This window comes from Scomber japonicus, chromosome 4 (genome assembly GCF_027409825.1).
Source record: "Scomber japonicus isolate fScoJap1 chromosome 4, fScoJap1.pri, whole genome shotgun sequence".
Classification (NCBI taxonomy): Eukaryota; Metazoa; Chordata; class Actinopteri; order Scombriformes; family Scombridae; genus Scomber; species Scomber japonicus.
Genome location: NC_070581.1, coordinates 16635698 through 16690344, shown reverse-complemented (window position 1 = coordinate 16690344; position 54647 = coordinate 16635698). Strand labels below are relative to the sequence as shown.

The 54647-nt window shown below is 42.1% G+C and overlaps 2 protein-coding genes across 2 annotated transcripts; one reads left to right on the top strand and one right to left on the bottom strand.

Annotated features, from left to right (window-relative positions):
• The first annotated feature begins 6364 nt into the window (after nt 1-6364).
• LOC128357589 (transmembrane protease serine 11D) lies at nt 6365-9148 on the top strand. The gene is made up of 5 exons (XM_053317951.1): nt 6365-6413; nt 6732-6915; nt 7322-7599; nt 8683-8825; nt 8909-9148. The coding sequence occupies exons 1-5, from the start codon at nt 6365-6367 to the stop codon at nt 9146-9148; spliced, it is 894 nt and encodes a 297-aa protein (XP_053173926.1).
• Nucleotides 9149-13261: 4113 nt separating this feature from the next.
• Nucleotides 13262-54318, bottom strand: dip2ba (disco-interacting protein 2 homolog Ba). Its single transcript, XM_053317542.1, has 38 exons — nt 54095-54318; nt 31188-31259; nt 29662-29817; nt 29433-29558; nt 28960-29196; nt 28734-28862; nt 27838-27957; nt 27167-27364; nt 26947-27038; nt 26757-26867; nt 26332-26455; nt 25895-26004; nt 25542-25644; nt 25389-25453; nt 25169-25262; nt 24784-24903; nt 24516-24630; nt 23877-24016; nt 23565-23701; nt 23046-23126; nt 22804-22931; nt 22333-22447; nt 21562-21763; nt 21301-21413; nt 19456-19536; nt 19166-19289; nt 18920-19041; nt 18374-18485; nt 17739-17848; nt 17482-17612; nt 17179-17347; nt 16511-16681; nt 16189-16250; nt 15996-16053; nt 15809-15883; nt 15452-15626; nt 15223-15346; nt 13262-15091 (listed from the first exon to the last, which is right to left on the bottom strand). The coding sequence occupies exons 1-38, from the start codon at nt 54177-54179 to the stop codon at nt 14839-14841; spliced, it is 4740 nt and encodes a 1579-aa protein (XP_053173517.1). The 5' UTR covers nt 54180-54318; the 3' UTR covers nt 13262-14838.
• Nucleotides 54319-54647: the final 329 nt, after the last annotated feature.

Here is a 54647-nt window from a genome sequence, read left to right as displayed (position 1 = left end):
CTGATTTATAAATATGTGTTTTCCTCTCCTGCTCTGGTCCAGCCGATAGATGCTCAGCAAATGCAGACACCCCCATCCACCCCCCCTCCCCAAAAAAAGGAAAAAAAAACACAAGATGCGGGGCAGTGTGCGGCTCTGCGACATTTACGCAAGGATACCGACAGAGAGAAAATCTACCTTCACCTCCAAACATATGCTGTCTTTTCTCTAGCGATTAACAACGAAGGATACTCACTTTGTAAGCCTTACAATGAATCCCGAAAGCCGGCACAGGACTGCAGATGTGGGAAAGATTGGGGAGAAACTGCGGTTGTCGCCATATTGTTGCTGCTATCTTCCCCCTCAGTGCGAGCAGTTTCCCTGCATAATTGATGACTCTCAGCAGAATGTAAGGGAGTGTCGGCAAGTGCGTTTCGTGAAATCCTAAAGGTCATTTAGGCCTGCAGCCTCTGAACCCCCCTCCCATGTGTGTGTGGTCAGAGATGAGATTGTGAACAGAAAAAAAAACATGCACAAGGTTTATCCGACAAAACGCACAGACTCACTGTGTGTTGAGTGGATAGTGCAGGAATGTACTGGCAGCTTCCAGAAGGCCACTGCACGACTGAGAGACAGAAACATTTATAGATTCAAGCCTTAAATACTATAAATATATGTAAAATATGCAACATTATTAACTCCACGTGTAGTTTGCAACAACATCTCTCTCACTTTTTTTTTTTTTTTTTTTTTTTTTTTTTACATCCACCTAAAAATATATGTTTCATTGTTTATTTTGATTCCAATCAGTTGGTATCCCATTAGTTGTTACCAAGGCAACAGCTACTCTTCCAGGTGTCCCCCTGCCTACGAAACAGTACCGTAATACTTTACGATCTTCTCTTTAGGTAGGCTAGTTTCATTTATAGTCTACTGCCCTCCTCCCGCACTCTGCTCTTTAATGTGACCAGTAAATGGACTTTAATGCTCTGCTGCTGTTTGTGAGCTCTCTGTGTTGGACGGCAGTGACTTCAGCACAGGACAGTGGGTCAAATCAGCACCAGGGTGAGAAGAACTGAGGGCATGTAACCTTTTGTGTTTTTGAGTAAATTGATGACTCTTTTTACTTTTTGATTAAATATTCTGCTACTTTTAAAGGGTATCAGTTACAGTAATGTGCTTTAGTTGTGAGCTCACGGAGTTTGGTTCATCCTGTATGCAAATGTATATACTGTTAGTGTAGTTGTCACATTGGCCATATCCATATAAATGACAAATGTTTGCTTGCAGAAGTCTTTAAAATAGCCAACCTTTTGTCAAATTATTTTTTCAGACAAATATCTAATACTTAAGTGTCACTATGTAGACTGACTTTTGAAAGAAGAAATAACTCAAACAGGGTGAATTAGTGTAATGTGGGACACTGCCATGTGGGACACCAAGGGTCAACTGCATCTATCTTCTTTTCAATTAATTGCTAATGATTAGTATTACGTTGGTGAGTGTCACATGACTACACACATGCACACACATGCACACACACACAGATTGGGGTGATGTAATCTTCCAACAGGAAGTACTTGCTGTGAAGTCCAAAGTTAAAAGTTGAATATGTAGAATATTTATTAAAAGCTATATATTTTTTTAAATAATACAGCCACGGGGCGTTTTGAGGGGTACAGAATGAAAGTATTGCTTTTCCATAAAAAAAAAATAATTAGTCTGAATTAATATTTTAAAAATTTTTTGACGGGTTCGACAATGACGTTCTGACACGTTCTGTGTACATTGTACCAGCCAATTAACGGCCGGAATTGCGGGTTGCCAGGGTTGTCTGTTGTTCCGGTGCTAGTACAATAGGCAGGCACTGGGTGAAATGGAGTTGTAAACAAACACGGCCGTGTTGGACTCACTAAAACCAGCGTTTTTTGCTCTTAAGTACAACTTTTCATCACAAAACTTCGAAGGTAAGACAGAATATCTGTTAGTCACTGTAAATAAGTGGTTGTTTACCTTTGTATGCTGCTGGTTCACTGAGTTTTTAGCGCAATAATAGTGGTACTGTTGAACTCGCCAGGGTCTTAGCTTTCATATGAGATGCTATTTGTTTGTGTACCATGAAGTATCAAAACGGTAGCAATGGAAATGTGGAGAGTGGGTTGACTTTCTGACGCTATTCGGATTTTGATATTTGATCATTAACCTCTTAACGCACGCTGTTCCGTTCACGGGACAGGACGGATGTTAGGAGGTAGCCACACGGTCTTCTGAATGTTTTAAACACCAACCCTTAAACATATACTCATGCCGTACATTGTTGGAAAGCTTAGATTGTTCTGATTCATTCAAGACCACTCACGACTTATATGGTTGCTCACAGCCGTAATAGTATTACTGATTAGCTCGGCTAGCCACTCAGCTAAGTGAGAAAAGCTATAATGCCTACATACCTTCAAAGTCTTCCCTTTATCCACAACGATCATCTTATGACTCAGGACTTTCTGTACAGCTCGCCAAGTATCCATTCTTGTGAAATATGAAATCCGTTTTCATAAAACCGGAATTTTTCCTCAATATGTCCATGTATTTAGTCCAACACGTAATGTAATAACACAAATAACAAACCATATACGGTCCGTTTACGTCATTTCCTGACCTGCGCGTCCATCTCAGACTACACGTGACTAGATGTTTACGACCGTGAGCATCTGCTTCTGACGACACCACACACAAGCCAATCGGTGTTTAGGATTAGGCAGTACATGCAGAGACATTGCTGCTACTCCCACTGGCGTTATAATGTAATGTACCTCGGTGGTTTCAAGTCAGTTACAGCGAGGGTATGTTCGCTTCCTGTTTTCAAAATAAAAGCACCAACTCTATCGTTATGGTTTTCTTAATAATAAAAGGCAACGGGTGTTTTATTTCGTGAAAATGACCGGAAGTGCGTTACTCGCTACGGCTAACTTGAGTGGCTCCGAATTCGCAGGAACAAAACTTTAAGCAGATGTTATTTGGACAAATTAGCGTCACATTGTGGATCTAAAGGGCTACTTTCTCGCCTAAAAAGGTTAGACATGTGGATAAAGTGGAATATTTACAGAGTTAGAGCTAAAATAAAATCTGGCACCGGACCTGGCAACCCGACTGCTGGAATTACTTTTTGGTTGTTGCGACTACGATCTCGAGACATTAGATGGCGTTGTTCTGCTCATTCTACATATTCTACCTTTAATGTTGCTTCCTATCAAAATATTTTGCTGATGTGCCAGTTGCAAAAATTGTCCCACATTACTGTAATATCTCTTTCTACCACTAATAAAAACATGAATTAACGAGTAATAAAACATGCTCTCTCAGTTCAATTCACTGAAGAGTTTTGCATCTGTAGCCACACTTGATCTGGTCTGACCAGGAGCTTTTGGTGTTTAATTAATTTGAACAAACCCTAGATATTGTTTAACTGACATTAGAGTCAGTCGAGTGTTGGTTTTACGCTTTGTTTTGGCATAACCAATGGCCATTCGAAGGGTTTTAGTAAACACACTGTACTGAAATGAGAGACTTCTTTGTACTTTTAATTATTGCGGTTACCAAGAGCCAAAGACCTGATGTCATCTCCTGACTTGCCACTGTGACTGTAACACAATGTAATCTCTCATTCAGCATTTCATTTTTTAATATGCCTTTCTGAAACAGTGAAACATGTCCCTGGGGTTAACTAAAAGATTAATCTGTTATCATTCAAAAAACTACACCTCCCATGAAAATTTACCAGTGTGGCTGTGTCAGTATTTTCACCATCATTATTGGGTTTCCCCTCCCTGAGCTACTACCTTATCGTGGTGGAGGGGTTTTGCGTGTCCCAATGACCCCAGGACCTCAGTTGTCGGGGGCTTTTATGCCCCTGGTAGGGTCTCCCATGGCAAACAGGTCCGGGGGGAGAGGCCATACAAAGGGTAGCTCAGAAGACCCTAATGATGAACAAAACAAATGGTTTTCCGTGTCCCTCACCCGGACGTGCGTCACCGGGGCCCCCCCCCTGGAGCCAGGCCTGGGGGTGGGGCTCGGTGGCGAGCGCCTGGTGGTCGGGCACAGCCCTGCTCCCACAGAATTACCATCCGTGGGAGGGGCCACAGGGGTCGGGTGCCCTGTGAGCTGGGCGGCAGCCGAAGGCGGGGACCTTGGCGGTCCGACCCTCAGCTGCAGAAGCTAGCTCTAGGGACGTGGAACGTCACTTCTCTGGTGGGGAAGGAGCCTGAGCTGGTGCACGAGGTTGAGAAGTTCCGGCTAGATATAGTCGGCTTCACCTCGACGCACAGCAAGGGCTCTGGAACCAGTCTTCTCGAGAGGGGTTGGACTCTCCTCCACTCTGGAGTTGCCACTGGTGAGAGGCGCCGGGCAGGGGTGGCAATACTTATTGCCCCCCGGTTTGGTGCCTGATTGTTGGAGTTTACCCTGGTAGACAAGAGGGTAGCCTCCCTCCGCCTTCGGGTGGGGGGACGGATCCTGACTGTTGTTTTTGCCTATGGTCCAAACAGCAGCTCAGAGTATCCACCCTTCTTGGACTCCTTGGGGGTGCTGGAGTGTTCTGTTATTGGACTTCTTTACTCGTCACAGATTTTCCATAACAAACACCATGTTCAAGTATAAGGGTGTCCATATGTGCACTTTGCACCAGGATACCCTAGGCCGCAGTTCGATGATTGACTTTGTAGTCATCTCGTCGGACTTGCGGCCACATGTCTTGGACACTCGGGTGAAGAGAGGGGCGGAGCTGTCAACTGATCACCACCTGGTGGTGAGTTGGCTATGATGGTGGGGGAGGATGCTGGTCAGACCTTGCAGACCTAAATGTATTGTGAGGGTCTGCTGGGAACGTCTGGCAGAGTCTCCTGTCAGAGAGAGTTTCAACTCCCACCTCCAGGAGAGCTTCGACCATGTACCGGGGGAGGCGGGGGGCATTGAGTCTGAGTGGGCCATGTTCCGTGCCTCCATTGTTAAGGTGGCCATAAGGTGGTCGGTGCCTGCCGTGGCGGCAATCCCCGAACCCACTGGTGGACACCGGCAGTGAGGGATGCCGTCAAGCTGAAGAAGGAGTCCTATAGGGCCTTTTTGGCCTGTGGGACCGGAGGCAGTCCGGTTTGGTGACCTCAGGATTGGGTCACTGCTTTTTGCGGATGATGTGGTCCTGTTGGCTTCATCAGACCGTGACCTCCAACTCTCACTGGATCGGTTTGCAGCCAAGTGTGAAGCGGCCGGGATGAGAATCAGCACCTCCAAATCCGAGTCCATGGTCCTCAACCGGAAAAGGGTGGAGTGCACTCTCTGGGTCGGGGATGAGATCCTGCCCCAAGTGGAGGAGTTCAAATACCTCGGGGTCTTGTTCACGAGTGAGGGAAGGATGGAGCGTGAGATCAGCAGGCGGGTGAAGATCCGTCGTGGTGAAGAGAGAGCTGAGCCGAAAGGCGAAGCTCTCGATTTACCAGTCGATCTTCGTTCCTACCCTCACCTATGGTCATGAGCTTTGGGTAGTGACCGAAAGAACAAGATCGCTGGTACAAACGGCCGAAATGCGTTTCCTCCATAGTGTGGCTGGGCTCTCCCTTAGAGATAGGGTGAGAAGCTCTGTCATCCGGGAGGAGCTCGGAGTAGACCCGCTGCTCCTCCGCGTTGAGAGGAGCCAGATGAGGTGGCTCGGGCATCTAATTATGATGCCACCCAGACACCTCCCTGGTGAGGTGTTCAGCTCACGTCCCACCGGCAGGAGACCCCGGGGAAGACCCAGGACACGCTGGAGAGATTATGTCTCTCGGCTGGCCTGGGAATGCCTCAGGATCCCCTGGGAAGAGCTGGACAAAGTGCCTGGAGAGAGGGAAGTCTGGGCTTCCCTGCTTAGGCTGCTGCCCCCGCGACCCGACCCACGGATAAGCAGAAGAGGGCGGTAATGGTAACGGTATTATTGGGTTTCTGCTGTATTCCCCCAATTTTTCTAATTTGCCTTCTTACAAAAGTTCTAAATGAGTGTTTTTTTACTTCATCCTTTTGCTCTGTGTGTCAATTGTGGCTACTAATCAGCAAACATCACATAGTGTTGCTTTAACAAACAGAAAATTCATCTTGTTTTCTAAATATTTAGAGCAGTGCTTCAACCCTACTATTGTTTTCAGTTCTTTGTTAAATGTCATCTTCAGATTATTTATTTTGTCAGCAGTTTAAGATCCAGAGATATTCAATTTACAAAGACCTAAAACAGAGAAATATAGGGAAAAATCTGAGAAGCACAATTGATTGATTGATTGATTGATTGATTGATTACCTTTTTTGTTTTTTTTAAGATTTTGTCTGGCATAGACACCATTTTAGCAGTACACAGACAGGAGACATGGGAGAAATAGAGGCGGGTGTGACATGTGGCCGGGATTCAAACCGGGGTTGGCTGTGCTCTAACCACTCGACCAACTGCGTACCTCGATTGATTACCCTTTATGATCTCAGAAATAAATTTGTTTGCAGTGTTGGCACACATCTGTACATACACAATAAAAACATGCACAATTTTAAATTATCAGCACAACATCAACACTGAAAAATGATTTCCTGTTGATTGGCAACTTTAGCCTTATCATCTCAGAGTATTCTTACCAAAACATGAATGACATTAAATATCTAACATAGATAGATTATACCCCTCAGCAGTGGAGATGTCATTTTAAAATTACATTAAAACTTCTTTTGATTGTGTCTCTGAGGTTGTGGGCAGCGGCCCCTGGTCGGCCCTCCAGGTACATCTCGGATAGTGGGGGGCCGGGAGGCTCCTGAGGGCGCGTGGCCCTGGCAGGTCAGCATCCGGCACATGTTCAGGCATCACTGTGGGGGGACAATCCTCAACAGTCTCTGGGTGCTCACGGCCGCACACTGCTTCCACAAATACAGGTGAGTATAATTTACACACCAAAGTCATGTGACTGACCTGCACCTGCTAGTCCAATGATGTATAACTCCATGAATCCAGCTGTGACTATGACACAGAAATGCAGTGATTTATTTACTTTTACTTTCTCCACAAGTCTTCATGATTGTTGTTATCGCCTTCTCTCAGTGTGAGTCTTACAGAGTGTGTACGTGTGTATATTTGTATAGATATATCATAAAAATGTTAAAGACAGTCAATCATCAGTTGATTTAGCTCAACCTTTGTGCACTATTTAGGAAGGAGTAGAGTAAGTTAGTGGCCTGTGATTATAAAGAAATAAAGGGTTGGTGACTGATAGTGGGTAAGTAACAAAATATTGGTGAGTCAGAGTCATTAAACATCATATTATGTCTGTTTTGTGTCCAGAAGAATCAGCAGAGCTTATTTGTACGTGGTGGCAGGACATGGTGTGTTATCTGCTCCGGGAAAAAATGCACAGATCCGCTCCATCAGGAAGGTCAAAATGCATGAGAACTACAACCACGTCACGTCTGACAACGACATGACACTTCTGCTCCTCAGCTCTCCTCTTAAATTCACTGACCAGGTTCAGCCCATCTGCACTCCTCTTAACATGACGCACGAGTTCATCCTCAACTTCAGCCACTGTTTCATCACAGGATGGGGAAGCACCTTCTACAAAGGTTGGTGTAAAGAATTCACTGATTCTGAAGGATTATAATGAAAGGCAGGATGATGACCTTTCATTTTGAGAGTACTTGACATTGAATCCCTGCCGGCTTCTCTGACTGACTCCGACTCCCTGTTGAGGGGGAAGGTACCACTTTACTATATGACACATTAACCTTCACTTAACCTGAAAATGAAATTAAAAATATCTTTTTCAAGGACGAGCTGGTCAAGAGTCCGGTCTTGTCTGGTCAGAAACGTTTGCTCCTCTACAGTCGACTAGAAAAGCACAAAAAATACAAATAAAGAACAATATTGTGGCAGTTACCATAATTATAAGGTCAAGTTAAAGCAAAGGCATATATTTAATGAACACACTTCACCCAGGAACCTTTTATCAAGTGTGTATTAATGGTTGATTAATAATTTATTGACATTTTGCAGAGCTGCAATGCCAACTTCTGCTGAACACAAACAAACAAACAAACAAACATGTGAGTGGGTAATTTGTGCAAAGACAAAACCAATACATTTTTATTCATGCACTTATCTTTTATGAATTAGTTGTGGGGAAACTTATCAACTTATTATTTCTGCACAGTAACTGCATTTCTTGTATGTCTCAGTTTTTTGTGACCATTCATATTTTATTTTATTTCAAGGTTCAAGGTTCAGTTTTATTTTATACAACACAGGATTGCACAGTGAAATGCAGCCTAGGCCTCTCCTCATTACACACACAAAAAATGTATTAATAAATATCAATAGATTTCAAATTAGAATAGAATAAAACAGGCAGTAAAATAGAACAAAGTATACAAACATAGAGATAAAAGGGAGAACTATATTATATTTACAATGTACAGTTACATATTTAGTACACATATAAATAGAATCTATACATATACACATTTTTTATATGTGCAAACTTAATGTAATATTTAACTGTATTCTGTTTTATTTTCCTCTTGTGTTTTTAAATACTTAAAGTTAAAAAGCTTGTAGCTAATCTGCATTAATAATTAAGTATTAATGCATGTCCCATTCATAAATAATTAGTTATGATAAGTGATATTATTATGGACTGTTTATTGTAGGCAGGATGATGAACAGATTGCAGGAAGCCGAGGTGGAGCTCATCGACAGGAGAACATGTAACCTGATGAGCTGGTATAACGGCCTCATCACTGAAAACATGATCTGTGCAGGACTGGAGAGCGGAGCGGCTGATGCTTGTCAGGTGATCATATTTGTACGTTTTGTGCGTGCAGGCCACAGGTTTCATTTCAATAAGAAGGCTATTTGTTTATGTGTGTGTCTCAGGGTGACAGTGGGGGTCCTCTGCAGTGCTACAGCGAGGATGAGGAGAGCTTCTATGTGGTCGGAGTGACAAGTTTTGGGGATGACTGTGGACTTCCTCACAGGCCGGGGGTGTACGCTCGAACAAGCAGGTTTTCAGGCTGGCTGGAGACGAGCCAGGCAGAGTCCGCTGCACACAGACTGAACATCAGACTCAGCTCAGCTCTGCTCAGTGCTGCTCTGATGCTGCTGAATCATCAATAAACATCACCGCTCACCGCTGTACATCGGACTGTTTGAATGTTGCATGTCTTGATTTTACGTGTCGTCACCTGGATTAGTGATATGTTCCCCTAACTCATCACCACTTTGTCAATGTTTATGTTTTGTTTTTTTAGCTTTAACATCACTGGGTCAGTGAGTCTATCAAAGCTTCCAGGTCATGCTGAAAGGTCATGCTGATTCATTTTTCTCAACCAGTATGAAGAACATGACATGAATACAGGACATTACAGGAATACAGAACAATTAGAGCAGCAAGTATCAATACTGCAGTGTAAAAATACAACAAAAGCTGCTCCTCTAGTGATGTCAATCAGATTGATGTTACCAAGGAGATGCCACTGTCAATCACACTCAATGAACCACTCACAGTCCAGATGAAGCATATTTTTGAGTGTTCTACTCTTAATCAATCATACTGAGACTAATAACTTAAGTCTTGAAGGAATGTTAGTAATCTTTGAGCTGTACATTGTACAAATGCTGAGATTTGTAGCCTCTAGATAGTGGAATAGCCTGCTGTGTAGTAGAGATATAGGTCACGTTTTAGTTTAAATCTCAACTCCACAGGAAAGAATGTCTTAAATTTTATCGTCAGCCAATAAATTCAAGTGCTGTAATAATTATTTAAGGACCTTTACCCTGAGCATTAAAAGCTGTGTGTAATTCCTGCAGTGTTCAGGAAACAATATGTTCAAAATTAAGGTTTATACTTTCACCAATTTCCAAAAACTATATTTACTCATAGGGCAGTTAACATTTACATTTATATTGCATAATATTACACTCTCTTATAAAGCATGCAATATAAAGGGTTTGTAAGTTTGAACTAATTGCTTTGGTGGGTAATAAATTATTTACTCAAACATTGTTTCTGCTTGGTTAATAAGTACAACTTTCAGGTTGCAAGTTTTGAACATTCAGCTGATGTTTGTTGTACTCCAGCATGACATCAGGAAGAGCGCTCCAATAGATCATTAGACCCTTTACCTTCTGGGAAAGGTTGACCAAAAACAACTTATTAACATTAGAATTGCAAACTGAATGGATAATAAATGAGAAACCTATGAGCATTTATTTCACAACCTTGAAACCCAAAATGTGATTTTATTGATGGATTATTTGGTAACCAGTGATAAAGCCATTTATTACAACTTAGAACCACTTCATAAAAGAAGCCTCATAAAAAAAGTGGTGTCATATTACCAGTGTTGCTGCCAGTTTCAGTTCCTTAACTACAAATTATGTACACTTTCTGGAAATTGTCACATGCATGCTGTAGTTTTTAGATTTTATGATGTATGTGGCGCCATCATTTGGGGAAACCATAATGGCATGAAAATTCAATGTCAGAAACTTGACGCTCCATCACAATGAACATTAAGTCTGCATTATTAGTGTCAGTCACACCACAGTTGCAGAGGAAAACTGCACAGACCTTTCAAATTAATTGTCAACAAAACGCACAATTCAAGCTTGTTTAAATGGGAGTAATAAGTGTAACACAAGCAAAATAAGTGGTATGGCCCTTAAAGGCTTTTAAAAATCTGTTGACCAGTTAACAAAACATTTATTGGCATCATTGTTTCAATTATGAAGTGACAAGTGGAAATACATATGTATGTATTTGTAGGAACTTGTAAACAGCAGGTAGATGTGCTCAAATCAGAGCCTGACAAACTGATGACATCATTACAGGAGCATGTTTCATTTAGACATAGTGACACCTGGTGGAGGGAAGATGCTATTTCTCTTTAATGCAGGAGCTGATACCTGAAGCTTCCAGAGAAGTGTTTTGGTTGACAGGAGGAGAAAAAAAAGACAAGATACTTTGACAAAGCTTTTTTTTTTTTTTATTTGACATGAAACACATCCAATGACACCGTGACAGTGTTATGTCAAGTAAGACATGTTGTTAGAAGTTATCGCACCATTAAACTAGTTCAGAATGTCTTTGCTGCAGCTCGACGATGCATAGTGAACAGTCGTTGAGGTATACATTGTGGGCCCTTGAGTTGGTTTTTTTTTTTGTGTGTGTGTGAAAGATCCTAATTTCATTACCTCATGTATATTTTGTGCTTAGAATAACTTTGGAGGTTTGAAAATGCGTTATTCCTCACAACACGACAACTTGTAAAACTGAAATAAATAATCAAATGGAAATGATGGGTGTGTCGACTTGCATTGTCCATGTCGAGTTGCCTGTTGAGAGATTTTTTTTCATCAGATCTCAGAGCTGATGAAAACCGGTGATGACAAAACAATTTCAGAAAAGAGCAGTGAGTGTGAAGTTTGAAAATGTTGGCATGGAAAAAGAACAACTTGTTTTCACACAAAAAAAAAGGCGTCCAGAAAGAAACCTTTGTAATGACATTGGAGGACAAAGGTATGTCAACTTTCCCTTATTGAATAGCACCAATGTCTATTGAAAAGGCTTGAAGGCCAACATGAAATTATAAAACTTTATTAAAACTTGTCCGAGTGAAACAGTAGCAACAAAGCAATTATCACATAATAGCTCAGAAGGTTCACTTATTCATGAGATTTGCCCCAGATACTGGCTCGCATACATGTCAGTGTCTGTCACTGAATGGAGAGTGGTTTATTGATGTGTCGAATGTCAAGCTTTTTGCAGAAAATGTGCAGTTTCAAAGAAAGATTACATCAGGAAAATATTGATGAAACCCCTACAAAATATATTAAATTCCAATTTTGGATGGAAAGAATGAAAATACAGTGGAGGCGACATTTTTTTAAAAAGAAGAAATTTTTTAAAATGGTTTCAATATTCTGGGATCATTTTCATTAAAAAAAAAGAAAAAGAAAAAAAAAGAAACAAACCTTGAGACAAACCTTGTTGCACCAGAAAAGCCAAATATCACTGTAAAACTGGACACACTCTCACTCTCTCTCTCTCACACACACACACACACACACGCACGCACAAAATGATATTGGGAAAGTGCACATTATTCCTACCAAAATAATCGGAAACCTTTTTCTCTTTTGCGATGTGATACCTTTAAATTAACAATGCAGAAAAATGCTGTCAAGTATGAAAGATCAGTCAAGTTTTATCAACAAAGTACATTTCCATGTACACATTAACACCAGTAATACAGTATTTGACCTCTAAAATACAGTATACAGACGACATCCTTACCCTCATTAATCACCTCCTTTCTTCTTTTAAAGGAGGATTCTGACATTTTTTTAAACACAGGTTGCTTATAACTCTTCTGAATCTGATTATTGTTCATTCCTAATTATCGTTACCGTTTTTAATTTCAGTGTTTTATAGACATTCATAAAGAATTGGTTTAAATGGAATTGATGAAATGAGAAAGGCATGACTGCAAACTTAAAAAGAACAAGACCACCCCCCCCCCCCCTCCCCACCTCTATAAATGTGATATGTGTTTCGAATTATAAACTGGTGTGTTGAACTCATGTGTGAAAGTCAGTGGAAAAGTTCTTCAGTAATACTAAAAGCACAGCTAGGAATTAGGAGTTACAAATAAAAAGTTCCACAGGTTTCAGTAAGGCAAAGTTCAGTCCTCATTCTGGATATCGTTTAGAGATTCAACAGTCCATAATCAGAAATGTGACATTGGTGCTTTCCTGTTTAAAGGCACTGACTTGCCTTCTAATAATCTACATTTCCCTAATCAACTGTGATCGTAAGATTCAATGAAAATCAATTCGATGATATGAGCTAGCGGCTCGCATCATTTCAAACCAGGTAACTCTGTTAAACCTCGACAAAAGACTCCAGGGACACTTGCTGGCTTATTCTGGACCTTTCGACTGTGTTACACGACCTCATTTGCTCTCTAGATGTTCAAACTTTCCTCAGTTCTGAGCACTCTTTGACAAATCCGCAAAAACTGAGAAAACTGTCTGCTAATGAAGACTATGATATATGGTTAAAAGCTCTGGAACATACGTTTTTCAAACTGAATGAACCATAAAGCTTAAATCTGCACTGCCTTGCCCCAGTTTGTGCTTTCATGCATTACCATTAAAAGTCTAAAACTAAAAGTCACATTAGTTAACATGAGACTTTCTGAGAACTGAATAAACTGTGTTCTGTTTGGTATTCTGTTGCATAGTAAAAAAAGATTTTTTTAACACCTTTCTTTATCCTAATCTGGACAAAGATTTACAAGTTTTACCATCAGTTATCTTGGTATGCATTCAATTAAGCTTTCCAATGTGTTAATTTATGTTTGTGTTCTACAAAGAAATTCAGGACCTATGTTATTTTCAGCTAACTAGAGCGGAAACTTAGTCGCAACTTGAGAAATGGATGAAAAATCTTTTTTTATTTGGCAACAGATGGAATATTTTTTCATCTAGAAGTTTAGAAAGGCTTTAATGATTCTAGAAATATCTTCACAGCAACAATAAAAGTTGTTAGATGACCTTCAGGGTTTTTCAAAGTGCACCAGGTGGCTATTTTTCAGAGCTGTGACTGTAATATAACAGTGACACATGTGAGGCACAAGCTGGGGCGACGCTCTCCCAAAATATTCAGCATAGTCACCGAGCCAACCGATCCTCTGCCGTGTGACTCCTCTGCATGTTACGGTTTTCTTTTCTCCTTCTAGACATTGATTGCACTCCCAATTTAGCATGCACACCCAAACACCACGTACAGCTTCAACTCCTCTTCTGAAAAATGGTGCTTTTAAAAAACTGTATTAGTACTATCACAGTCATAAGAGCTATCTAACGGACCAAATCCTACTGAAAATGAAGAATCTGTGTTTTCTGCCCATCAGAGCTCATCCAGGTTTGTATGTTCATGAAGCTAGTCTTTCTTTTCCCACACCAACAAATAATTCAAGTGCATCATTTTTTTTAGGACATTTCGTGACAGCGTGTCTGCTCGCGTATACAGTGTGTGATGGGAGGTGAAAGCCACGGTGCATCCCGGTAGCAAGTTAATATGTCAGGACTGCCCCTGTAGGCTGCACTTGCTGGTGGCACTTTTTTTTTTCTTGTAATACTGATGTGGATTTGCTCATGTGAAAGCAGCAAACATGAGAGGGGGGGGGGGGCTGTCCCCTTGAGGCAGGCGAGACAGGAAGTAGACTCAGAGGTGCAAGGACTTAAAGTGCAAGGGGGAAAGTTCCAGCTCCTCTCAGCAGTTCCAGTGCACCATCCTGAAGTGAAGGTGTTAAAAAAAAAAAAAAAAAGCACTCAGAGGGATGAATGGTTCAGCATAAAAACCGATGAATGGAGAGTGGGGAGGATTTTGTTTTTTTTTGATGAGAGTATGTACTTAAAAATGTCTTTAAAAAACAAAACAAAACATGAATTGGAGCGATGAGGGAGAAGTAGGATGCGCAGAGAGGATTGCAGATCACATTTCCTTCAGTTGACAGATGTGTCATGTCTCGTATTTCCCCCCCAAAGCAAAACTGTCAGTGAACCCGAACCGCAGTGATAGAGCAGGTGGAAGCAAGGAACAGTTCTGAGAGGGAAGCACGTTCTCGCAACAGTACTGGTACTGTACTTGCATTCCTAAAATTGTTTGGTGTTCTGAATGTGTGTCTGATGTTTAATATTGGGGTAAGCTACTGTACGCACTCCTTCTCCCTCACATCTCTTCTCCGAGCCGGGCTCAGTTTTCTGCATTTTCATCAGTAGGAGAAGGTGAAGGGCGATCACATGTTGTAGGCCACGTAGATGGGGTCCAGTTGGTCTGCCAGGAAGGAGTCTCGCAGGTGCATCCTCTGCTTCTCTCCTCTGGAGTTGATGGGAATCACCCCGGGGTCCACGATGACCACCACCCCGACGATGAGGTGATGCTCCTCCAGGACCACATTGGTGACAAGGGGCACCAGGTCCAAGGCCTCCTGCTCCGAGCCGCTCAGCTCCGCCACTACCACCAGCAGGTTGGTCCATGTAAACACAGCGCTGAGGGGCAAGACGAGAGTAGATCATGTTACTGTGTGAACTGCAGGCCGTGGTTGATATCAGTGAGTTTAACGTCTGTAAAGAAAATAATCAATTATTCACAGAAAGAGTCATATTTGGAGAAAGCTCACCTCTCTGCGATGCTGCGGTGAGATCGAGACACAGACGTCTCGATGTCAATAGGGTGATAACGTAATCCCCTCAGCTCCAGCGTTTCATCGAGAGAGCCCACCACAAACAAGGCATCATGACGATCTGAAGCAGAAAAAGACCAAAAACAAGTCACACACAAACACAAAGAAATCACCTCTCAAAGTCGTATTACTGAATGTGATTAACGTGTTTGAAATGTCTTCTCACCTCCGCTTGCATCCAGCAGCTCGGTCCTCTTGATGAAGCCCAGGTAGCCAGTCCTGGCCCACAGAGTGTGGGGCTCCCCAAAGCTGAGTCTGGTGTTGAAGTGGTCTGCCTGCAGGCTCTCCTCCCCATAGATGGTGTAGTAGCCACTGGCGCTGTGAGGGCTATTCACCCAGATCTGCATAAAGACAGAAAGGTGAATGAGTAAGGACTGGCATATGTTTAGTATTTGTGGGATCTCTACAATCTGAGCAGTTGTCTAAAAAAAAAAGTGATTTTTGTGCTTCACTCTGTGCCAGTGAGAGTACTTAATACATCCCAGAATCATAAAGAGGAACATGATCCTTTTTGCCCACTCACCTCCCCAAGATGGGAATCCCCCAGCGGGCCTCTGGTCTCTGGGTTCACGATGATGACCCTCACCCCCGGCAGGATCTTAGAGGAGAACATAAGAGCTTGAGTTTAGCTTGACAACCACTTCTATTAACCTCTCTGGCTCTGTGACCAGTACGACTATCACACAAATGAGCCGATAATCAATACGTACAGTGCCTGACTCCATGAGTGGAAGACTCTGTGGCGCTCCTCGTTCCACCAGCCTCACCCTGAGGGACACAGACGAAACATGGCTTGTCAATCATTCTTATGGATTTGAGTGACTCACCTTGTTTGTTTTCACCAACCGCATCATGTGATCACTTTAGTTGTTTTCATACTGTTTAAAAAGTCTCTTGTCTTACCTGTCATGGCGCAGAGATTTCATGTCAACATACACGGTGGAAGGGTCTGGTCCAGCAGTGCCCTGGTGACACAGAGAGGAAAATAAAAAATATAAAATGTGAGAAAGACTGTTAGATTATCAATAGGTTATTCTTATTCAGAAATACGTATGGTTGTTATGGAAAAACACTTCTGTATAGAAGAATAAAGAACGATATGTGCAGTGAGTACCAGTACAATTTTACAAAAAAACCTGGCAGGTAAATGATGCATACAACACCAACAAATGAGTAAAATTAGCGTCAGTTCTAGTGTGAACTCATAACATAATATGAAACCGACCTGCAGGCAGATGGCCAGGTTGACTCTGGAGCCGAAGGCAGTGCTGACGGCTCGTGGTGACAAGCCGAGATCTTTGAAAAGTTTGGAGAAGGATTGTGTGAGGGCGAGCCGAGGCCGCTCCTCTGCTATCACCACACAGCTCCGCACACATGACAGATTCAGACCCCGCGCCTATAGACACGCACGGCTTAAAGGTTATTCACACTTATAACAGTGAAGACTGATATTAACACAAATGGGAACTCCGCATCAGTACATTTTTAACCAAAGTCCTTTGACATAGCAACAGAATATAAAGCAGAAATATTGAGCTCTATGTAACCACTATAATCAGTCAGATGAAGTTCTTCTGTAACATATTTTTTAAATGCTATGGAAGTGATGATGTGCTGGAGCTTACTTTTCATTCTCACATAAAGGTGTGCAAGAATTTTGAAAATCTATATCAATTGCTCACTTATCGGACTGATTATAGGCTCATTACTTTGTTCCCATTACATCATTAAAAACACGATATTTTTTTAATGATTAAATGAAACAGGTGTTTATTATTTTCCTTTGCAGCAGACAGGATACCAGTCTAAAACAAATGTATCGCTGTGTTATTATTAGAGTAATAACAGATACAACAGAGCAGTAATCTTCATTGTTTTGGCTGTGATTCTGACCTTCAGCATCTCCGTCTGGGTGCCCAGGCCCTTGGTGCAGAGCTCCATGACAGAGTAGGAGCAGAAGGTGTCTCTGATCTTGTACTGACTGAGCGTGCTCAGCCACAGAGGCAGCGAGCTCTCCAGCTCCAGCGGAGGGATAAGGATGGACTGGTGACCTGAGTAAACACTGGACGAAAAAAACACTTGCTCTAGCAACAACTGAAACAGCATGTGATGTGAAATATGATATGTGTGTGTGTGTGTGTGTGTGTGTGTGTGTGTGTGTGTGTGTGTGTGTGTGTGTGTGTGTGTTTGAGATACCTGGAGAGGCACCACAGGACAAAGCCCAGGCCGCAGTAGGGGTCCAGGCAGATGGCTATTTGGCGTGAGGAGTAGAGCTCACACTGCAGCTTTATGGAGCGGCACAGAGTACTGACTGCGGCGTGAGACATCTGAAGAAGAAACAGGAAATAAAAAGAAACTCTTTAAAATACTTTGTGTTACAAATAAGACATACAGAAATATTATTCCTGTCAACCAAATTTCCTTTATCATGTGCAGCATGATTTCTGATGTACCTTGACTCCAGTCAACATGCCTGTGGTAGACACACTGAAGTCCAGGTAGGCCAGCATCTCAGCTGTAGGTGGTTTATAGAAGTGTGGAGGCCGCTTTCTGGGGAGATCATCTGTAAGGAGAGAGAAGAGGAATCTTTTATTTATTTTACTAGGCAAAATAATTTCAATGTTCTACTGTTGATATAACTGTTTCCTATTGGAAATGCACTCTCATAATGGTTCAGTGTTTTTGTTGTGTGGGAGGATGCTATAATGTAAATGTGCCTTTAATTGCACATTTCAAAGCCATGTGCAACTTTCAAGAACTGCCCGATTATTTTAAGAAAAAGGTTAATGTTTGTTGATAACATATATAGCTTTGTAATCTACATTAGATTAATCACCCTTCTAGTAAATGAGAGAAGACTAAAATAGTTTCCCCAAAGTAAAGGAAAGAGCGACCAGGACACCTTGTGGTCAGAAGTGGTACACGTTAGTCTCAGGTTTTTGTACTAAATCTGGTCTGCCCCAAGAGATGTGTCATAAAGGTGATAGGTATAGTAACAAATGCAATATATAATAACTGCAGTCACAGTTGCTTCACATCATGCCTTATGGCTTTAAACTGCTCTAATTTGAAGAGCTCTCAACCGGACCTGTATCGATAATAGTAGGCCACGTCTTGACGTTGACGCTGGCAGCAGCTTCCCTGGACCTGAGGATCCTCATGAGAGGCTGAGTGGTGAGGATGCAGGCTGCTTTGCTCACCTGTAACACAAAGCAAATATACAGACACGTTCATTCAAGGACATAACAAAAAAATCTTCCATTGAAAGTACTGAAGTGTTACTTTATTGATCCCTGTGGTAAAATTACATTTAATTTGCTCCCCTCAAGGTAAAAGAGTTAGATGGATCAAACAGACTTCACAGCTGTATTATTTTATTCTATATTATCCCCTGTATTATATTTTTTGACTAGTACTGGTTGTTATTGTGCTGAAATATTCTTTAATTATGACAAGGGACTAGCTATAAGCTCATCAAAAAACTGTACATGGCCCCTTTCAAATTACATTTTTGAAAGTACATTCATTAGTCTATTATGCTCTGTTAATGCTTGATTTCATAACACTACAGGAGTACTAGACACTTAGAAGATAGTTTTTGATTTTAGCTCATGATACTGTGGTGGGCACTCACGTCAATGATCATGCGGACAGTGGGCAGTGTAGCGGCCAGGTTCTGTGGGTGGGGCGGCCTCACCGTCACAGGGATGACCCCAGCATAGAGACAGCCATAGAAGGCAGCGATCAGGTCAATACCTGCACAAGTAAGAGAGAGACAAGAACCTCATGAACTAAAAATATACTGCTGTTTTTTCACTGCATGTAAAATTGAAAATTAAGAACAGAGATACAGTAACGAGGGGTGATTGTATGTGTTTACCCGGGGGATAAAGTAGCACCACGTTGTCTCCTGTGTTGAGGCCCCCTCTCTCCATAAGGGTAGCTGTGATTTTCTCTGCTCTCTTGTGAAGCTGAGCACAAGTGGCTGTGCACACTGCCACCCCCTACAGCAAAAACAGAGGAAGGACAGATGAACTCACACCCAACAAAATGGATCACCATTAGCTACATAACCACAGCCAAAAATAGTCAGTATGTATATCTCATGTATTGATTCTTACTACAAATGTCTCATCTCAGATTGATTTGATGAGTATGTGTCTACTCTACCTTTGCATTGAGCAGCACATAGAGAACATGGTCTGGGTCAGTTTGGGCTCTCCACTGCAGGGCTTCAGACAAGAACTGGTGCTGAAAAGGTTCACAGAGGAATATGTCAAGCCAATAAAAGGTCAACAACAGAGTCACTGGAAACTACACAACGCTGCGTCTTTAATAAATCATAATCCATTTAAAAATGACTGACAAATACAAACATGTAAAATCTGGTCGGAAAACAGATAAAGTCAGGTCATTTCAAACTGATTTTGTGTGAAATATGAAACAAACAAAGATATTCTGTGAGGCTTTTGACCTCACACTCAGAGATGGACAAACACACAACAGGAACATGGCAGTGTCCAGAGAGTACTTTTTTTGCCAAGTGCAGGGTCATGCTGGGACCATCTGCACCTGGTGGGAGGCAAATTGGAACCACTGTCAATAACTAACAAGCTATGGACCTTTCAAACAAATGGTATGACAACTTTCATTTCCACCAGATATTAGAGGCTTGGTGTTCTATTGCTTAAATAAAGTTGCTTCAAGAAAGCAATCCAAAAGAAATATTAAATGCATTATTAGCATCTTGATCAGTAGTGTCAATAAGCTGAGGAGCACAGGTCAGAACAGGACAGGACGTGAAAGCAAAGAAATCCTTTAAAAAGGTAGAAGCCAAGTGAACATTGGGCAGCACATAAATAAAACAAAGAAATAAGGTTAACACCATGACGCTCTCTGGACAAACAAACATAATATATAGCAGTGTCACATCGCTGGCCGTATTAAAATCACCGGCTGGCTTTGTGCCATCCGCTCTCTCAGTCAGACAGGTCGTCAGTGAATCGAGTGTCAAATCATGCAGACCGGCTGCTCTGACCACTCATCAAGCCATGCTACACACGAGGAGCATCACAGTGAACACAGCAGGCAGAGGTGCACACCAAACATGTTCTTAATTAATGCTTTTTACAATGAAAAATTATAATGTCTTTTATAAGGTCACATATACTAGAAGACTGTTATAAAAAATAATAGTCATTGCTTAAAGCCTGAATCACCTCCTTAAAGTATTTTTTTGAATGACAAGAAACTTTAATTCACTTAAGAGTTGATGAATGATAATCTACTGCTGAGCCTTTGAGCTACTAGGCTTCTGGCCAACTCCCATTTTATAAGGTGATGGCAGAGAGAGTCTATTATGGGACACTGCTAAACTTCACTTTTAGTGTATTAGTATATTAGTATATATCAGCTTATGTGTGTGGACCCCTGCTGGCCGAGGAGCCAGCCTGGACAGTCATCTCTGTGCATCGGGACAAGCTGTTGCTGGTGGTCATCAGGCTATTGCGGCTGCAAAAGCACATCTGACTCACAGAAGCAGCGGAAGCAAGGACAGGTGGGGGCCAGACTAGAGCCTTACCATCATGGTGGGCCACATACAGAGCTATAGCCCACCCCAAGTAAAGGCAGAACAACAACAGAGATTTAGGTAAAAGACATAAGCATCCACTTTCTTTTCACAGTTATAGAGTCACATATCACTTGGTAAATATGAGAACACATTTAGAGCATTTTCAGTGTATAAATCAGTTTACTTTGCATAGGTTTATGTGTAATTTATGTGTAATGACTGGGAATAGAAAGAGTACAAAGTTTATTTGTCCAGGTGTTAATGTTAGAGTCATAGTTTGCTTCCAATTATAAATATCCACAGTAACACTAATTAAACACAGTAATATAAGTTATAAAACTGGAGACAAGACAGTTTCCTAACACCGTACTGAGAGATGCCACAACTATTTAAAGAGTCAGTGTGGTGAAAGAGTGGTTTGTGCTTTGTGTGTCATATGTTACCTTTCGGATTAGATCCTGGTCCTCCACCACACCCAGCTCTCTACCTGTAGCCTGAGCGATCCGCTTCCCTGCCACCAAGTTGCCGACCAGCATAGAAGCTGGACCAACATCCACTGAACAAATGAGAGACAATGAGTGTCATCTATACAGTGACACATTTACATGTTTGATAAACAGTCAAACCCCAAACTGCAAACTACAAAATCAACATAATATTTCTAATGTTGTATTGTAAGAATCAGTAGATATAAGGCGCCCTACCTGGCTGTTTCTGGCGTGGTTTGGGCATGTTGGTAACACAGGTGTGTGGGCACATGAGGATATTGCAGGGGTGCAGGTTTCCCTCCAGAAAGTTCTGCTTGGTTTCGCAGATGTGGATGCCTCCGAGCGGAGTCTTTGGGAGGGTGTTGGCTGGGACGAGCGCAAGGCAGTACAGGCCAACCTGGTGGATACTGTCGATGGCCTGGGCAGAAGATAAATCATCACGTTTTATAGTTTAATGAATGCTAAATGAAGACAACATATCATTTCCTAATGAGAAAAGGTTGCTGTGTCTCTTTCTCTAATTTTAATCAAGTTATTAAAACCTTTATTTTACCTGTCATGATTTTGAAATGTACACAAGCACAACTTAAGTCATAAAAGGGAGAATATGTGACATAATAGTAAGTACAACTAAATGCCATCATAAAAAAATAAAATATTTATTGAATCTTTGCAAAATTCTGGATTTGGCTGTGATTTGGAACTAGTTCTATAACTCAGTTCTTTTGTCAGTACTTGAAGAAAAGGAGTGAGATTAGCACAGCATAAAATCTGGGCCAAAAAGGACACAGAACGATTAATGAGTGATTGTGATTTATACGTTCTTCATTCTTTTTACTTGACGCAGTATTTTCATGTCAGAAATATTCTTTATCTTATCAATGTTTTAGATTTGTTACATTTAACTATTGTTAAAGGATAAATCAATTTTAATCCTGTACTGAATTTCATCTTTAAAAAAAAATTATAATTAAAAAACAACTTTACCTGCAGTACTCGACTCATCCACTGGAAGCTGTCCTCCTCACTGGCGTCAGGCCTCTGCTCTGCCACGATCACTATCCTCTCATCATAAAACACTGTGACTGAGAACACAGCAATCCTGCACAGATACACATACCAGAGTTATTGCTTTTCCTCAAATTATCAAAATATTATCATTATTTCTATGGGTACATGTATTGCTTTAAAGCGACTCTCTTGCATTTCACACAGCACACAAACTTGAACAGCAACAACCCCTCCTCTCTCCTATCCCCAGATCTTCATTGTGGCTACAACCTGGGATCTCTTTATAAAGACCATAACCATAACCATAACCTAACCTTAACCACAGACCCAAAAATCAGCGTTTTACCAACTGGGGACACATCTCTTGTCCCTAAACGTACCCTAATACAGACACAAACACAGAGCAAATCACGCAGGCTGACACAGTGAGCAGAGGCAGCACCTTACCTCCCCCTATAAACCGTTTTGACAGGCTCCACTGCAAGCGCGGTGGCCACCAAGTCGTCTGCATTGTGGCGGCGTCCGCTCACCATCAGCAGCCCTTCAATCTTTCCCACAACAAACACCAAGCTGCCCTGTGGAGGACACAGATTTTTAGCTCAGCACAGGAAACAGAAATCTCACCAGCTTTAATTCACAAGACACATTTTGACAAGCAAACTCTTAATTTCTGTGTGTGTGTGCCTTACTGGTCCAACAAATCCAAGCAGACCAGTTCGAGTGAAGGGAATTTCTCCTATAGGTGCTCCAGCCTGGTTAACAGGGATCACCTGGAGAAGAGCAGAGAGACCAAGCATTGGACATGTAGATTACAGTCCAATATTGAAAAGAATTGAGAGATGCTGGAGTTAAAAGTTGTATATATAAAAACATTACATTTAAATCCAAGACAGAGAAAATTGTAGTAACAAAAACAAGGACTGAGAAGATATGGGACCAGAGTCTTAGCACGCTTCTTGAGAATAAATACAACTACTGCATGATGCATATTGCACCGGGTCTCAAGGGCTAGAGCTGATCCCAACACACCTTTGACAAGATGCAGGAACAACTTTGACAAGTCACCAAGATGGTTCAAGCTTTTAACTACATTTCTTGTCTCATACCAAACATATATTTAACAACCCCTTAATGTTAATGTTATTATACTATACTCCAATATTCTAATTTTGGTCATCAATAAACATGAGTTTTAAACTCTGACAGACCTCAAATGTGTTTTTGGTGACACCAGGCAGGCCGTAGTACATGGTGCCACCTGCCCGAGAGTTGATCACTATCTCTCCTATTTCATCTGTCTTGCAGAGCTGAGGAGGCCCATCTGGTTTCACAATGCACATCAGAGCTGAAACACACATACAAGGTCAAAACATTAACATCAAGTGTGTTCAAGGACTCGTCTTCTGATGTTGGTATAAAGAAGAAGAGGTAAACAAAGAAAGGTACAGTAACAATGGACAGTAAAATGTGGCATCTGCCGTATTCTGCAATGCTAATTACAGCAAACCGCATTGGCTTACCTCCAGGCATGATGTGGCCTACATCCTGAACAGTGAGAGCAGAGTTCTTGTCCTCTGTGTTCACTCTGATCACCCCGTGGCTCAGCCCGCCCATGGACAGGATGGCCCTGGCTGGCAGAGGAGCTCCTCGTGCACCAGGCCTGCAGAGACAGCAAAAAGAAGTGACAGTGTGAGAGCAATAACAAGCCAGACAGCAAGGCGGCGGAGCGGTAACTCATTGTTGAGGTCTGCTGATGTCCAAAACAAGTCTCAGTCTCAAAATACTGTACAGCTTTTATATTTTCCAAAAAGTGTTTTAATCTTGAACATGACAGGAAAAATATGATTTTAATTCTGAGTAGCTATATCCCAAAAGAAGTGAAATTATATTTGCCTGGAGATCATTTTTTAACTTGATCTAAAAAGAGCATGATGTTAAAAAGTGTTCTCTTTTTCTCCTGCAGTCTTTTCCTCCTAGATGAGTCTGATAGTCAGTTAAATAAAAGTTATGAGTCAATAAAACAAAACCGTCAAGTAAAACAAAAGCAATTTTTTGGTGAATATTTTCTGCAAAGCCGTCTTCTTGTTGGAGTGAAAAAATGCTCTAGTTTTGAATTCTCTTTTATCTTTCCAGAGCATGTGACTGTGCAGATGTGGTACCTGCGTATGGCCACAGTCAGGACCTCAGGAGAGGTTGCACATGGACAGATGACCTCAGGCTTCAGACCATGAGACTGGAACACATTCAGGAAGGCATCACATGACGACACAGACCCTGATGACAAACACCACATGGAAACATGATCAAAAACAGAGAAGTAGTAGTAGACAAAATGATCAAACATTAACATTAAACATTCAAATTATTATATTACAGAGTAGTCTCTTATGACAAAGGGAGCTTGTTTATGCAGGATAAATGACTCACATGGGTTTGCTCCATCGGCCACTATTAGCATTCGTATTGAGGACAGGTTAGTGTCCCTCTGATCCTTGTGGGCCATCATGGCCCAGTGAAGGTCACGGCACTTCACCAAGGCCACACGAGCTATAAGAGGGGGAGGGGACATGTTAAAAATTATGCACCTACATACAATATTTACAACTGGTTTCATCTCATATGAATCTGCTTTTAGTATTTGAGATAAAATCATTTTATAATACTATTATGTTACTGTAGTCTGGTATGTAGACTCTCAGTTTTATATCTGTATTCTATCATTTAAAATAGACAGAAAATAAACTAGTGTTGACAGACATTAGGCTCTTAAAAGAACAATGAAATATCAATTCAAGACTAGGTAAAGCCAAACCTTTGTGAATGTGGACTCTCTGCACCCAGGACATGGGACAGGCTTTCATGACAGCATATGGCACTGTGATGGTGTGGATTCTGTTCATGACACTCTGCGAGAAAAAAAAAAACAGACGTACTGTCAGTCTCAATGTGCTAAATGTTAAGAAAGTCAACTATGGACACACTACTCAACTACTATCTGGATACACAGAAATGACTATTGCATTCAATCTCACCGTTAAGACACCGTGCCACATGCCCATATCCTTCTTGCAGTCCAACACGTTGACCAGAGTCTCACCTGAGTCAAAAACCACAAAAACACATGAGCAAAAGACAAAGAGGTACAAGCACTAGAGGCATAAGTTACATAAAGCACAGACACTTACCTTCACAGTAGTTACAGGCCTGGGTGAGGGCTTGACAGTGGGTCAACATGGAGATCTTCGACACAGCAACCCCCATCACTGTACCCTCCTTACTCGCTTTGTACTTTATTAGGACAGACACACACAACATAATAAATGAATTAAAACAACGAAGGCATCATAGGACAGATTAAATGAAAAAAAAGGGTGGATGAGGCCTACATGAGGATTTCATTGGATTTATAAATAGACATGTAATATAAATGGGAGCCACACCCTTCTATAATTGTTTCATGAGCAGTAAAATCAATTAAAATGTGTCTTATGACCAAATTAGGAGGGCTAAAACTGGCGCTTGATGTTTTTAGGAGTACCTCTATGTAGGCGGTGTCTGTGTTGGCGGTGGGGATGTGAGGCTGCCAGTCTTTGGATGGTTTGGTCAGGTACTTGGTGTCTGTCACGACCCATTTCATCCTTGGCCATCCTGGTCGGGGTCAAAGAAGCATAGAGACATATTTTAGCTGACTTCAAGGAAAACAAGGAAAAACACAGTGTATTTAAGGGCTCTAATTATAAGTCGTAGACTGAGCCTCCGGGTGTCAAGGGCAAAGGTGAACAGCCAATAGCTTTAATAGCAGAGTGACCACCAGGCCTCGCACACACATGCACGCACACACACATTCTGGTCCTGTACTATCCCATAAACATCACACTGTATATTCCCTTTAATTGCTTTATCTAATTGGCCCACAGGAGACAGAAAAACAGCTGAGCGAGCAACATTGCTAGTGGTGCATTTGGGGTGGCTGACCTTTGAACTGGATGATCTCTCCGCTTGGTGTCTTGGGCAGTCCTTTGAGACACACCTCACTGGTCAGCGCCAGACTAACACCACAACTCCCCAGCAGGAAGCCAATCTGCTGACTGCCTGCATCCTGTAGAGAGAGACAAGGTTAAAGAGACTTATGACACACTGAACTGGCCACCATGAAATACCACGGCAATTAAAAATCACAGATACTCTCAGCTGTCAATATCTAGGTCATTTTATCCAGATTTTACATGGATATTTGAGTAATGAGCCATTAAAATACACCCTGCACACAGTGATGATTAGAACATATATGACATTAAGTTTATTAAAACACATCTGAGCATAACAATGTGTCACAAAAATGTGTTCTGATTTCATGTTTCTCAGTGATCACCATAGAAGATTCACTGGCGTCGTATTACCTGTCGTGACAGTGGTACTTCAATGGGCACAGGGATGACCTCTGCAAGCAGGCAGCCGTAGAAAGCCACCCAGAACATGCCAGGGTCACTGTTTGGGTACACCAGTGCCACCTAAGAGACAGAAAAACTTATTTTCCATATCATGTTCCTTTATGCTTTAAATATTCAGTGGTGAATGACAGATTCTTACTCGATCTCCAGGCTGTAGTACAGGTTCTGTCTTGGTGCCCAGTTTGTTCAGCAGCGTATAGGCCAGCTTCAGACTGCGACTCCATAGTTTGCCTGTGTGCAAGAAAAGCCAACAGAGATTTTTAAAAGTCTTATTTATCATGTATTAACGTTGTATTACTAAACCTTGACTTGCTTATTGGCTATATCAACATTTGCCATGAGGTTGAGATGCAGCTCACCGTATGTGAGTGTGTAAAGGGGTTTTCCAGTGATATCCAGAGCAGTGAGGGCAGGGCTCTTGGCCTGGGTGGCCCCCCAGCGGGCCAGGGCAGCCTGCAGAGCAGGAGGCCAGTTACTGACGACACCGAGAGGCTCCCCCTTTACTGGGATGATTTGACGCCCCTCAGGCTTCGGTGTGTTGGGGTCTGGCTGGGGAACTGGATAACAAAAGAGGCACGGATGTGTCAGAGGTGTCAGGACATGACTAGTTAAGGCTCAGGTGCGGGTGTAACCATACAATAACACTGTGGACAACTCAAATGATGCGCTACAAGAATTTGGGTAACTTTTTTTTTTTTTTTTACAACTGAGTTACCATAGAAACTTGTGTTGACAATGAATAAGCATTTCATCACCCAAGAGGATTTCCATGCTAGTCATTCTTGACCAGAGTGGTTTAGTTAATAATAATAATAATAATAATAATGACTCTCTGGAAAAATTCTGGTCAGATTTTTCCTACTAATCTTCCATTAATTCTACATAAACAGCAACATTACAGACAGGGACATCACAGCTGCAAAAAGTATCACCCACAGTCAAAATGAAGCAGCCCGTCTAAAAACTCTTTAACTTTTCCCCATCTAAAAATCTGAAAATAAATATGAATGCACACTATTACTAGTCTCACCTTCTACAATTTCCTCAGAGTCATCCAGGAAGAATTCGCTAAGCGGTGGTCTTTTGGGCCGCTTGAGTGTGTTCAACAGCTGCTGGATCTTAGTGGACACCCTGCTGTTGACAGGCACGCCTGGACAAACACCAAAAACAGCCACAGTCACAAATAAATGCAAACAAACAACTCCAAAAAATTCACACACCCCCGCATCCACACATGCAATTCTATTTTATCACAAATGTCTACTGTATCACAAACTCTCATACAGGCAGGACCCTACACACTAGCACACAGTCAGGATCAGAATCAGCAGCAGGAAGGATTCGAAAGGGAAATTGTTTGAAGAGACACAGAGTGGACGACCTTAAGGAAAATCAAACATACTGTAGGAGGATTCTCTACGTCTAAACCTACGACAAGAGACAAACATGAAGACAGATTTGACAGACACCAAGCTGGAAAGCAAGCTGATATGGGCCTCTCCAGCATCCCTCCCCTTCCCCAGATTTTCGATTCTTATTACCTTTTCTCTTTCCTTTTTTAAATGAAAGGCAAGACACGGATGGATTAATGGACCCAAAAGAAAGAACACAAAATATCATTGTCAATGTGATTAGCAGCATTCTCCAAACAGTGAAATGAGGAAGATATTGAAGGTGGGCAGATCTTCTATTGATTTGAACACACTCCAATCATCACCGAAATGCTGTGAAACAACAACGGTCAATCAAAACAGAAATATGTCAATCAACTGTCATGATTACAACATGCAAATGATTTAACCTCTTGATCTGAAGCCAGAACCAGATGGCAGTAACCAAGTTCCACACATTTCAGGATAGAAAAGGAATTATTGCCTCACATACATTTATATCACCAACAGACATTTATGGCATGTGTGAGTGTACCGTCAGCAGTATCCAGCATGCTGGAGCGGCTCTGTCCACGGCTCATGCCCCTGACCGCCGGAGGCAGGTCCACCCTGGATCCTCTCTCCTGTGGGGTGGAGGATGTCACATCTGGGGGGACACTGTTTTCTGGAGGAGAAGAGACAGTGAGTATCATAAAGGAGAGCAGCAACCAACCACGACTAGAATGTATGCATCATGTGTGCTATTCATCAGTTAAGTTTACCTATGCGTGTGTGGGCCAGTACATCGGCCAACAGGGAAGCAGCAGGCTGGAGCTGGGGCTGTGGCTGCGTCTTGGGCTCTCCATGGGAGAGGGTGGAGGAAGCAGACGAGGACGTGGAGGAGCTTTGGACGGAACGGTTGATCCAGTAATCGGGGCTCTGCAGGCTCTGGGCTAACACTGCACTGAGAGCTGCCTTTCTGCGCAGTGAGCCCTCATCCTCTGATGCAGAAGATGTGTCTGAAGGCAAGACAAAAAAAAAAACTTGAAACTTTGTCTTCTGATCATAACTCTGTCTTTATTAGATTTTTTTTACTCTATTTCCACCATGTCCTACAGAGCAACAACAGAATGTCTTCCTCCAGGATGCTTATAATGTATAATGTGGCCACTAAAGCCAGGTTTCCAATTGCAAAGCAGATCTCATAACCATTACACCACCCAGCTGCTCACTGAGCGTAAGAAATTAAGTTTACCAGGAGGTGTGCAGGTATCTATGGGAGACTGGACAAAGGCTGAGCGTCTCTTGGTTGGCATGGGCAGTGCCATCTTCTCTTCTTTGTGTTTGGCCAGTGCTGCCTGCACAGCCTCTGTGTGGATGTCTACATAATGGGTCAAAATAGACATAGTGAGACAAGAAAGGTCTACAGAAAGAGAGAGAATATTGTAAAATGGAAGGGTTTTTTTGTAGTGTATGTTCTATACCTGATCTGTAGCGGTCATCCCTGGCCCCTCCACTGCGGTGTGCGCGGTGGTGCCTGGAGGCTGAAGATGTGGAGGGGCCTGGGGCCTCAGGACTCGGGCTGGGATCGGAACTGTGGCCCGGGGAAAGCTGCACATCTGGCAGAGATAGACCCGCATCTACAGAGAAGAAGCAGGTCAATAAAAACGCATGTAGGCCAACATATATACATATACTTAAAAACAAACATGATCTTTTGGAAAGTCACAGACAGACAAAGCACACTTTGCTTTACATAATGCCATTACGGTAACATAGAGGCATTAATATTATATAATATTCCAAGAAGGTCTCTAAATTTAGACTCACTATAGAGCCTCTGAACATGAAGTGAAATAAGGACATGTACTTGACTGATATAATTTATACTGTTAACAAAGTACAGGAAACTAGGCTAGTTTCAAGCAAATATATTTTTAGTCAACCGTCTTCTCCTCCCGGAGTGCCTGGGCAACAGAGACCCTGTGGAGATGATGGTTCAGAGGGATAAGAAGGCCTGGGGGGACAAATACCATGGCAGGAGGTGACCTTTTGAGCTTCAAATCTTCTCAATACATGCTTTGATATTCCAGGGCAAGACGCCCAAAACACAACAGAAAACAGAGCCACCTGACATTTAAGTATTTTTCATGTTTTATTGAGATTTGTGCAATCCTTCTCAAATCCCTGTATGTGACGTCACCTTACAAATCATGTATCAAGAGGCGGCTCAAGCCAAAGCAGGTTAAAGGCTGATCTCATTCATGTAACTTCATGAAAATAGAAACAAAGAATACCACTTTGTAAACTAGCCAACAGTGACACATCAAGAAGGATTTTTTCATGCCTATGCTAATGTGGTGTATTTTTTCCTACGGAAACACCACACCCTGATGTGAGGCAGCTGACTGACAAAAAAAGGGAACAGATCAGTTTCCCAAATGAGGACAGAGGTGACTCTCTCATAGTAGTACAGTGAAACTCTGGTACTTCCCTGCCTCTGTGAATGTGCATTAACCGCAACTGCTTTTAGCTTATTGTTTCACATATGACCACCAAGTGCGTTGTGTTATTCTGGGGGGTTTCTACAGGGGTGCAGATATTGCAGAAGTTATTAGATACAATTTGTGAAAATCCCATTTTGGCCAGTAGAGGGCCTCAGAAAGTCAGATATTCTCCTGGACTGCTGGGACAAAGAGAATTACAGTCACACTGGAGGTACAGTGAAGTTACTTTTTTTTAATAAAGCTTGACAAATAAAAGCACACGAATATTGCCTATTTTTTAAAGCTGTAATACCCAACAGAAGAGCCACCAGGTGGTATGTACTGCAAGTCATGACAGTGATCTTGAGCTCTTCGCTGCAATTACGATTATGTTTTCTGCATCTAAGGGCAACCAGTAGGATGAGTGCTGCCACAGGAGAACAACATTGTCCAGGAAACAAATAAAGGAGAAGTTAGAAGTAAAATGAGTAGAAGCAAAAAGCAGGAGGAAGAGCTGGTCTTACTTGGCAAATTGGGGATGTAGGAGGCCAGCAGCTTGGCTCTCTTCTTCTCAAAGCCCTTCTGCGTGATGTCACCTAGGAGAGAGGACAGCGACACCACACTGTTATGTTAGTCATAATTACCACGCAAACGCCAGACGAGCGCACACACACACACACACACACACAAACCAGATTAAGTCCACACAATACACACACAAACTCACAGCTTCTGCTTTAGCTAATACATTTGCAAGGGTTGAGTCATAATAATAATCCTCTTTATACCAAATCTACTGAACTCCACATGTTGACGGCTCAGCCCATTCACAACTAAGTAAGGAGATAACACCATTGTTTGGCCTTACATTAGCCCCAGTGAACAAACATGATGAGTGCACAAAAACCTCCTCTGGGCCACGAAACCCAAATATGATTACGGCACTAGCAGATAAACCGTGCAGGGAGGAGAACAATGGCGAAACTGAAGGATATCGGAAAGAGTAAGGATAGTAAGCAGAGCTAAAAAAAAAGGGGAAAAAAAAGGAAGCTATGTGAGCCAGGTTCACATGGGACTCAATGATTTATCTCTTCCTCCTCCTCCTCCCCTTTTCCCACTGTACACCCAGTACCACCCCTTCCTCAGTCGGCCTTGGACTGGCAGGACTCCCACCGCTACCGCAGTTTGTTGGAGAACAACACAGGCAAGGCAAAGTCCACTTCACTGGGACCCCAAAACACACAGTATGCTTGTGCAGCAAACATGAAATGCAAGACACACCCCTTATCCTGTTAACTTACAAGCACGCACCCTCCCCTTGTACACACAAACAATCCCACTGCCGCAATGTCTGTTATTCCTCTTTCTCAGTGTCCAGCGATAACACTGTTTTCTGTGTCAAGTGCAATGTGCCAAAGGACTGCTTAGCCTCAATCCCTTGACACCTCCTCCATACTGACTGGTGACAACAAGGAGACCCTGGTCTGACATACTTACAGGAGAAAAAAAAAGGGAAAAGATAACATGACGAGAAGGGAGAAGTATGATCAAGAGGGGTGGGAGAGGGTTGTGTGAAGGTGAGGGGTGGGGTGGGGGAAAACACATGGTGACAGTCACTGGAGGAAGCGAGTAGGAACATAGTCTGTGTGTTTGAAACAACAATGGAAAGAAAACGAGAAGAGAGAGCAAGAGAGGAGGGGTGGGGTGGGGGGTGGGTGACCAAAGTTCAACCACAGAAATTGAAGAGGAGGTGGGCTGCATAAGCCGGCACTGGGTGGGGAGACCCATGCGTGACTCAAACAGAGTGTGTTGTGTCTTAAAAGCTTTCTAAAACTCTGGTCGCTATCCACTGATGGGATCTGAAAAGAGGTTCTGCACAATATTGAGCACACTAACAGGATTTGAGACTTATTTATGATACTTTCGATGAGGAAAACTTTTGAGGTTTCACAACGTAGTGAAATCATGAGAAATGGGAGAAGAGAGGGAATCCAGGGAGAGCAGAGACAGTCATAGACCATTTAGAGAGAGGGAGTCTGGGATTTAGTAGTGAGTGTTTTGTCATTCTCTGTGAAAAAAAAACAAAAAAACAAAAGCTCAAAAGGGGGTGGCTTTCATTCGGCAGCGAGTTCACGCCTGGGTGCACACGCTGGCCTGAGAATCCATGCGTTAGTGTCTCTTTTTCCTTGTTCTGCCTCCTCTTACAGCGTGCGAGGAATCACACTCAGACAGACATGCAATCAGCAGCAAATTGTAGTGGACTGGAGCAGCATTGTTGTTGGAGACAGGGTTCTGTCGAGCCCAGTCCTGGTGCCCAAGTGGTGCCGGGAGGGGAGGAAGGGAGGGGATGGAAAGATGGAGGGAGGGCAGTCATTAACACGGACAGAAGAGAGTCTGTACTGGTGTGGGGGAATAACAACAGGCCCGGACTGGCACGACCACACTGGCTCTGTGGTCAGCAGCGGGCAGAGAGACACTGAGGGCTCTGCGTTGAAAGAGTGACTGTGACAGCTGCTTCAAAACAGAGGAAAAGCTGTGTGTTTTGAGTGCAAGAATGTGGTGTTTTGAGTGCGAGCAAAGCAGTACAGTGAGTGTGTGTGTAATCTGAGGTCAGGGGACAGGATATGAGCGTTACCCCACCCTGTTAGTGCGCTGCCAAAATCGTCTCCCTGTGTCTGTCTAGAGAAAGAGGAATGTGCTGATTGGAGAGCGCCGCACTAACAGAGAGGGCCAACTGGCCAGGAGAGCTAGCTCATTGGCCAAAAACTCCCCTGAGGTGCAGGAAGCAAATTTATCTGTGTGTGTGTGTGTATGTGTGTGTGTGTGTGTGTGTGTGTACAGCTGGTGCAGGTGAAGGGGTGCTACAGCACACAGAGGAATGAATGCTGAGTGTGCCTGAAGTTGTGGCATTGCAGGCCTTCTCTGTGAGATGTGTGTCAGTGTGTCAGTCCGGGACTGCGTGTGTGTGTGTGTGTGTGTGTGTGTGTGTGTGTGTGTGTGTGTGTTTGTTGTCCAGGCATATGACGGACCTGCTCCATATACAGTGGAAGAGGCAGGGTGTTTAGTAAAGTGTGCTCGTGTAAAAGTGTCCCTTAGGTTCATAAATTCAGGGACGAAGTCCATCTGATTTCTATAAGCAATCATCATAACCCTTCCTCCTGTCACCCTTTTTAAAGTGTGCCTTTATCGACTTGGTTGTGTAAACAGGACAGCTGTCACAGAGCTCATTCGAGACAAGATGAAAGTGACCCTGTGGCTCTTCCTTTAAACTGCCGCTGCTGACCTCTGACCTCAGGACAAGCCAGGCAGAGGGCTGATCCCTTCACAGCTGATGGCCAAGGGTCACAGGGAGGTAAACACGCACACGAACACACACACACACACACCAATAATTAGAGCGAGCTGAAGCATATTCTGACATAAAAAGGTTTTACAGTCTAAGTCATGCACACAGGCATTACTGGCCACTTCAGTGTTTAATCTGTGCTGGTCTGATCTGGCACGTTTGAGCCTTTTGTGTTTGTGCAGCTCATTTGTGATTTATTTATGTGCTGTGCATCCATCCACCATGATGGTTGAAGCCATTAAATTATATAACTCCAGATTTCTCAACCTCTAGCCAAATGCTGATTAAACTGTACAATTACAACTGAGGAGCTGTTGTTTAGAGATGGAAGAAGTCAACCGAAGCATTCAGTTCACTCTGTTTGATGTCAAGTGTTTTAACATGGTGGTGGATTTATAATGATATTAGCGTCTCGAACATCAGGAAGAAGTCTCGTGTCCCATTGTAATGTTGAATCATCTGACTGGCCGACTGTAGCTGACACACTTTTCTCTGGTTGCTATAAACAAAGCAGGGACTATTTGGCTTTCTAAAAAAAATCTAAAGAGGAACACTAATTTCACAATGATGGTGATTTGGTGCTGAGTAATAGAGGTCAGTCAGAGAGGGTTGGGGAGGAACGGCTGAGGTCATGGTTATAAGAGCGCCACTGTGTTTATGGGGAGGAATACACAATGAAGCACCAATGAACTGGGACAAATCCTCACCAGAAGCACATTAAACCTTACACAGGCCTCCAGGCCATTGAGCAATGGCTGAAATTAATATTGGAAGGATTTTTTGAAAGTATGTGTTCATAATATGAAAGAGCAGCTTAATTCTCAGGTACAATTCCCAGACATTTACATAAAACTTTTAGACTTTTTAACTGATATTAGTGGGCTCTGGAAAAACTGTTCTTAATTTTAGAAAACGCTCCGGTGCCCGAGGGGCTTGGTGACGCACTTTTTAATGACACAATATTTAATCTGTCTCGTGTCCAGAGAACATTTTCTTCAATGAAAAACCCACCAGCAACAATGGAATCATATACCGAAGCACTGAACACGAGGAGGCAACCCAGGTCACAGCCGGGCTAATGTTTCCTCTCTTAAGACAGAAGGATGAGCTAATAGTTGATGCTAGCAGACGGGAGAGAGTCTGGACTGGACAGTTAACACCCATCCATCCACCAACCTGCCCGCACACACACACACACACACACGAACACACACACACACGAACACACACACACACGAACAATCAGATTAAAGACAGTAAAGTCCATGTGCAGAGGTACAAGATTTGTGCTGTGTGTGTGGTGGAGTACTGAATGGCTTTAGGAATCAGCTGATTAGCCTCCAGGCAGCTCACAGCTTACGTAGACGACTCAGTGATCATGTAGAAACAAGTCCCCCCCCCCCCAATTCTAGGTTAAATTACCAAACGGAAGTGAGTCACTTTTTTAACTTCTCTGTTAAAGTTGTTTCTATAATACCAATGAAAACTGATGTCATATCATAAAATAGGCTTTGTGTTGTTGTGGTTTAAACATATTAAGTATGGGCCTCTGTGACCCCCCAACCCCAGCCCTCCATACCAAAACCACCAACTGAGAGCGCTCTGTAATTACTGCGGGCAGATTAGCCTGGTGGCATCCAGCTCTGGAAGGAAGTGGCATGACTGTTTTTTTAAGCACCCACAGTTTCTACTTGCATCACAGTATCAGTTCCTTTCCGTGCTCACGCACAGGCTGCTACATCTAACAAGTTACTTACAAACACATGACTGTCAGCATACATAAACACACTTCAGTGAGGTTAACTACCCAGATTACATAGATATAGGTAAATAAAACCTCTCTTTCACATTGCGAGAATCATCCAGCGTTTGCATTTGTGGCTCCATCCTAATCTGTAATCTGAGATTACATCTAGCCTAACAGATTACATCTCTCCGTCTGGACATTGGTGTGGACTTGTTAAAAAGATACGTGATAAAAAATATCTGAGCTGATGTGTGGGACCTGTGAGGTCATCGTTGTGAGACTGATTTCGATCTACACAGAGCTGTCTTTGTTTATCAGTCTGCGGAAAACATGATGCTAACATACAACGCTGTTACAACTACATCTGACGAGAAACAGTATATGCTCTACTCCTGCAGGGTCTTAGTGTGCAAATAAGAGCAAGGAAACACAGCTCAACCGCAAACTAAAATACTTCCACCAACAGCCGCAGAATTTACATTTACATGTAAATACACATAAACACAGGGGCTGAGAGAGAGCTAACGTCACCCACAGGATCTTATTTATAGAGACTCAGAGCAGAAAACAACAGGCAGATTGTGCAGAGAACATGGGTGATAGCAAGTGGCAGGAAATGCAAATGAATGAGTCTGAAACCAGGGCTGTTTATTGGGACCTGGTCAACAGTTTAAGGACATTTTGGAAACTATCCACAGTCCAAGCTCTAAAATCAACTTAGAAAAAAATAATGAAAAATATGTGATTTCTTAAGATATTTACTTTAAATATTACAATCTCAACATGTTAACAAAGAATACCATTAGAACATTACTTTCTAGGCTGTGTACACACATTTGCAGGGTAATGACACTGTGTGAGATGATGCGAAAGATGAGAAGTGCCTTACACCTGGAGAGTCTGATGTACCTGAGAGAATGAGACGACGGGTGTATCCGTTAATGTTTTTCATTAAGTCTGCTGGTATATCACACTGGTCCAGACTAAAATATTTCAAAACTATTCTAGTCTATAAAAAGTCAAAAAGTTGTGAATAATGACAATAACAATCACCAAGCTCCAACCAGTCCTCAACTCAAACTCATTCAGTTTACTATCATTGAAGATGAAGGAAACCAGAAAAAGAAATAATATGTAAGAAGCTGAAAAAATTATTCAAACCCTCAGAAGATCACTATAGTTCTAGAGCCACCAGTAGAGCCATCAGTTTAATTCAGCCTCACAGAGTGGAAAGTACAGCTGTAGTGAAAAACTAAACATTCACTGTCATCGAGCTCAGTATTAATTACAAATGTAATCATTTTCATATGGGAAAAAAGCATTGAGCTGGTATTTACTCTCATTTTATTTTGTGTTTTGAGGATGTTATTTATCTTCCTAAGCTTTTTTTTAGTCAAATGAAGAATGGGAAACATTAATGGATGTAAAGTTGATTGAGGAGTTGGAGCATGACAATTGCCAGGAAACTGAGAGAGCATTAACACCAGTTTTTTTTTTATCAAAACTGTTTCCTGAAATCTAAGTATTTCAATGTTTTTTCTTAGTGTATCAGCAGCTCAATCACAGCTATCAAATATTAGCAAATCAGTTCTCACTCGAGGGTTATTTTGTTCATGCCTGAAGACTGATTCAAACAACTGCACGTAGGCCTCCCACATCCAAGACCAATGTTTTCCACTCCATAAGTAGGCCTGTGATTCCTCTGGGACCCCGCTGGTCCATGTGGGGGTTTTCAGGCAGACAAGGAGGATGAAGTGATCTCTGTATGACTGAAGCAATCTCCCGGACGGCTGAGAAAGAGGTTGGGGGAGTATAATTTCTCTTGACAGAATCTCAATTCCCAAACAAGAGAGATTGGGTTTGTCTTTGGTTGCTTCAAGGTTGGAGTAGTTAACCGCCTCGTCAAATCATGATTAGGTACGACAAGGCTTTGTATAGTGGAGGTTTTCTTAAAAGATACTGTGGCATATCCTGATATCGCTGGAATATCTTGGGTTTTTGTGGTATAACAGTTTTCCAGTATCCTCCAGCCACGGGATAGAATTACTTTATATACACATCACATCTTTTGTATCACCATCATTATTTAAAGTTTTGTTTGTTTTTTTGCTGAGCGGCCATTTTCTTCTGCTGCTGGTTGCTGTGGAAGATCATATTACTGGAATTTTCTTGAGAAAAACTCACTCTTGAGAAAGAACCGATTTTTCGGATGTTACCATATCTAAATCACTGTGTGGAAGTATGAGGTAATAGTCTATAAACCACTTACAACCATTATGCATACTGCAAAAAGAGCAATGTAGGATAACTGTGAACACATAAACATATTGTCATGGATCTAGTCAACTTTAAGAAATAATTCACTTCTAGGCTGTATACTAAAATTCTGTTATAGAGAAGGGGGCTATCATTTTAGAGAAGTTTAATCTAAAACAAAAAACCAAAAAAACATTGCGTTTGTACAACAGTGAAGAGTATATCTATCTCAAATCTGTGGGGTGAACTTGTGGAGTGGTTTGGATATGGAGTTAAAACAAAGTGCAAATATTAATCAGTTCAAAAAGATAGTAAGAGGTATATGTTGAATACTGGGGTTGTGAATACATTTGGGATACTTGTTTTAAATGATATATGAGTTAATGGAAGAGTAGTGAGAAAGAGTTAGGAAGTTATAAATGTATACTTCCTGTTCCCTTTTAAACATTGTTATTCTTGTTTTGTTTGTTTTCTTAATCTGTTTTTTTATTCTCATGTTCGAAATAAACTAACTCAAAAAGAGAAGACAGAAACTGATCTGTATGTGAGTGCAGATCCCTCTGTGGTCTTAGGTCTTACTATCTCAGATGTGTAGCGCCTGACTGTGAAATGACTGTAGACGCTCAAACGGAGTGAGAAGTGCAGAGGATGTAACAGCAGGTGTGGGTAGAACTAAAAAAACTGAAAGTGAAACCTTGTGAGGGACACTGATAGGATAGCAGCAAGGTAACGGTAACGGATTAAAGGAAACTGAACAGAAAGATTAAAAAAAAAACAGACACAAAAACAAACATCTGCTCAAAATGCACAAATCCATACGTATCAAAGCCACTGTGTTAATACCCTGAATGTGAGGTAATCACACCTTCCTTCAAGCTGTTAAGCTTCACCAACACCCACATCACCACATCCAAGAAACACGTGCATACATATGAACAAACACACCCACACACCCATAAACACACTGGCTATTTTTCAGTTCAACCCTGACTCAAGCACACAATCATTTCATCAGATCGGACCTTCCTGTAACGGACAAAAACACTTCAGTTCAATTGTGTTAGCCGCCCTGAGATCAAAATTAAGATTGTGACCACTATAAAGCACAAGTAACAATCCCACTCCTGGAGCTGGGGCACAATCAGACTCAACAGTCAGCATCCTGAAAGTTATTTTTGCCAAAGAAATAAAAATGTGTGTTCTTTCCGAGCTTTTAAGTATTAACATTGTGTTTTAAGTGCAGAGGGAGTATTGCCTGACTTCCTCCATTACTTGTATTACATGCATTGGCAGAGGCTGCAGTCCTGAGTCAGCTGTGTGACAACACTGAAGTCTGGATCTGGGGACAGTTACAGTATTGAAAGCTCATTTTGTGGCTCAGTGAGAAACCCGTACAGCAGACAGAGTAACATTCCCAAAAATGTCTCAACACAAACTGCATTTGTCTGTATGACACCCTATCAGTAATTCATGACTCTATAAATCACCTTTCAAAAAATCTGACACTCCCCTCTCATCTATGTTAATTTCCCGCACTAATTTAAGCCCTGGCATTTCCCCCGGTAATAACAGACATGTTTGACAATCTTGGGATAAAGCTGCCGTGCATTACTTCACTACAGTGATAAGACCTGGTGAATAACTGTAGATGGTTCACTGCTGAGTCAGACAACTGACGTCAACCAGGAACAAGTGGGCTGCTTATTAGTAACCAGTGAAGGTTAATAAAGTTTATACTTCTGTCTTCAGTCTATAAAACGCAATAAACGCAGGGGGCAGTTCACCATCATGTGTTTGTAGAATTAGGTATGAACGGTTGAGAGAGACCTCCTGAGATGAGAGGCCAAATCCCAGATTGATTTCTGGTCAGATTAGCGGGTTACCATGCCACTTACTGTACCCTCCACGGTAGGGATTACGTAATGTAGGGCTACATAATAATAATTGCTTAAAACCTTATCGAATTGGGGCTAATATTGAAGCTGAACAACAAACATGAAAACTTGGCCAGCGGTAGTCAAGAAAATGGTGTGTAACAAATGACATGTGTACACTACAGGTACTGTACGCTTTTATAAACAAACACAGCAGGGAAAGTACAGGTGTAAATAATAGAAAGTAATGATTGCTTAATTCCATTTAGCTGCTTCTGTTTCAATAGTAGATGGGATTACACATTTACTTTTTCTGCTACACCAAGTCAAAATGTTTACTGTGAAAAAGGCCTATCTGTGGTATGAGGACTTTCTCTTCTAGCTCATTTATTTGAACTATGACGGGAGTGTAACGAGGTCAGTAGACTGACTCTGACTTAATTCAAGCACTCTGTTAAGAAAAGAAAAACAGAGAAGAGACTTATTTAGACAGAGGCATCCTGGCCAGTGGACTGCATGACAGACCAGTGTTTCAGCATTGCTGGGTAACCAGAGTGCATTGAACAATGAAAGTAAGAGAGGGGTATCAGGTTTCACTCTGGCCGTGTTGTAGTGACGAGATAAGAGGGTCATGAGTGTGGGACAGACTTGACCTGAGGTTCAATGAGCCTTGTACCTCACCCGAGCTTAAATTACCCCTATGTTCCATCATATGTAGAAGTGATGCTCCTTTACTGGGCTTAATTGTTCATGGATGATGGTTTAAAAGAGGGCATTAATGTAGAAGGAAGACTGTTAACCAGGCGACTGACTCATTAAATCAATATTATGAGGTCATAACAAGGCATGAGTGGTCTTTGAGAAACATTCACATCCTGGAGTGTTGAGTCTACAGCTCACACTGAAACCCTACAGACGTTATTGCCTACGTTACACTCTGTGGACAGCTCATGGGCCTGACCTCCCACCTCCCACTGCTCACACTCATTAAACAGCCTGTCACTGGGACGGGAATCCATCGCTGCTCTGATGACGGCTCAACACTAAAGGAACGCACAAAAAGAAATAAAGGGTGGTGAAAAATGCTCCATCTAACTGCTTGTCAAGTTCTAAAATACACAAACCTTTGTGTCAGCAAAAACATTTCACTTCATGTGAAACTGAGGGTGCAAGGTCACAAGGGAGTGGGGGAGTGAGCGTTAGAAACAAGCTACTGACGGCTACATAGGCTGTAAGGCAGGTGAAAGTGGAGTGACTGAAGGAAAAGTGGTATGTTTCTGATACAACCTCATGAAATTACATCTGCACTGATGGAGACACATTTGAAAAACACACTGTGAGGACACCAAAAACACATCTTTTCAAAAAAATACAGATACATGTGATTTGATTGGAAACACCTGTGCATAATTCAATAGAAATCAAAAGATATTTGAAGGTTCTTCTGCTATTTTGGTATTTCAGCGTGCACATGAAGGATTTAGAAAATGATGTGGAAAATGCTCATCAGAATTTCAACTTTCAACACAAACAGTCTGAACAGGAAGTATTTTTTGGACAGCTTTTGTTCTTCAGCTTCTTTCTGCTTCAACATATTCAATTTGAAATAAGACAACTGATACTACATTCAAAGTGCCACACCTCAGTAGTAGGTTTACATCAATTTTGAAAGAGGTGTGGTGGAGATATAACCCTTTTAACACATAGTACCCAAAGTTTCGCGGTGTCAACTAGTGTGCACATATGAGTCTCAAGTTAAAGTAGAATTAAAATTAGTTAAACATTAAAATGAACTCTTAATTCACATGACTTTCTCACTTCTGCCATTTTGATAATAGTCAACAACAAGTCATCAATGTGTTGTCACTGTCTGAGGGAGCGTGCACAATAGAGGGAGGGCCTCCTACTGATAAGAGTTGGAGAAATAATGTGCACTGATATACTGTCACTACCCACAGTGGCATGTGGCACATCTTTAATGCCACAAACCCTCAAAACACTACTTCTATTCATGTAACATTATTATGGCCAAATCCAGCCCAACGCTGACCTTAACAACACAGATCAGGCTTCGAGGCAAACAACCAATTCTCCAGGAAATGATTAAGACTAGCTGGTCAAGAACCATAACTAGTTCCCAAAAAGTTTCAAAATACAAAAGAAAAAAGTTTCCATTCAATGTAATACGTGGACTTGCATCAGCCCCAAAGCCAGTGCTATTGACAGTTAGGGGGATGAAAAGGTTAAGCCACACCCTATTCAATGTGTTTTCATGGCCTTTGTGTTACCTCTTTCTCTGGGGAGTTGAATTAAAGGGGTCCACGACTACACGCCAAGCTCTAGCACAATGTGTTCTGAGGGGCCAAGAGGGGAGATACTCATCAGCTTGTTGAGGGGGTTTCCTGAGGACTTCTACTCACTGGGAATTTTCAATAACCCTTTGGCTCCACACAAGAATTAGGAAGAGAACTATTCAATCATGTGGCACAAGAAAGAAAAGAAAACAACTACCCAATAATTGACCGACAGAGAAAGTGTTGAAACCTTTATTGTACAGATGCAGCATGACTGCTTTAACCCTGAGCTCTGGTTTCCCATCAGCCCTTCCTGTGACGCAGGCCGCCACTTTCATATATAGAAACTGACCAGCTGCTAAGAAAATACCCTGTATCCTCCACACCCTCTTCAAAGGCTGTAATGATCAGCTGTGGCTGATCATCTGAAGAGCCAGAGTGAGAGACAGACTACAAAAGAAGGATAACAGACAGCAGGTTTATGATTGAGTTAATGTCCAATCATAGCTACGGTCACATGACAATCATTTTCAAATTCATTACCAATATTATTTCATTTCTGAAAGACAGAAAAAACGTCTTTGAAGATCAGAATATCAGAAATACTCCTTGAGCCTCCAAGCTTTGCATCAGGTCATTGTTAAAACAGACCTCACTTTCAAAACCTAGTGACCGATTGACATTTACAAGTGAGTTTTTAAACTGTTCAAAATGCAATTACTGACAAGCTAACAAGTCATCTAACCTCCAATATGGGTGTTAGCTAATTTGTTCACCAAGTTGTTATCATTGACTAAATAGATTGCAAATACCTCGCCTACAGACCAACAAATACAAAGTATGACTGATTTTAAAACAATTCCTTCATGATGTGTTCAAGGACGCTTTGACATGATATTTAAAATACAAGAGAAAAATCATTGTGTAAACAGGAACTGTTATTGAAAAATATAATCGAGAAGCCAAACATTTAACATGAACACAGTTAAAAGGATTGTTGTAGTTTCTTGTGTCACAACAGCTGCTGCTCTAATCTTCAACGTTCTGTTCCATGTAGGCTCTGTCCTCTAAGGCTATCATTACTGGAATGATCCCTCTCACGCCTGTGCAGCACTGAGAAATTTTAATCCATGTCCACCAGTGGAATGGACCCCACTTACGCTCTCACCTTGAGCATAAATAATAAAGACAGTGAGAGTTGCCTGAAGCAGCAAAGAGTGGACACTTTTGTCACTGTGGTCGAGGATGCTGAGCAGGTACATGACTCTTCTGCGTCAATGGAAATCTGGACATCCTGAACCCACCAGACAGGCTGGAGTTGAACCACCCCTTCCATCAACAAATCATGCAGGTTGGCCCTCGCTTTCCTCCCCTGGCAGCAACTCTTTGGGGTCCCTTTCTCCACTTCAACCTCCCTGCCAGTAACAGGGAGTCTCCTCCAAGAGCTCTTGGAGATCATTCGGAAGGCATCTTACTCTACTGATGGTACTGGAAGCCCCACCCCCTCATGAGATGAGCGGGGATTTTCTGATGGTCCAGACAGCCAGATGAGATCGATCCCTTGTGTCTTGTTTTCCTGCCATCAGGAAGTACCAGGAAGGCAGGCGGGGCAAAACCAAAAGATACAATCCTCTGCTGTGAGTGGATGCGTTTGCACTTCAGGAGAGGCATGATATGGAGACACCGACCAGTGTCATTCTTTCTGGCCCCTCAGTGGGATTTAGTTCTGGTTTTATGTGACATTTGGATTAGGTTTCGCTTAAGTTTCTGTCAGCCAAAATGACCCTGCTTTTACCTCTGACGTCTACAAAAAGAGTTAGTGATCTGTCTACTCTTTCTGTGCCTCCCTCATGTCTCAGGATCCAGGGAGAAGGCAGCTCAGCTATCATGCGTCCACACCCGGCTTTTACACCTAAGAGCATCGCTAGGTCACTCAAGTCAAGCAGGATTGCTCAGCTGTCACAGACTTTACATTATGATGATATTACAGATTCTTAAATCACTTTTCTTGCCTTAAGGAAAGTTTTACAAAATATAAAACCTCCATGGATCAAAAATTCATAATAGATAGTAATAATTTACCTTTTCTTGCAGTTTGAAGTGTCCTGTCAACAGTTTTACACATGTCTCTTTTTACATTTTTACAATGATGGTCTAAAGGAAAAATGCTTTTTGGGCCACAGGGGAATTTTTTTCGAAAAATTAGCTACATGGTGGAACCCTATCCAGCTCTTATAATACATCCATGTCCTCAGCACAAATCCGAGGAGGAAGCCGCATCTCATACCCTCTGCCCAGTGCGTACTAGGCCGTGCAACAGTACAGGTAACCCACGGTACGGTCCGTACCTCAGTTTTTGGTGGATTGGTCTAATAAGCTGCAACACACAGCTATAAGGACGTTGTGCTCTCATATGCTGCATTGATAGTCACACAAACACACACATACAGTCACTCACTAGCGCACACTCTTGCTTGCTCGATCCAGATTCCGGGAGATTGCAGCTCATTTGCGGGCGTCAGAGAGCCACTATCAATATACTCCCACGTGTATACAACGGAGAGACCAAAATTAACCCACACCGGAGATTTGAATGAAGCTAATGCTTCTTCAAACTTTTGTCTCTCAACTCCTCCGCTAGTGCTGGCCATGCCTCGTTGTTTTCTTTTTTCCACTTCTGTGTGTGAGTTGCACTTTGAACCCAGCTACATTTACAACGGTGTGAGAGGGGGTGAGTGGGTGGAGGCACAACAGTGATTGGACATTAACTCGCGGGGAGGGCTTTTCACCTGCCTGGACGCGCACGCACACACGCACACACGCACACACACACACACACACACACACACACACACACACACACACACACACACACACAGGACTGTAAAGCATCAATGCAAAATTAATTGCAAAACCGAAAACCCGCGGTCCATAAGGTCGTATTATTCCATGCAGAGCGGACCGAACGGTTCAATATTCTACCGAGTACTGTTGCATCCCTAGTGCGTACAGTGGCCTGCTACACACACAGCTGCCTTGCGCCATTCACTGCATCTATTTGTACATTTCAGAGAGTGATCTCAGGATTCCTCTGCCTGCACTGCGCCTTTCACACTGGCTGTGTAAGGCATATCTCTCCTCTGGGATGGATCTCCTGGAGCACCTCATAGCGCACTCCACAAAAGGAATTTCATCTTCCACAGTTTTGCACAGAGGAATGACTGTGGATATTGTGACTTGGTTTCTTGGTGTTACCCTTGTTTTTTCATTTGATTTTAACTTCGGGATGTCTCCCACTTTTCCATGACTTGCTTTGTACTGAGTGTTCTGTCAGAGTGACTGATAGAGGGATTCAGTTGTGCACTCTCCCTCCTGCTTATTGGTGCATGGAAAGCTGTCTTTTTCCCCCTCCTCTGCTCCTTGTGACACTTTTGGAGTGCGTAAACTTGGTCTCTGCATTCTTACATCAGTAGGCTGTATTTGCTCCCAGCCCTCATCCCCTCATGCTGTGCCTTAGGGGCTATTTGCAATTCTGTGATGCACCATTACGCATAGCGCAATGGCTGGGCATGTAGTGCCCCTTGTTTTGTTTCTCTTTGAAATAGGTGTGCGTCTGTGCTTGTGGTGCCACACGGTCCCAGTGTCGCATGGACCATATGGTGCTTCTTCCTCATCCCACTGGAGATAGCCTTAGTGGGCGAAGCCTATACAAAATAGAACCTTACATTTTGTGAGTATAGACGCAGCCCACTAAGTGGATCCACGAGTAGCTAAAAAAACTGTTTTGGGGGTCAACTGTCTCCTCTAAAGGTGAGATTGTGAGTGCAGTCCATCCTGCAGGTCGTTGTGGACTAATATTTCTCAGTGCTGTGCGGGAATGCAAGACATAAACTCCCTGGCGTCAGAGGGTAACACCTATAATCAAAGAATCTGGAGTTACAGTATGTGACTAACATTTCTCACAAAAAGTTGGACATATCAACAGGTGAGGTTATTAAGCATTTCCTGATTGCACTTACATTACCAAATAATAACAACATGACACATGAATTTGACCAAATATTCAAGGTAAGGAAGGTCCCTATGTTGATTTTCAAAACATATTGACAATGTTAACTTTAAACAATTTGTAGGTTGTAAAAAAAAAAAAAAAACCTACACCACCTACACCAATGGTATGATGCTTTAACAATTAGCACACCGATAGCAACTTTCTTCATGGATCAGTCAGCAGGCAGATCGGCCTGTGAAGGTCAGTTTCCCAACAGGCTGTGGTATTTCACACACAACCCACTGGCATAACAGTGACCCACATGTAGCACCCAACCAGACAGTTGGTTTATTGGATGTGGATGTGTTTGCCACTGGCTGCTGTCTTCTAGCCAGAAACATTAACCTCAGCGAGAAAGGAAAACACACAATTAGGAGTGACTCTTTGGGTCTTTAAGAGGGTGGCCTCCACTGCAATAATGGTGCTGCTTTTGTGTCAAAGAGATGCTTGTTTTTTCCTCCTAAAGGCATGAAAGCGAATTTGTCTTGCCAGCCAGGTCTATTTATATTCACAAGAGCATTCTTCAGCATTAGCACAGTCACATGGCCTGCCGGGCGGTGGATATAGTCTAGCGATAGACTGGAGGGGCTCTGCATCAGCTCTCACACTCTAACTACAACGAAAAACACAACACTGCTTGATTTCTCAATCACTACCAATGAATTCATCATTTAGCCTGTGAGCATACATCAGTCAACATTGTCTGGTGTGTCACAGCCTGTGCCACTGACTACATGACTGCAGGCCACAAAAGCACTGAGTAGGGAAATTGCACCACACAACGTCAGAGAGGAGCTTCACCGTCGCCTTCAGCAAAGTTGAAATTACAGGTTGAATGGAGATGAGTGTTGTGCAGTCTGCCAGAAAGGGTCTGATATCATAAAATCCCCATTCACTCTTCCCTTATGATGAGTCACAGTTTGCATCACACCTATCAACTCAGTAAAAAGCACAGTGAAACGGGAGCCTGAAACTGGTTCTTTCACTTTGTGGTGGATGGATATGCCCCGGAGAAGAGGACACACCTAATTACAGTGAGTCACGGGTCTACAAGACAGAATACAGGCTTGCCTAGTCTGTAAACATGTCATATATTTAAACGCTGTTAGCTTAACTTGACATACATAAGCAGGCTTCATATGACATTAGTGTTAATGTTTTATGTAATGTGTGATTTTATTCACAGACTGTAGGGAAGTTCTCCATTAACTCCACAGGAAGGTCAGAGCAGAAGGTCAGACACAGAAAAGCATATTTCAGCAGCAGAGTCCTGCTCAAGGGTACTTCAGCAGAGTGGATGCTTACTAACAGAGGCATTTCAACAACTATTCTTCAGGATAGGCACTCTACATGCTAAACTATTCCACTTTTGCATGTTTTCAATGTGTCATGTTAGATTTCCACACCATAGTAAAACCAAAGTCCTCACATTGGTGCTTTGCAATGATTATATATATAAGCTTTTGGTGAATTAATACTGTGACAATATGATCATACTGTTTTATCATTTCAAAAACTGCTGTTGTCAATTATATTCATTCCAGCAAACTGAAACATACACACAAAATATACAGGAGGAAAAAACTAGATCTTACTAATTGTGTTGTTTTCAGGCTAACAGAGCATCCCAACAGTACCTGACAACACATGTGAGCTTGCTCAACAAGTTCTGCTGTGGAAGAAATGTTCAGGTCTTGAGGGCTGATGAGTGGGAAGTCAATACATCTCCTGGCACTGATACAAAGAAGTCAGTTTGTCATTTTTCTGTACATGCCTCAACCCTTACCTGTGGAGCGTTAAGAAGTCACGCACACCAACCACACACACCAACACAGCCACCCACACCTCTCCGTGAGGGTGCCCTGGTATTTAATGGGAGCATGTGAATAATTCAGCCCAATACAGGCCAGAAGGAGGAAGATGGACCGCAGCCATCATTAACTATTCACAGAAACAGTATTATGTCACATACACACATTTGCATGTTCAAACATAGTGTATACACACAAACACACATTAAAAAAGACCTGTGCCAAAAGTACCCAACCATCTGCTTTGGCCTAAGGCCTCAGCCCCTGAAGCTACGAGGAAGATGATTTGTGCTTTCTCGACTCTGACCTGCACTGCTAGCTCTGCACTACGAGTTTGAGGAAGTGTATCTCATAATAATATGATAATACAACCAATATATCCAAGCAGAGAAAAGAGGCTTGATATGTCAACACTACAGACCACTTCAAGTTCATTCAAATGCTGTGAGAAATTGAAGAGAAGGTTCAAAACGTCAAGTAGATCCTTCTACATCTTAAGTACTGTGGTTGTTGTGTCTGAATAAATAATCTGTTTAATTTTTACTAAAAGTGTCACAGCACGAGATCAAACAGGGCCTGAAATTCATTTTTTTAAATAGGGGGGAATTCCCCCCTTAAATGCTTCATATAAGAGGGATTTTACTTTGTTAGGGGGGGGGGCAGTAGGCCACATCTTGTCCTATTCTTACCACAGATTGTATTTTGTCACTTTCCTCCAATTTAAGGTATTCTCTGAACTATATTATATAGTAATTAGTTATTTAGTATATACTTTAGTAGTTTTATTAGCGCACAGTCACCTGCAACTTCATTAGGAACTAGGGGTGTGACGAGATCTGGTGCCACGAGAAATCTCGTCTCGTCTCGATCTCGTGAACCCAGTATCGTGTCTCGTCTCGTCTTGTGAGCTGAGTGTATCGTCACACCCCTATTAGGAACACATGTGCAACATAATTCAATCCAATACAACAGCTCTGCTATAAATTCTGCTTTTTTTGAAGTTGAACTTGGATGCATTACATTGAATGGTGTACTTAATATTTTGCTCTCCTCATGTATGTTAATGGAGTGCACAAAATATTAGGAACACCATTCAATATAATGCACCCTAATACACCACAATCACTCAATAATTAACATAAAGCAGAATTTTCACCTTCTTGTCAAAAAATGTATAAACTTCATAAATGTACAATTTATAGCAGAGCTGCTGTATTGGATTAAATTAGATTGCACAGGTTAAGCCAGTGAGTCTTATATAGTTGACTTATTCTCTGAACTATATTTTATAGTAATTACTAGGGATCCTTGATATTGACTTTTCTTCCGATATCCGATATTCTGATATTGTCCAACTCTTAATTTCCAATACCGATATCACCTGATACCGATATATGCAGGCTTTTTACACCAAAACTGTTAACAACAGTCGCCCTGCAGTAAGCAACGCTGGAGAAGTTGGTTGAACTTTAATATACATTGCTGTAAATGTGTGCGGGAATTTCCCACATTATAAGTGTTAAGATTTGCGTGAATCAATTAAATTGTGCGCAATACCTGCAATACATGCGCTGAAATTCAGGCCCTGTCAAACACAACACGTCTTGTTATATTTTTGAAAATGATGACACTGTGTTTTAGAAAAACACTAGGAAAACATTTGACTCAATGAGATAAACATTAGTTTGACTTTTAACATGTCATTTTGAACCTTCCTGTAAATAGCATGACGGGAAGTTGTAAAGTATTCTGTAATTGCAATGTTCCTGGTTCAATTTGACAGGGGACATTTGCTGCATGTCACTACACACCCTCTCCTTCCCCTTATTTCCTGTCCCTCAAGACTGTCAAAAGCAAAAAAATACTAAATTAATCATCTTTAAAATGATGCATGTTAATGAGATACTGCTGGGCTTATTATAGCAGCATTCGCTTTGACCATACAGCCTACTTGTGTTTGCAGGATAAATGCACTAACATCTGATAAATCTGTTGATAACACGTATAGTGGCAGGCCTTTAAGAGCCAAATCTGTGACATACATTAATTTTGGTACAGATTTCAGTTTTACCATCAGTGTGAACGGCCTCAATTCCTCTTTTCTTGTAGACCTCCACCCTAAAATCACAGCTCTGCACTACGAGTTTGAGGAAGTGTATCTCATGGCTGTAATGGTCTCAGAATAAGCGCTTTGCCTGACTACTAACAAAAACAACAGTTGGCTGCTTATCTCATTCATAAATAATACAGAGACAGAGGAGATGCGTTCTCAAGGATACATCAGGCTTTGCCCTGCATGCTGTCTCTGATGGCTAGGGGTCAGGAGGATGGATGGCTGATACAGACTGGGTCCATATTAGTGCTGTCATTCTCTGCTGAGGGCTGTCTTTTAATATACAAATGAGTCCAGCCTGCTTCTGCTGCATCTAAAAGTTAGTCTGGCTGGTTAACTGGATTACTGGCCTAGAAAGGAAGCAACTGGCAATAATCTGCACTCTCTGTGGTCACACAATGATCAGACATGCAAACAAGCTGTTAGACTGTATTTACATACTGTACACACAAGCATGAAAACACATGAAAAGGTGTTTAGAAACTTTTAAGTACGAGGAAATGGTAATCATCTCAAGTTGTGTTTTCCTTGGCTTGGACCACCAGTCAGCTTGTGTCAGCAACATTATGCTTCTGTATAACTTACTTGACAGATAGTGAGAATTGTCAACCAGGTAGGCTAGTTATTAGAGAGGAGAACCGGATATGACCTTATAGCCCTGGCCCAGCTGAGAGATGACAGGGTAAGAGGGGGTGAACCACTCCCGGCAGTAGTACACACTACACGTCATATTCTCAAGTATGACCAATCACCAGCCCCTCCCTCCTCTTCCTATGGAGGCAGCTCATTCCAACTTGCACACAAAGACCGAGTTCAGCTGAATGGCCTAAATGGCAGCAGAGCTCCTGGCCACGGCGGCTCAGACCAGCTGAATGGTCCTCATTGTGTCCCCATGGTCACAGGGGGCTAGCAGAACTGGGTTGTTTTTTAAGAGACCATTTGGCAGGCCTGTGTTCTTATCCGAGCAACGCAGGAACAGGCATTTCCACTTGGAGGGCTGGTATGGACTCAAGAAAAATAGCCTAGAAGGTTGTGACATGCCGCATGCAGTCACACACAGACGAGCTGGCTTGGGTGCACATGAACCTAAAATACTGCAAACATCCAAATATTTTGCTATCATGGCTGATTGGGACATTTTTTCATCATTCTCAATTGAGGGCTGCAAACCAAAAAGCACTGAGCCCATTATATTGTCAGTTAACAAATGAACTGTATTAATTACTGCAAGTAAGTTTTGAATAATGATGTGAAGTAAAATCAATGACTAATGGGAATGAAAAAAGTGCCTAATAATCATCAAATAATGAAAAAGCCTCAGATGGGTGATATCCAGTATCACTGTATATGTAATTATATATATATCAATATAGATTGTAATGTAATACATTTCCTGTAAAATCAATTGAGAAACTGTAAATGGATGTCTAATTACATATTTAAGTAATTTGTCACATTGATGCAACATCATGTAAGAGTGAAATTCAGCCATAAAACCCAATACATTCCCAATCATTGATGTATAACAACCTTGCTAACGGGACAGTTACCACAGTATGAACAGTAAGATTAGACCTCCATCTATCACTGACAATAAATATATTGTCATATCAACCACCCATTAAATAACATTAAACGATATGGGCGGTCAGCCTGTAATGTCAAAAGTACACCCAATGTAATTGACTGGCTAAAACCTTCAAAACCACCAATATAACTCTTTAATAGACCAGACCAACATACTAAATGCTGGTTTATAACCTGAATAACACTTTAACCTTAGAGATAAGTCAGCTCTTAAAACATCTGCTGACGCACAAATAATATAACAGTATACTTTCAATATTGGCTTACATGAGCTATAAAAGGCATTATTAGTGTCACTCCAGTATACTTAGAGCTAGAGATGTATTTACTTAAAAATGTAGTATCGGGAAGTATCGGTATGGGGTTTTTATAACCAATGTTTGTTCTGTAGGCTTCAGCATTTCCGAGCCTGCATGAACACAACATGGGACATTTACCGGCGCACACTTGATGACGTATAACAACAACACGCTACACTCATGGGTTGCTAACTGTGGCTAACCATGGCTAAAAAGTTCATAGTGTCCACCGCCATGTACACGAACACACAAACCAGAAACAAGGTTTACCTCCTCGTTGTCATTTTCTCTGTTATGTTTTCGGTGAGTCGCTTCTGTGACGTCACCGTCAGAGTCCGGTGGGTCCTATCTGGGTCCTACTCTGCTATGTAAACACAACAGCTGAGAGGACTGAGTGAGAGGACGTTCCTGTGAAGGTCCCTTCTCCAGAAATGGGGCTTATGTCTGTGGTTTGGAACTATCTCCCAAGTGTGTCCTACGGATAGTTAAATATGGCAGTGCCATATTGGCACTTTTTTCCATAACTTAAATGGAAGTTGTTCTCTTATTTTGCACAGACAGTGTTTACATTTGACCATGTTGCATTTATGTATGCATCCAGTGGGGCATCACAATACAATTAGGCATAATGTGTTAATTCCACAATAGGAGATATGTTGTGTTTTGCCTGCATTTATCAGTATCGGGTGATATCGGTATCAGAAATTAAGAGCTGGACAATATCGGAATATCGGATATCAGCAGAAAAGCCAATATCAAGCATCCCTACTTAGAGCTAATAATAATTATTTGTGTTTTCCATTAGAGTATGAAACATAACTGTCAAATACAGAACCAAAGTCGATGTTTTAAGGCATGATTACAGGAATGACTGAGACTATTAACCAGCATTTGTATTGAGGCTCTTGCAAGAATCCATATCAATACTATCACAGCACCTACAATAACCAATCGTGGGTAAATCGACAATGACTGCAGGACAATTGGATTCAGTCTCCTCAGCTGGGGGAATATGGCCCAGGTGCCATTAGGCAGTAGAAGGGGGGATACTGTCAAGGATGTGACTGTGTGTGTCAGTGGGTGTAGAGGAGGACAGCTGCTTGGGGGATGGGTTTGATTTATACTATGTGTTGGATGGATGAAGGAATCCTTCACATGTGTGTAAAGTACAATAAATAGACAAGTCCATCATCCTTCTCTATGAGCAGCCACATTGGCTAAATACACACGTCTGACACAAACCTCACATGATTTGTCCATCACTAGACTAAGTGTAGTGTAATGCAGTGAGCTGGGCAGGTAGGTAGTTAACCTATAATTCAAGTAATAGCATGTTTACACAGGTTCACATTGTAATGTTTTTTCAAATGAACGCCAACAGTCACACATTGGTAATCAGTAACAGTCATTCACAACAGACTGTATATTCATATGAAAGAGAGCAGGTGATGACTGTAGGCCTCTTATCATTAACAACTCAACACTGGTCACCATGACTCACAGTTATAATCCAATAAAAAAAAAAAAAAATCCTCTGAATTGAAACCTGATCACAGACAGTATGTAAATGCTCTCATAGTGTCTAACGGGAAGGCCATGTGGTCACAGATACATCTAAATTCCCACCATGTGAAAAAGTAATAACCAAAATGACAGGAGAAAAAAGGATCAAGCCCAGATGTCCACATTGCCTGTAGCCATCTCTGTCTGTCACACAGCCATGACTTTGACATTCACTCACACAGAAACATGTCTTTACATCGAGGTTTAGCTTTTAAATGAGCCTCTCTGTGCTATGAGATAATAAAGGCAACAGGGGGAGATGGATGAAAGCCTTTTTCTCCTCCTGCTGCTTGTCAGACACTGCTAGCTTATGTGCTCACATCCTGTGTTAGCATGAAATAAGCTAACTTAAATGGCGTGTGCTCACATTCAGTTTATTAGCAGCGGAGGATAGAAAAAGAGAAGGAAAAAGCTACCGGTGTAATCGATTAGCTTACACAAAGCTAGCTTGGATGTCTGCTGTAGCATCATCCCCCCTCCCCTCCTTTACCTTCAGACAGCTCCAGATCCAACTCCGCCAACTGGTCTCTAACCTCCTTTGGCAGGGCGGACAGATCCACGCCGCGGTCTGCCATGACTCCGACTAACAGGAGCTCAGTCTAGCTGAAAACACGCCGGGCCGTCGTGATTGAGTGTAGAAAAAAATAAAAACAAGACGCCCTCCCTCAAGACACCAAACAAGCATCAGAGTGGGAGAGACGGTCCATCCGCACGGCTGGCCCCTCCGCCATAATGAGGGAGAAAAAAACTCACCGACGGCAAACCGAGTCGTCACGTGACCGCGCTTACCTCGCCTGTGCATTAATTCACCGCATCTAGAGAGACCCGCTGAAACCATAACCGGAGGCTCCCTCTGGCGTTTCACACGCAAAAACACACCTCTGCTTCACTCTACTATATCCGGGGGGTCCAAAGAAAAATGGGGAATCATTTATTTTTATATTATGTTTTTGTCCATAAGTTAGACTACATAATGACAGAAAGTAGACTATTTTTTGCAAAAATAAAAAGGGTGTCCTGATCTACTTTGTGTCAGTTTAGGG

Coding starts and splice junctions, on each gene's coding strand:
- dip2ba (XM_053317542.1), bottom strand. CDS start 54,179: ATGGCAGACCGCGGCGTGGATCTGTCCGCCCTGCCAAAGGAGGTTAGA. Junction 24,017..24,515: donor CTGACTGTGGCCATACGCAG/GTACCACATCTG, acceptor CTGTCTCTGCAG/GCCTGGTGCACGAGGAGCTC. Junction 15,347..15,451: donor GCTGCTGGATGCAAGCGGAG/GTGAGAAGACAT, acceptor TTTCTGCTTCAG/ATCGTCATGATGCCTTGTTT.
- LOC128357589 (XM_053317951.1), top strand. CDS start 6,365: ATGGGAGAAATAGAGGCGGGTGTGACATGTGGCCGGGATTCAAACCGG. Junction 6,414..6,731: donor TGGCCGGGATTCAAACCGGG/GTTGGCTGTGCT, acceptor TGTGTCTCTGAG/GTTGTGGGCAGCGGCCCCTG. Junction 8,826..8,908: donor GAGCGGCTGATGCTTGTCAG/GTGATCATATTT, acceptor TGTGTGTCTCAG/GGTGACAGTGGGGGTCCTCT.